The following is a 70222-nucleotide window of genomic DNA, read 5'->3' as shown; positions in this document are numbered from 1 at the left end:
GTTAGAGAATCCCCCAAATTCTCCGCCTGCCCTAACTCACTGAAACTGAGAGGTGAGGTAGGACCTCCGTGACTCATGAGCACTTAACCCAGGGAGGAGATCTGGGAGCAGCATATTTCCTGTTTCCAGTGTCCCTGTTGAGCCAGTTATGGACGCATTTGCATTTTGGTTGGGAAATTATTGGACAGGCCAATTTTAGGCAGCTCCACTTCCCCCTGGGTGGGGCGTCCAGCCCTATAAAGAGGTCCTCTGCTGCACGACTGCCATCCGCCTGGGACTCAAGTCCTGATCTACTTTGGAGAACCTACCTGGTAAGTCTGATTTCTTGAGTTCATCTGTTGTTTGGTGCTCTCAAATGTTGAAGTTAGTCTGGAGACAGCAAGTTTGGTGGCTCCAAAGGCATGGCCGTGGGTTTGATGCTACTTAGGTGATAGAAACTTAGACTTGGGGCACAATGGTATCCTGTTTTCACTTGTCTTCTGGTAGATAGTTTGATGTCCTGTATGGAAAAGAAATTAACAGGGAAGGTATGATATAAAGAAGAGGGAAGACCAAAGTATTTTTCTCTCTTCTCTATCTTTTTGGTGTCCCTTTCCTTCTGCTGAGATTTCGAAGGCTTGTGTCTCAGAAGGTGTAAGGCCCTTGCCTTCTTCCTGACGGCCGTTTGCTCGGTACCTAAGTCAGCCTATTGGGCCCTCAGGGGAGATCACGATGATAGCAATTGCCAGTAAGCTTGCCCAGGATTTCAGAACTTGTGACGACCTTTCTTGAAGATGTTATTTTCATACAAATAACGTGACTTGGTTCTTTCAAGCAGAGATATTTTCTGGGAAAATATCATATGAGGAAAGACATGGTTTTCTCAGGACTGGTGAAGCAAATTGCTAAAGAGGAAGGGGGACGCTGGAAAGTGCTAAAAAGGGAGTTCAGAGATGGCAGCATGATCTTGGAGGTGGAGAGGGAGCGTCTCTTCATACTATATAATCCTTGTAGTAGAAGAGAAATCTCTCTCTATACGAGTCCCTTCTTGTGAACACTGTCTATAATTTCTTTCAGATACTGAGACTCCAGCAAGATGTCTTATCAACAGCAGCAGTGTAAGCAGCCCTGCCAGCCACCTCCTGTGTTTCCACCTAAGTGCCCAGAGCCATGCCCACCGCCAAAGTGCCCCGAGCCGTGCCCACCCCCAAAGTGCCCCGAGCCGTGCCCACCTCAGCAGTGCCAGCAGAAATGCCCTCCTGTGCAACCCCCTCCACCATGCCAGCAGAAGTGCCCACCCAAGAGCAAGTGACAGCTTCAGCATCCATCAGGATCAGGAAAAGACAAGGACAATTGGCTCACCTCGTTCCACAGCTCCTCCTTCACCTTCTCTTCAAAGCCTGCCTGGATACAGAAGGGGCTTCTCCCTCCTTCAGCCTGTAAAACGCCTGTGTGATTCCTGACAGCAAAAGGGTTCCGTCCTGAGGCTGTTACACTGCTGCTCTCCGGGAGGTAGCTGAGAAAGGGTGGTCCTCAGCTGTGCCGGCATCCCAGAGCTTCAGAAGAAAGAACAGCAGCTGTCTTCCTGGTGCCAGCTGAGGATTCTCTCGATGTCTTCTGTGTCTGTCTGTCACCTGGGCAGGGGTTTGCATCACCTGGGCAGTTGTTACTTTTCTTCCATTTCCTGAATAAAGTGCAACATTTTCTGTGACGGGATCAATATTGTCTTCCTTTGAAAATCTGCTTGTTGGCAAGATCATATCACCCTTTTGGGTTTCTTGCTATTTTTCTTTGTTCCAAAGCTCACGTCTCACAATCAGTGTTATCTGGGTTTGGGGCCATATCAAACATTATTTCTACGTCGTATCCAATCCATTTTGTTTTCCTCATTTATTGTTTGATTGATTTAGTCACAAACTGTCTAACTCCTCAAGATTTCAATCTCTCTACTACAAAGTGGGTAAAGTCCTTTTGACAATCCCAGCGTGTCTTCGGCATGAAATTGAACGGTAAATTAGTTGCCCCAACGCCAGACACATATTAGCACTCGGTAAGGCATCAGAGCATCCTTGTCTCCGTCATCATCAACAACCTCATCGTCACCCTCACCGTCACCACGACCACGTTTGCTGCAGCAGGAAAGGGGCTCAGACATAACCAGGGTAGGAAAGAAGAAGATTCTGAAACTTTATTACTCTCTCATATTCTGTTGTTCTCTTTTTTTCTGAAGTACTCTATTTTTTATGTGATGTTGCAGATGAAGAGCTTTTCGGGGAGTAGTGGAGTATTCTTCATAAAATCATAGGCGTTCTGAAACCATGGGGAGCACAGAAGGAAGACAAGTAATACGGGTCTTTACAAGGGAAAGTGCTGCCTCCTCTCCATGTGAACCACCTGCTCTTCTCACTCCCACCACCCGCCAAATTTCAGGGTCCCGTCTTGTATGTTCACCTCTGTAATTCCTTACCTCAAGGTTCTGACCCCATGTTTGAAGAATATTGGGGTGTACATCTTTGTATAGATTGCGAAGCTACTGTTGATATGTAGCTTGTTTTCTAAGTGCTGAGCCTACCAGTCAGCTAAGCTGTGGAGACAGGGATACGTTCTTTATATGTATCCTTTCTGTCTTCCTGAGTTTCCACACACAGAAGAGTTACTTGAGATCACACACACACACACACACACTCCCTGATAAATGTAGCATTATTCAAAAAGCGACAAAGTCTTCCTCTCAAATCCTAGTATCTTTAGTCATTTTAAAATTAAGCGGATCTTCCTCTGTCGAAATTCTCCAATCAAATCATATATCCGGCAAGGTGTTAATTTCTAAAAATATAAAGAACTCATACGACTCAACAACGAAAAAGTGAACAACCGTATCGACAAATGGACAGAGGATCTGAACAGACATTTCCCCAAAGAATATATACAGATGCCCAACAGGCACATGAAAACATGTTCAACATCACTAATTATTAGAGAAATGCAGATCAAAACTACACGGAGATCTTACCTCTCACTTGTCAGAACGGCTATAATTGACAAGACAAGAAATAAGAAGTGTTGGAGAGGATGTGGAGAAGAGGGTACCCTTATACACTGCTGGTTGTCTTTTCATTTTCTTGATGATTTCCTTTGGTGTGGATAACATTTTTAGTTTCACCTAGTCTCACCTGTTTATTTTTACCTTCGTGGGTTGTACTTTTAGTGTCATGTCTATAAAATCATTGCCAAGACTGATGTCAAGAAGCTTTTCTCAAATTTTCCTCTAGGTGTTTTATGATTTTAGGTCTTACATTGAAATCTTTAATCCATTTTGAGTTAATTGTCGTGAGTGGCGCAAGATAGGGATTCAGTTGTATTCTTTGGCATGTGGCTGTCCAGTTTTCTCAACACCATTTATTGAAGAGATGATCCTTTCCCCGTTCTATGTTCTTGGCATCCTTGTCAAGGATTAGTTGACTGTATATGCTTGGTTTATGTCTGCCCTCCCCGTGTGTTCCAGTGGTCTATGTGTCTGTTTTGATGCCAGTACCATAGATTTTTGTTACTATAGCTTTCTAATATAGTTTGAAATCAGGATGTGTGATACCTCCAGCTTTGTTCTCCTCCCTCAAGATTGCTTTGGCTATTTGAGATCTTTTGTGGTTCCAAACAAATTTTGGGGTTCTGTTTTCTATTTCTGTGGACAAAGCCAGTGGAATTTATCGGAATTGCATTGAATCATTCAATCACTTTGGGTAGTATGAACATTTTAACAATATTAATTCTTCCAATCTTTGAACACTGGATATCTTTCCATTTATTTGTGTCTTCCTCAGATTCCTTCCTCCTGTCTAATCGTGTTCAGTGTCCAGGTCGTTCACGTCCGTAGTTAAGTTTATCCGTAGGTAGTGGTTTGTTTTCCATGCTATTGTAAATGGCATTGTTCTTTAGTTCCCTTTTTGAAAGTTTGTTTTAAGTGTACAGAAACACCACTGGCGTTTGTATATTGAATTGGTAAGTTTTCTAATTTGTTCATTAGTTCTAAGAGGTTCTCGGTGGAGTCTACAGGGTTTTATAGAAGATTTACCTAAGATGTATAAAGGATTATGTCATCTGCAGTCAGAGGCCATTTTCCTTCTTCCTTTCCAATTTGGCGAACTTGGATTTCTTTTTCTTGCCTAATCGTTGTGTCTAGATCTTTCAGTACGATATTGAAGAGTAGGGAGAGTGGAAAACCCTGACTTGTTCCTGATCTTAGAGGAAAAGCTTTCAGATTTCAGGATTAAGCATGATGTTTTCCGTGGGCTTGTCATATACGGCCTTTTTTATGCTATGGTACATTCCTTCTCTACGGAATTCGTGGAGAGTTCTTGTCAGGAAAGGATGTTGCATTTTGTCAAACGCTTTTTCTGCATCCATTGAGATGATCGTATGATTTTTATTCTTCATTCTGGTAAAGTGAAGTGTCACAGTTGTTGATTTGTGCTTGACGAACCATCCTGGCATCCCAGGAATCAATCCGGCGTGAGCATGCTGTGTGATCCCTTTTTCGTGACGTTGAATTCTGTTTGCTAGTATTGAGGAAGGATAAGGGAGAGTGAGCTTTACACGCAGAAATAAAAGCAGAAGGTAGAAATTTAAGGGGTCTTGCAGTTACCATTTCTCTAAGAATATCAGGAATATCTCACAATAAATAATTCCTGGCTCTTTATGTCTATTTCTTCCTTATTGTGTTGTAGAATTTTGATTTGCAGGGGCTATTTTGTTCAATGGCATATAACACATAGTGGTAAAATGTGAGATAAAACTTTGTGTTATGAGTTGGGGAAAATTTTCTTCTTTCCTATAGTTTTTCTCATAGTAATGAATCACGGAAAACTCTTAGCAATTTATGGACTGGAGATATTGAATTGAACATGGGCCTATCTGACTCGTAATGTGCATAAAGCGAAGCTCTTTAGATATGTAGACAGATGATACACAGATAGATAGATAGATAGCTAGCTAGCTAGCTAGCTAGACAGATGATAGATAGACAGACAGACAGACACGTGGTGTTTGTCTTTGTTTGTGTATCCTGTCTTCTATGTCTCAGGCCTCGGATGTTGAATCTTGATGAATGTTGGTCGATAGATGCCGTTGTTCATGTTGTGGCAGCTGTTCATGTAGCTGATCTTGAGGAACTCTGAGTGTTCAAGTTGACGTCTGACACCTACAAAGTGACTTCTGCCTTACATGTTTGGGGCACTAGAGCTGCCATGACTTTGCTTCCTAGACTTTCATGATTAGCACCTTTTATGACAAGGATGTCCTCAGCGGCAGAGTTTCAAGATGCAACCGAGACTGGATTACCTGAAACTGCAATCCCATCTGAGCAGCTAATTCTCAAACTTTGGATGACAGAAACCAGACAGTTCTCTCAGAATATGTGCTTAGATGGGAGCGAGGCTGTGGAGAGTAGTGAGTGACCTGCTGAGGAAAGTCCCTTCTCTATCCCCCCTGAAATAGTCCACGTGAGCCGTTTAGTGATGACACTGTTTGTAGACACCCGGCCTAAAGGTGCTGAATGGATGGCTCTGGCCCTGCAACGTCACGGCTGAAGGGCAATCTTGATCAAAAGCTCTTCCTCACGGGCGGGAACAATCACGGTTCTCGGGACCTAACCTGTGTACCTGAGGGGATGTGATGCTGGGTTGATTGAGGGAACCTTTACTCTTCCGGAGCATAGCTGGTGACTGCTTCAGGGGTGTTGAGTGTCTCTTCTTCCTCTTCCTCCTCATTCTCTTCTGCTTTGTCTTTTTCCAATTATAAAACCACATTCTTCAAAAGCTTCCTGATGACCTGGCCAAGGCAATGAGGCTCGAGTAACATCACTTTTAATGTCCACTACTCAGCATTTAGTCAGCACCGCTGACTGCAGGATGAGTTAACAAAGATATGAAAGGACTAATCACTAAATGCATGGATCTCATCTCCTGAGTGACTGATATGTACCAAATGGGACAGAGAAGAGAGACTTTGAAGCACCCCGAGTGTCCCTCAACTGATGAGTGGAGAAAGGAGATGGGGCAATATATATGTATACACTGGAATACTACTCAGCCCTAAAAACAGACGTAATCATCCCACCTGCTACAACATAGATGGACATCAGGTGGTCTGCTGTTAAGGGAAATAAACCAGACATTGAAAGACAAACACTGCATGATTTCACTCATATGTGGAAGATATACAAACACGTGGATGAAGAGAACAGATTAGTGGTTCCCTGAGGGGAAGAGGGTTGGATGTTGGGTGAAAGGGATAAAGGGGCACATTTGTACGGTGATGGAAAAAAACGAGACCATTGGTGGTGAGCACGATGTAGTCTATAGAGAAATTGATACATAATAATGTACTCCTGACATTTCGGAATGTTATATACCGTTACGACCTCAATAAAATAAACGAAAAATATAAAAGAGGAATACATTGGGGAGCGAGAGGATAATGTGGCAAGTTGAGGGGCCTGGGGACCTTCAGAAAAAGACAGAGAATGAACACACAGATGCAGTTTAAAAATTAGTGTCTTTTAAAGACCTGAAGCGTGTTTGGAAAGAGAGCGGGAGAAAGCAAACATATAAGATCAGCCTAAGTTCATATTTTCCCCTAGATTTCAGATTTTAACGCTCTGATCCTCCGAATTACAATATGTGCTGCTGTGGTCCTAGTGAACTCCATGTTCCAGATTGGTACAGATTTATAAAGGCCACCAGAAGCAGCTTTATGTCCTCCAAGTGAAGGACCAAAGCGCTGAAAATGGGACCCTGGAGGTCAACGTTACTGAATGTTTCCAAGAATTATTATGGGAAGGCTATTGAGATGATCTGCAGCCTTATCTCAGCCCATTTTAGAAGAAGAAGGAGACTAGATTTGCAAGCCACAGAACCAGGGAAATGCGTTATAAGAAGGACTTGGGTTAAAGAGAAAGGTGTGACCAGATAGCCAGGCTCTGTTCAAGCCAGCGGGTACAGCAAAATGGCAGCCAGCTAAAGTGGAACAGGGCTGGCGGTTGATGATTCAGGGAAGGTGAAGGTTAGGAAAGGGTCATCTTCCCTAATCAAGAGAGAGACCCTTTGACCACCAGTTAGAGAATCCCCCAAATTCTCCGCCTGCCCTAACTCACTGAAACTGAGAGGTGAGGTAGGACCTCCGTGACTCATGAGCACTTAACCCAGGGAGGAGATCTGGGAGCAGCATATTTCCTGTTTCCAGTGTCCCTGTTGAGCCAGTTATGGACGCATTTGCATTTTGGTTGGGAAATTATTGGACAGGCCAATTTTAGGCAGCTCCACTTCCCCCTGGGTGGGGCGTCCAGCCCTATAAAGAGGTCCTCTGCTGCACGACTGCCATCCGCCTGGGACTCAAGTCCTGATCTACTTTGGAGAACCTACCTGGTAAGTCTGATTTCTTGAGTTCATCTGTTGTTTGGTGCTCTCAAATGTTGAAGTTAGTCTGGAGACAGCAAGTTTGGTGGCTCCAAAGGCATGGCCGTGGGTTTGATGCTACTTAGGTGATAGAAACTTAGACTTGGGGCACAATGGTATCCTGTTTTCACTTGTCTTTTGGTAGATAGTTTGATGTCCTGTATGGAAAAGAAATTAACAGGGAAGGTATGATATAAAGAAGAGGGAAGACCAAAGTATTTTTCTCTCTTCTCTATCTTTTTGGTGTCCCTTTCCTTCTGCTGAGATTTCGAAGGCTTGTGTCTCAGAAGGTGTAAGGCCCTTGCCTTCTTCCTGACGGCCGTTTGCTCGGTACCTAAGTCAGCCTATTGGGCCCTCAGGGGAGATCACGATGATAGCAATTGCCAGTAAGCTTGCCCAGGATTTCAGAACTTGTGACGACCTTTCTTGAAGATGTTATTTTCATACAAATAACGTGACTTGGTTCTTTCAAGCAGAGATATTTTCTGGGAAAATATCATATGAGGAAAGACATGGTTTTCTCAGGACTGGTGAAGCAAATTGCTAAAGAGGAAGGGGGACGCTGGAAAGTGCTAAAAAGGGAGTTCAGAGATGGCAGCATGATCTTGGAGGTGGAGAGGGAGCGTCTCTTCATACTAAATAATCCTTGTAGTAGAAGAGAAATCTCTCTCTATACGAGTCCCTTCTTGTGAACACTGTCTATAATTTCTTTCAGATACTGAGACTCCAGCAAGATGTCTTATCAACAGCAGCAGTGTAAGCAGCCCTGCCAGCCACCTCCTGTGTTTCCACCTAAGTGCCCAGAGCCATGCCCACCGCCAAAGTGCCCCGAGCCGTGCCCACCCCCAAAGTGCCCCGAGCCGTGCCCACCTCAGCAGTGCCAGCAGAAATGCCCTCCTGTGCAACCCCCTCCACCATGCCAGCAGAAGTGCCCACCCAAGAGCAAGTGACAGCTTCAGCATCCATCAGGATCAGGAAAAGACAAGGACAATTGGCTCACCTCGTTCCACAGCTCCTCCTTCACCTTCTCTTCAAAGCCTGCCTGGATACAGAAGGGGCTTCTCCCTCCTTCAGCCTGTAAAACGCCTGTGTGATTCCTGACAGCAAAAGGGTTCCGTCCTGAGGCTGTTACACTGCTGCTCTCCGGGAGGTAGCTGAGAAAGGGTGGTCCTCAGCTGTGCCGGCATCCCAGAGCTTCAGAAGAAAGAACAGCAGCTGTCTTCCTGGTGCCAGCTGAGGATTCTCTCGATGTCTTCTGTGTCTGTCTGTCACCTGGGCAGGGGTTTGCATCACCTGGGCAGTTGTTACTTTTCTTCCATTTCCTGAATAAAGTGCAACATTTTCTGTGACGGGATCAATATTGTCTTCCTTTGAAAATCTGCTTGTTGGCAAGATCATATCACCCTTTTGGGTTTCTTGCTATTTTTCTTTGTTCCAAAGCTCACGTCTCACAATCAGTGTTATCTGGGTTTGGGGCCATATCAAACATTATTTCTACGTCGTATCCAATCCATTTTGTTTTCCTCATTTATTGTTTGATTGATTTAGTCACAAACTGTCTAACTCCTCAAGATTTCAATCTCTCTACTACAAAGTGGGTAAAGTCCTTTTGACAATCCCAGCGTGTCTTCGGCATGAAATTGAACGGTAAATTAGTTGCCCCAACGCCAGACACATATTAGCACTCGGTAAGGCATCAGAGCATCCTTGTCTCCGTCATCATCAACAACCTCATCGTCACCCTCACCGTCACCACGACCACGTTTGCTGCAGCAGGAAAGGGGCTCAGACATAACCAGGGTAGGAAAGAAGAAGATTCTGAAACTTTATTACTCTCTCATATTCTGTTGTTCTCTTTTTTTCTGAAGTACTCTATTTTTTATGTGATGTTGCAGATGAAGAGCTTTTCGGGGAGTAGTGGAGTATTCTTCATAAAATCATAGGCGTTCTGAAACCATGGGGAGCACAGAAGGAAGACAAGTAATACGGGTCTTTACAAGGGAAAGTGCTGCCTCCTCTCCATGTGAACCACCTGCTCTTCTCACTCCCACCACCCGCCAAATTTCAGGGTCCCGTCTTGTATGTTCACCTCTGTAATTCCTTACCTCAAGGTTCTGACCCCATGTTTGAAGAATATTGGGGTGTACATCTTTGTATAGATTGCGAAGCTACTGTTGATATGTAGCTTGTTTTCTAAGTGCTGAGCCTACCAGTCAGCTAAGCTGTGGAGACAGGGATACGTTCTTTATATGTATCCTTTCTGTCTTCCTGAGTTTCCACACACAGAAGAGTTACTTGAGATCACACACACACACACACACACACTCCCTGATAAATGTAGCATTATTCAAAAAGCGACAAAGTCTTCCTCTCAAATCCTAGTATCTTTAGTCATTTTAAAATTAAGCGGATCTTCCTCTGTCGAAATTCTCCAATCAAATCATATATCCGGCAAGGTGTTAATTTCTAAAAATATAAAGAACTCATACGACTCAACAACGAAAAAGTGAACAACCGTATCGACAAATGGACAGAGGATCTGAACAGACATTTCCCCAAAGAATATATACAGATGCCCAACAGGCACATGAAAACATGTTCAACATCACTAATTATTAGAGAAATGCAGATCAAAACTACACGGAGATCTTACCTCTCACTTGTCAGAACGGCTATAATTGACAAGACAAGAAATAAGAAGTGTTGGAGAGGATGTGGAGAAGAGGGTACCCTTATACACTGCTGGTTGTCTTTTCATTTTCTTGATGATTTCCTTTGGTGTGGATAACATTTTTAGTTTCACCTAGTCTCACCTGTTTATTTTTACCTTCGTGGGTTGTACTTTTAGTGTCATGTCTATAAAATCATTGCCAAGACTGATGTCAAGAAGCTTTTCTCAAATTTTCCTCTAGGTGTTTTATGATTTTAGGTCTTACATTGAAATCTTTAATCCATTTTGAGTTAATTGTCGTGAGTGGCGCAAGATAGGGATTCAGTTGTATTCTTTGGCATGTGGCTGTCCAGTTTTCTCAACACCATTTATTGAAGAGATGATCCTTTCCCCGTTCTATGTTCTTGGCATCCTTGTCAAGGATTAGTTGACTGTATATGCTTGGTTTATGTCTGCCCTCCCCGTGTGTTCCAGTGGTCTATGTGTCTGTTTTGATGCCAGTACCATAGATTTTTGTTACTATAGCTTTCTAATATAGTTTGAAATCAGGATGTGTGATACCTCCAGCTTTGTTCTCCTCCCTCAAGATTGCTTTGGCTATTTGAGATCTTTTGTGGTTCCAAACAAATTTTGGGGTTCTGTTTTCTATTTCTGTGGACAAAGCCAGTGGAATTTATCGGAATTGTATTGAATCATTCAATCACTTTGGGTAGTATGAACATTTTAACAATATTAATTCTTCCAATCTTTGAACACTGGATATCTTTCCATTTATTTGTGTCTTCCTCAGATTCCTTCCTCCTGTCTAATCGTGTTCAGTGTCCAGGTCGTTCACGTCCGTTGTTAAGTTTATCCGTAGGTAGTGGTTTGTTTTCCATGCTATTGTAAATGGCATTGTTCTTTAGTTCCCTTTTTGAAAGTTTGTTTTAAGTGTACAGAAACACCACTGGCGTTTGTATATTGAATTGGTAAGTTTTCTAATTTGTTCATTAGTTCTAAGAGGTTCTCGGTGGAGTCTACAGGGTTTTATAGAAGATTTACCTAAGATGTATAAAGGATTATGTCATCTGCAGTCAGAGGCCATTTTCCTTCTTCCTTTCCAATTTGGCGAACTTGGATTTCTTTTTCTTGCCTAATCGTTGTGTCTAGATCTTTCAGTACGATATTGAAGAGTAGGGAGAGTGGAAAACCCTGACTTGTTCCTGATCTTAGAGGAAAAGCTTTCAGATTTCAGGATTAAGCATGATGTTTTCCGTGGGCTTGTCATATACGGCCTTTTTTATGCTATGGTACATTCCTTCTCTACGGAATTCGTGGAGAGTTCTTGTCAGGAAAGGATGTTGCATTTTGTCAAACGCTTTTTCTGCATCCATTGAGATGATCGTATGATTTTTATTCTTCATTCTGGTAAAGTGAAGTGTCACAGTTGTTGATTTGTGCTTGACGAACCATCCTGGCATCCCAGGAATCAATCCGGCGTGAGCATGCTGTGTGATCCCTTTTTCGTGACGTTGAATTCTGTTTGCTAGTATTGAGGAAGGATAAGGGAGAGTGAGCTTTACACGCAGAAATAAAAGCAGAAGGTAGAAATTTAAGGGGGCTTGCAGTTACCATTTCTCTAAGAATATCAGGAATATCTCACAATAAATAATTCCTGGCTCTTTATGTCTATTTCTTCCTTATTGTGTTGTAGAATTTTGATTTGCAGGGGCTATTTTGTTCAATGGCATATAACACATAGTGGTAAAATGTGAGATAAAACTTTGTGTTATGAGTTGGGGAAAATTTTCTTCTTTCCTATAGTTTTTCTCATAGTAATGAATCACGGAAAACTCTTAGCAATTTATGGACTGGAGATATTGAATTGAACATGGGCCTATCTGACTCGTAATGTGCATAAAGCGAAGCTCTTTAGATATGTAGACAGATGATACACAGATAGATAGATAGATAGCTAGCTAGCTAGCTAGCTAGACAGATGATAGATAGACAGACAGACAGACACGTGGTGTTTGTCTTTGTTTGTGTATCCTGTCTTCTATGTCTCAGGCCTCGGATGTTGAATCTTGATGAATGTTGGTCGATAGATGCCGTTGTTCATGTTGTGGCAGCTGTTCATGTAGCTGATCTTGAGGAACTCTGAGTGTTCAAGTTGACGTCTGACACCTACAAAGTGACTTCTGCCTTACATGTTTGGGGCACTAGAGCTGCCATGACTTTGCTTCCTAGACTTTCATGATTAGCACCTTTTATGACAAGGATGTCCTCAGCGGCAGAGTTTCAAGATGCAACCGAGACTGGATTACCTGAAACTGCAATCCCATCTGAGCAGCTAATTCTCAAACTTTGGATGACAGAAACCAGACAGTTCTCTCAGAATATGTGCTTAGATGGGAGCGAGGCTGTGGAGAGTAGTGAGTGACCTGCTGAGGAAAGTCCCTTCTCTATCCCCCCTGAAATAGTCCACGTGAGCCGTTTAGTGATGACACTGTTTGTAGACACCCGGCCTAAAGGTGCTGAATGGATGGCTCTGGCCCTGCAACGTCACGGCTGAAGGGCAATCTTGATCAAAAGCTCTTCCTCACGGGCGGGAACAATCACGGTTCTCGGGACCTAACCTGTGTACCTGAGGGGATGTGATGCTGGGTTGATTGAGGGAACCTTTACTCTTCCGGAGCATAGCTGGTGACTGCTTCAGGGGTGTTGAGTGTCTCTTCTTCCTCTTCCTCCTCATTCTCTTCTGCTTTGTCTTTTTCCAATTATAAAACCACATTCTTCAAAAGCTTCCTGATGACATGGCCAAGGCAATGAGGCTCGAGTAACATCACTTTTAATGTCCACTACTCAGCATTTAGTCAGCACCGCTGACTGCAGGATGAGTTAACAAAGATATGAAAGGACTAATCACTAAATGCATGGATCTCATCTCCTGAGTGACTGATATGTACCAAATGGGACAGAGAAGAGAGACTTTGAAGCACCCCGAGTGTCCCTCAACTGATGAGTGGAGAAAGGAGATGGGGCAATATATATGTATACACTGGAATACTACTCAGCCCTAAAAACAGACGTAATCATCCCACCTGCTACAACATAGATGGACATCAGGTGGTCTGCTGTTAAGGGAAATAAACCAGACATTGAAAGACAAACACTGCATGATTTCACTCATATGTGGAAGATATACAAACACGTGGATGAAGAGAACAGATTAGTGGTTCCCTGAGGGGAAGAGGGTTGGATGTTGGGTGAAAGGGATAAAGGGGCACATTTGTACGGTGATGGAAAAAAACGAGACCATTGGTGGTGAGCACGATGTAGTCTATAGAGAAATTGATACATAATAATGTACTCCTGACATTTCGGAATGTTATATACCGTTACGACCTCAATAAAATAAACGAAAAATATAAAAGAGGAATACATTGGGGAGCGAGAGGATAATGTGGCAAGTTGAGGGGCCTGGGGACCTTCAGAAAAAGACAGAGAATGAACACACAGATGCAGTTTAAAAATTAGTGTCTTTTAAAGACCTGAAGCGTGTTTGGAAAGAGAGCGGGAGAAAGCAAACATATAAGATCAGCCTAAGTTCATATTTTCCCCTAGATTTCAGATTTTAACGCTCTGATCCTCCGAATTACAATATGTGCTGCTGTGGTCCTAGTGAACTCCATGTTCCAGATTGGTACAGATTTATAAAGGCCACCAGAAGCAGCTTTATGTCCTCCAAGTGAAGGACCAAAGCGCTGAAAATGGGACCCTGGAGGTCAACGTTACTGAATGTTTCCAAGAATTATTATGGGAAGGCTATTGAGATGATCTGCAGCCTTATCTCAGCCCATTTTAGAAGAAGAAGGAGACTAGATTTGCAAGCCACAGAACCAGGGAAATGCGTTATAAGAAGGACTTGGGTTAAAGAGAAAGGTGTGACCAGATAGCCAGGCTCTGTTCAAGCCAGCGGGTACAGCAAAATGGCAGCCAGCTAAAGTGGAACAGGGCTGGCGGTTGATGATTCAGGGAAGGTGAAGGTTAGGAAAGGGTCATCTTCCCTAATCAAGAGAGAGACCCTTTGACCACCAGTTAGAGAATCCCCCAAATTCTCCGCCTGCCCTAACTCACTGAAACTGAGAGGTGAGGTAGGACCTCCGTGACTCATGAGCACTTAACCCAGGGAGGAGATCTGGGAGCAGCATATTTCCTGTTTCCAGTGTCCCTGTTGAGCCAGTTATGGACGCATTTGCATTTTGGTTGGGAAATTATTGGACAGGCCAATTTTAGGCAGCTCCACTTCCCCCTGGGTGGGGCGTCCAGCCCTATAAAGAGGTCCTCTGCTGCACGACTGCCATCCGCCTGGGACTCAAGTCCTGATCTACTTTGGAGAAGCTACCTGGTAAGTCTGATTTCTTGAGTTCATCTGTTGTTTGGTGCTCTCAAATGTTGAAGTTAGTCTGGAGACAGCAAGTTTGGTGGCTCCAAAGGCATGGCCGTGGGTTTGATGCTACTTAGGTGATAGAAACTTAGACTTGGGGCACAATGGTATCCTGTTTTCACTTGTCTTTTGGTAGATAGTTTGATGTCCTGTATGGAAAATAAATTAACAGGGAAGGTATGATATAAAGAAGAGGGAAGACCAAAGTATTTTTCTCTCTTCTCTATCTTTTTGGTGTCCCTTTCCTTCTGCTGAGATTTCGAAGGCTTGTGTCTCAGAAGGTGTAAGGCCCTTGCCTTCTTCCTGACGGCCGTTTGCTCGGTACCTAAGTCAGCCTATTGGGCCCTCAGGGGAGATCACGATGATAGCAATTGCCAGTAAGCTTGCCCAGGATTTCAGAACTTGTGACGACCTTTCTTGAAGATGTTATTTTCATACAAATAACGTGACTTGGTTCTTTCAAGCAGAGATATTTTCTGGGAAAATATCATATGAGGAAAGACATGGTTTTCTCAGGACTGGTGAAGCAAATTGCTAAAGAGGAAGGGGGACGCTGGAAAGTGCTAAAAAGGGAGTTCAGAGATGGCAGCATGATCTTGGAGGTGGAGAGGGAGCGTCTCTTCATACTAAATAATCCTTGTAGTAGAAGAGAAATCTCTCTCTATACGAGTCCCTTCTTGTGAACACTGTCTATAATTTCTTTCAGATACTGAGACTCCAGCAAGATGTCTTATCAACAGCAGCAGTGTAAGCAGCCCTGCCAGCCACCTCCTGTGTTTCCACCTAAGTGCCCAGAGCCATGCCCACCGCCAAAGTGCCCCGAGCCGTGCCCACCCCCAAAGTGCCCCGAGCCGTGCCCACCTCAGCAGTGCCAGCAGAAATGCCCTCCTGTGCAACCCCCTCCACCATGCCAGCAGAAGTGCCCACCCAAGAGCAAGTGACAGCTTCAGCATCCATCAGGATCAGGAAAAGACAAGGACAATTGGCTCACCTCGTTCCACAGCTCCTCCTTCACCTTCTCTTCAAAGCCTGCCTGGATACAGAAGGGGCTTCTCCCTCCTTCAGCCTGTAAAACGCCTGTGTGATTCCTGACAGCAAAAGGGTTCCGTCCTGGGGCTGTTACACTGCTGCTCTCCGGGAGGTAGCTGAGAAAGGGTGGTCCTCAGCTGTGCCGGCATCCCAGAGCTTCAGAAGAAAGAACAGCAGCTGTCTTCCTGGTGCCAGCTGAGGATTCTCTCGATGTCTTCTGTGTCTGTCTGTCACCTGGGCAGGGGTTTGCATCACCTGGGCAGTTGTTACTTTTCTTCCATTTCCTGAATAAAGTGCAACATTTTCTGTGACGGGATCAATATTGTCTTCCTTTGAAAATCTGCTTGTTGGCAAGATCATATCACCCTTTTGGGTTTCTTGCTATTTTTCTTTGTTCCAAAGCTCACGTCTCACAATCAGTGTTATCTGGGTTTGGGGCCATATCAAACATTATTTCTACGTCGTATCCAATCCATTTTGTTTTCCTCATTTATTGTTTGATTGATTTAGTCACAAACTGTCTAACTCCTCAAGATTTCAATCTCTCTACTACAAAGTGGGTAAAGTCCTTTTGACAATCCCAGCGTGTCTTCGGCATGAAATTGAACGGTAAATTAGTTGCCCCAACGCCAGACACATATTAGCACTCGGTAAGGCATCAGAGCATCCTTGTCTCCGTCATCATCAACAACCTCATCGTCACCCTCACCGTCACCACGACCACGTTTGCTGCAGCAGGAAAGGGGCTCAGACATAACCAGGGTAGGAAAGAAGAAGATTCTGAAACTTTATTACTCTCTCATATTCTGTTGTTCTCTTTTTTTCTGAAGTACTCTATTTTTTATGTGATGTTGCAGATGAAGAGCTTTTCGGGGAGTAGTGGAGTATTCTTCATAAAATCATAGGCGTTCTGAAACCATGGGGAGCACAGAAGGAAGACAAGTAATACGGGTCTTTACAAGGGAAAGTGCTGCCTCCTCTCCATGTGAACCACCTGCTCTTCTCACTCCCACCACCCGCCAAATTTCAGGGTCCCGTCTTGTATGTTCACCTCTGTAATTCCTTACCTCAAGGTTCTGACCCCATGTTTGAAGAATATTGGGGTGTACATCTTTGTATAGATTGCGAAGCTACTGTTGATATGTAGCTTGTTTTCTAAGTGCTGAGCCTACCAGTCAGCTAAGCTGTGGAGACAGGGATACGTTCTTTATATGTATCCTTTCTGTCTTCCTGAGTTTCCACACACAGAAGAGTTACTTGAGATCACACACACACACACACACACTCCCTGATAAATGTAGCATTATTCAAAAAGCGACAAAGTCTTCCTCTCAAATCCTAGTATCTTTAGTCATTTTAAAATTAAGCGGATCTTCCTCTGTCGAAATTCTCCAATCAAATCATATATCCGGCAAGGTGTTAATTTCTAAAAATATAAAGAACTCATACGACTCAACAACGAAAAAGTGAACAACCGTATCGACAAATGGACAGAGGATCTGAACAGACATTTCCCCAAAGAATATATACAGATGCCCAACAGGCACATGAAAACATGTTCAACATCACTAATTATTAGAGAAATGCAGATCAAAACTACACGGAGATCTTACCTCTCACTTGTCAGAACGGCTATAATTGACAAGACAAGAAATAAGAAGTGTTGGAGAGGATGTGGAGAAGAGGGTACCCTTATACACTGCTGGTTGTCTTTTCATTTTCTTGATGATTTCCTTTGGTGTGGATAACATTTTTAGTTTCACCTAGTCTCACCTGTTTATTTTTACCTTCGTGGGTTGTACTTTTAGTGTCATGTCTATAAAATCATTGCCAAGACTGATGTCAAGAAGCTTTTCTCAAATTTTCCTCTAGGTGTTTTATGATTTTAGGTCTTACATTGAAATCTTTAATCCATTTTGAGTTAATTGTCGTGAGTGGCGCAAGATAGGGATTCAGTTGTATTCTTTGGCATGTGGCTGTCCAGTTTTCTCAACACCATTTATTGAAGAGATGATCCTTTCCCCGTTCTATGTTCTTGGCATCCTTGTCAAGGATTAGTTGACTGTATATGCTTGGTTTATGTCTGCCCTCCCCGTGTGTTCCAGTGGTCTATGTGTCTGTTTTGATGCCAGTACCATAGATTTTTGTTACTATAGCTTTCTAATATAGTTTGAAATCAGGATGTGTGATACCTCCAGCTTTGTTCTCCTCCCTCAAGATTGCTTTGGCTATTTGAGATCTTTTGTGGTTCCAAACAAATTTTGGGGTTCTGTTTTCTATTTCTGTGGACAAAGCCAGTGGAATTTATCGGAATTGTATTGAATCATTCAATCACTTTGGGTAGTATGAACATTTTAACAATATTAATTCTTCCAATCTTTGAACACTGGATATCTTTCCATTTATTTGTGTCTTCCTCAGATTCCTTCCTCCTGTCTAATCGTGTTCAGTGTCCAGGTCGTTCACGTCCGTTGTTAAGTTTATCCGTAGGTAGTGGCTTGTTTTCCATGCTATTGTAAATGGCATTGTTCTTTAGTTCCCTTTTTGAAAGTTTGTTTTAAGTGTACAGAAACACCACTGGCGTTTGTATATTGAATTGGTAAGTTTTCTAATTTGTTCATTAGTTCTAAGAGGTTCTCGGTGGAGTCTACAGGGTTTTATAGAAGATTTACCTAAGATGTATAAAGGATTATGTCATCTGCAGTCAGAGGCCATTTTCCTTCTTCCTTTCCAATTTGGCGAACTTGGATTTCTTTTTCTTGCCTAATCGTTGTGTCTAGATCTTTCAGTACGATATTGAAGAGTAGGGAGAGTGGAAAACCCTGACTTGTTCCTGATCTTAGAGGAAAAGCTTTCAGATTTCAGGATTAAGCATGATGTTTTCCGTGGGCTTGTCATATACGGCCTTTTTTATGCTATGGTACATTCCTTCTCTACGGAATTCGTGGAGAGTTCTTGTCAGGAAAGGATGTTGCATTTTGTCAAACGCTTTTTCTGCATCCATTGAGATGATCGTATGATTTTTATTCTTCATTCTGGTAAAGTGAAGTGTCACAGTTGTTGATTTGTGCTTGACGAACCATCCTGGCATCCCAGGAATCAATCCGGCGTGAGCATGCTGTGTGATCCCTTTTTCGTGACGTTGAATTCTGTTTGCTAGTATTGAGGAAGGATAAGGGAGAGTGAGCTTTACACGCAGAAATAAAAGCAGAAGGTAGAAATTTAAGGGGTCTTGCAGTTACCATTTCTCTAAGAATATCAGGAATATCTCACAATAAATAATTCCTGGCTCTTTATGTCTATTTCTTCCTTATTGTGTTGTAGAATTTTGATTTGCAGGGGCTATTTTGTTCAATGGCATATAACACATAGTGGTAAAATGTGAGATAAAACTTTGTGTTATGAGTTGGGGAAAATTTTCTTCTTTCCTATAGTTTTTCTCATAGTAATGAATCACGGAAAACTCTTAGCAATTTATGGACTGGAGATATTGAATTGAACATGGGCCTATCTGACTCGTAATGTGCATAAAGCGAAGCTCTTTAGATATGTAGACAGATGATACACAGATAGATAGATAGATAGCTAGCTAGCTAGCTAGCTAGACAGATGATAGATAGACAGACAGACAGACACGTGGTGTTTGTCTTTGTTTGTGTATCCTGTCTTCTATGTCTCAGGCCTCGGATGTTGAATCTTGATGAATGTTGGTCGATAGATGCCGTTGTTCATGTTGTGGCAGCTGTTCATGTAGCTGATCTTGAGGAACTCTGAGTGTTCAAGTTGACGTCTGACACCTACAAAGTGACTTCTGCCTTACATGTTTGGGGCACTAGAGCTGCCATGACTTTGCTTCCTAGACTTTCATGATTAGCACCTTTTATGACAAGGATGTCCTCAGCGGCAGAGTTTCAAGATGCAACCGAGACTGGATTACCTGAAACTGCAATCCCATCTGAGCAGCTAATTCTCAAACTTTGGATGACAGAAACCAGACAGTTCTCTCAGAATATGTGCTTAGATGGGAGCGAGGCTGTGGAGAGTAGTGAGTGACCTGCTGAGGAAAGTCCCTTCTCTATCCCCCCTGAAATAGTCCACGTGAGCCGTTTAGTGATGACACTGTTTGTAGACACCCGGCCTAAAGGTGCTGAATGGATGGCTCTGGCCCTGCAACGTCACGGCTGAAGGGCAATCTTGATCAAAAGCTCTTCCTCACGGGCGGGAACAATCACGGTTCTCGGGACCTAACCTGTGTACCTGAGGGGATGTGATGCTGGGTTGATTGAGGGAACCTTTACTCTTCCGGAGCATAGCTGGTGACTGCTTCAGGGGTGTTGAGTGTCTCTTCTTCCTCTTCCTCCTCATTCTCTTCTGCTTTGTCTTTTTCCAATTATAAAACCACATTCTTCAAAAGCTTCCTGATGACCTGGCCAAGGCAATGAGGCTCGAGTAACATCACTTTTAATGTCCACTACTCAGCATTTAGTCAGCACCGCTGACTGCAGGATGAGTTAACAAAGATATGAAAGGACTAATCACTAAATGCATGGATCTCATCTCCTGAGTGACTGATATGTACCAAATGGGACAGAGAAGAGAGACTTTGAAGCACCCCGAGTGTCCCTCAACTGATGAGTGGAGAAAGGAGATGGGGCAATATATATGTATACACTGGAATACTACTCAGCCCTAAAAACAGACGTAATCATCCCACCTGCTACAACATAGATGGACATCAGGTGGTCTGCTGTTAAGGGAAATAAACCAGACATTGAAAGACAAACACTGCATGATTTCACTCATATGTGGAAGATATACAAACACGTGGATGAAGAGAACAGATTAGTGGTTCCCTGAGGGGAAGAGGGTTGGATGTTGGGTGAAAGGGATAAAGGGGCACATTTGTACGGTGATGGAAAAAAACGAGACCATTGGTGGTGAGCACGATGTAGTCTATAGAGAAATTGATACATAATAATGTACTCCTGACATTTCGGAATGTTATATACCGTTACGACCTCAATAAAATAAACGAAAAATATAAAAGAGGAATACATTGGGGAGCGAGAGGATAATGTGGCAAGTTGAGGGGCCTGGGGACCTTCAGAAAAAGACAGAGAATGAACACACAGATGCAGTTTAAAAATTAGTGTCTTTTAAAGACCTGAAGCGTGTTTGGAAAGAGAGCGGGAGAAAGCAAACATATAAGATCAGCCTAAGTTCATATTTTCCCCTAGATTTCAGATTTTAACGCTCTGATCCTCCGAATTACAATATGTGCTGCTGTGGTCCTAGTGAACTCCATGTTCCAGATTGGTACAGATTTATAAAGGCCACCAGAAGCAGCTTTATGTCCTCCAAGTGAAGGACCAAAGCGCTGAAAATGGGACCCTGGAGGTCAACGTTACTGAATGTTTCCAAGAATTATTATGGGAAGGCTATTGAGATGATCTGCAGCCTTATCTCAGCCCATTTTAGAAGAAGAAGGAGACTAGATTTGCAAGCCACAGAACCAGGGAAATGCGTTATAAGAAGGACTTGGGTTAAAGAGAAAGGTGTGACCAGATAGCCAGGCTCTGTTCAAGCCAGCGGGTACAGCAAAATGGCAGCCAGCTAAAGTGGAACAGGGCTGGCGGTTGATGATTCAGGGAAGGTGAAGGTTAGGAAAGGGTCATCTTCCCTAATCAAGAGAGAGACCCTTTGACCACCAGTTAGAGAATCCCCCAAATTCTCCGCCTGCCCTAACTCACTGAAACTGAGAGGTGAGGTAGGACCTCCGTGACTCATGAGCACTTAACCCAGGGAGGAGATCTGGGAGCAGCATATTTCCTGTTTCCAGTGTCCCTGTTGAGCCAGTTATGGACGCATTTGCATTTTGGTTGGGAAATTATTGGACAGGCCAATTTTAGGCAGCTCCACTTCCCCCTGGGTGGGGCGTCCAGCCCTATAAAGAGGTCCTCTGCTGCACGACTGCCATCCGCCTGGGACTCAAGTCCTGATCTACTTTGGAGAAGCTACCTGGTAAGTCTGATTTCTTGAGTTCATCTGTTGTTTGGTGCTCTCAAATGTTGAAGTTAGTCTGGAGACAGCAAGTTTGGTGGCTCCAAAGGCATGGCCGTGGGTTTGATGCTACTTAGGTGATAGAAACTTAGACTTGGGGCACAATGGTATCCTGTTTTCACTTGTCTTTTGGTAGATAGTTTGATGTCCTGTATGGAAAAGAAATTAACAGGGAAGGTATGATATAAAGAAGAGGGAAGACCAAAGTATTTTTCTCTCTTCTCTATCTTTTTGGTGTCCCTTTCCTTCTGCTGAGATTTCGAAGGCTTGTGTCTCAGAAGGTGTAAGGCCCTTGCCTTCTTCCTGACGGCCGTTTGCTCGGTACCTAAGTCAGCCTATTGGGCCCTCAGGGGAGATCACGATGATAGCAATTGCCAGTAAGCTTGCCCAGGATTTCAGAACTTGTGACGACCTTTCTTGAAGATGTTATTTTCATACAAATAACGTGACTTGGTTCTTTCAAGCAGAGATATTTTCTGGGAAAATATCATATGAGGAAAGACATGGTTTTCTCAGGACTGGTGAAGCAAATTGCTAAAGAGGAAGGGGGACGCTGGAAAGTGCTAAAAAGGGAGTTCAGAGATGGCAGCATGATCTTGGAGGTGGAGAGGGAGCGTCTCTTCATACTAAATAATCCTTGTAGTAGAAGAGAAATCTCTCTCTATACGAGTCCCTTCTTGTGAACACTGTCTATAATTTCTTTCAGATACTGAGACTCCAGCAAGATGTCTTATCAACAGCAGCAGTGTAAGCAGCCCTGCCAGCCACCTCCTGTGTTTCCACCTAAGTGCCCAGAGCCATGCCCACCGCCAAAGTGCCCCGAGCCGTGCCCACCCCCAAAGTGCCCCGAGCCGTGCCCACCTCAGCAGTGCCAGCAGAAATGCCCTCCTGTGCAACCCCCTCCACCATGCCAGCAGAAGTGCCCACCCAAGAGCAAGTGACAGCTTCAGCATCCATCAGGATCAGGAAAAGACAAGGACAATTGGCTCACCTCGTTCCACAGCTCCTCCTTCACCTTCTCTTCAAAGCCTGCCTGGATACAGAAGGGGCTTCTCCCTCCTTCAGCCTGTAAAACGCCTGTGTGATTCCTGACAGCAAAAGGGTTCCGTCCTGGGGCTGTTACACTGCTGCTCTCCGGGAGGTAGCTGAGAAAGGGTGGTCCTCAGCTGTGCCGGCATCCCAGAGCTTCAGAAGAAAGAACAGCAGCTGTCTTCCTGGTGCCAGCTGAGGATTCTCTCGATGTCTTCTGTGTCTGTCTGTCACCTGGGCAGGGGTTTGCATCACCTGGGCAGTTGTTACTTTTCTTCCATTTCCTGAATAAAGTGCAACATTTTCTGTGACGGGATCAATATTGTCTTCCTTTGAAAATCTGCTTGTTGGCAAGATCATATCACCCTTTTGGGTTTCTTGCTATTTTTCTTTGTTCCAAAGCTCACGTCTCACAATCAGTGTTATCTGGGTTTGGGGCCATATCAAACATTATTTCTACGTCGTATCCAATCCATTTTGTTTTCCTCATTTATTGTTTGATTGATTTAGTCACAAACTGTCTAACTCCTCAAGATTTCAATCTCTCTACTACAAAGTGGGTAAAGTCCTTTTGACAATCCCAGCGTGTCTTCGGCATGAAATTGAACGGTAAATTAGTTGCCCCAACGCCAGACACATATTAGCACTCGGTAAGGCATCAGAGCATCCTTGTCTCCGTCATCATCAACAACCTCATCGTCACCCTCACCGTCACCACGACCACGTTTGCTGCAGCAGGAAAGGGGCTCAGACATAACCAGGGTAGGAAAGAAGAAGATTCTGAAACTTTATTACTCTCTCATATTCTGTTGTTCTCTTTTTTTCTGAAGTACTCTATTTTTTATGTGATGTTGCAGATGAAGAGCTTTTCGGGGAGTAGTGGAGTATTCTTCATAAAATCATAGGCGTTCTGAAACCATGGGGAGCACAGAAGGAAGACAAGTAATACGGGTCTTTACAAGGGAAAGTGCTGCCTCCTCTCCATGTGAACCACCTGCTCTTCTCACTCCCACCACCCGCCAAATTTCAGGGTCCCGTCTTGTATGTTCACCTCTGTAATTCCTTACCTCAAGGTTCTGACCCCATGTTTGAAGAATATTGGGGTGTACATCTTTGTATAGATTGCGAAGCTACTGTTGATATGTAGCTTGTTTTCTAAGTGCTGAGCCTACCAGTCAGCTAAGCTGTGGAGACAGGGATACGTTCTTTATATGTATCCTTTCTGTCTTCCTGAGTTTCCACACACAGAAGAGTTACTTGAGATCACACACACACACACACACACTCCCTGATAAATGTAGCATTATTCAAAAAGCGACAAAGTCTTCCTCTCAAATCCTAGTATCTTTAGTCATTTTAAAATTAAGCGGATCTTCCTCTGTCGAAATTCTCCAATCAAATCATATATCCGGCAAGGTGTTAATTTCTAAAAATATAAAGAACTCATACGACTCAACAACGAAAAAGTGAACAACCGTATCGACAAATGGACAGAGGATCTGAACAGACATTTCCCCAAAGAATATATACAGATGCCCAACAGGCACATGAAAACATGTTCAACATCACTAATTATTAGAGAAATGCAGATCAAAACTACACGGAGATCTTACCTCTCACTTGTCAGAACGGCTATAATTGACAAGACAAGAAATAAGAAGTGTTGGAGAGGATGTGGAGAAGAGGGTACCCTTATACACTGCTGGTTGTCTTTTCATTTTCTTGATGATTTCCTTTGGTGTGGATAACATTTTTAGTTTCACCTAGTCTCACCTGTTTATTTTTACCTTCGTGGGTTGTACTTTTAGTGTCATGTCTATAAAATCATTGCCAACACTGATGTCAAGAAGCTTTTCTCAAATTTTCCTCTAGGTGTTTTATGATTTTAGGTCTTACATTGAAATCTTTAATCCATTTTGAGTTAATTGTCGTGAGTGGCGCAAGATAGGGATTCAGTTGTATTCTTTGGCATGTGGCTGTCCAGTTTTCTCAACACCATTTATTGAAGAGATGATCCTTTCCCCGTTCTATGTTCTTGGCATCCTTGTCAAGGATTAGTTGACTGTATATGCTTGGTTTATGTCTGCCCTCCCCGTGTGTTCCAGTGGTCTATGTGTCTGTTTTGATGCCAGTACCATAGATTTTTGTTACTATAGCTTTCTAATATAGTTTGAAATCAGGATGTGTGATACCTCCAGCTTTGTTCTCCTCCCTCAAGATTGCTTTGGCTATTTGAGATCTTTTGTGGTTCCAAACAAATTTTGGGGTTCTGTTTTCTATTTCTGTGGACAAAGCCAGTGGAATTTATCGGAATTGTATTGAATCATTCAATCACTTTGGGTAGTATGAACATTTTAACAATATTAATTCTTCCAATCTTTGAACACTGGATATCTTTCCATTTATTTGTGTCTTCCTCAGATTCCTTCCTCCTGTCTAATCGTGTTCAGTGTCCAGGTCGTTCACGTCCGTTGTTAAGTTTATCCGTAGGTAGTGGCTTGTTTTCCATGCTATTGTAAATGGCATTGTTCTTTAGTTCCCTTTTTGAAAGTTTGTTTTAAGTGTACAGAAACACCACTGGCGTTTGTATATTGAATTGGTAAGTTTTCTAATTTGTTCATTAGTTCTAAGAGGTTCTCGGTGGAGTCTACAGGGTTTTATAGAAGATTTACCTAAGATGTATAAAGGATTATGTCATCTGCAGTCAGAGGCCATTTTCCTTCTTCCTTTCCAATTTGGCGAACTTGGATTTCTTTTTCTTGCCTAATCGTTGTGTCTAGATCTTTCAGTACGATATTGAAGAGTAGGGAGAGTGGAAAACCCTGACTTGTTCCTGATCTTAGAGGAAAAGCTTTCAGATTTCAGGATTAAGCATGATGTTTTCCGTGGGCTTGTCATATACGGCCTTTTTTATGCTATGGTACATTCCTTCTCTACGGAATTCGTGGAGAGTTCTTGTCAGGAAAGGATGTTGCATTTTGTCAAACGCTTTTTCTGCATCCATTGAGATGATCGTATGATTTTTATTCTTCATTCTGGTAAAGTGAAGTGTCACAGTTGTTGATTTGTGCTTGACGAACCATCCTGGCATCCCAGGAATCAATCCGGCGTGAGCATGCTGTGTGATCCCTTTTTCGTGACGTTGAATTCTGTTTGCTAGTATTGAGGAAGGATAAGGGAGAGTGAGCTTTACACGCAGAAATAAAAGCAGAAGGTAGAAATTTAAGGGGTCTTGCAGTTACCATTTCTCTAAGAATATCAGGAATATCTCACAATAAATAATTCCTGGCTCTTTATGTCTATTTCTTCCTTATTGTGTTGTAGGATTTTGATTTGCAGGGGCTATTTTGTTCAATGGCATATAACACATAGTGGTAAAATGTGAGATAAAACTTTGTGTTATGAGTTGGGGAAAATTTTCTTCTTTCCTATAGTTTTTCTCATAGTAATGAATCACGGAAAACTCTTAGCAATTTATGGACTGGAGATATTGAATTGAACATGGGCCTATCTGACTCGTAATGTGCATAAAGCGAAGCTCTTTAGATATGTAGACAGATGATACACAGATAGATAGATAGATAGCTAGCTAGCTAGCTAGCTAGCTAGACAGATGATAGATAGACAGACAGACAGACACGTGGTGTTTGTCTTTGTTTGTGTATCCTGTCTTCTATGTCTCAGGCCTCGGATGTTGAATCTTGATGAATGTTGGTCGATAGATGCCGTTGTTCATGTTGTGGCAGCTGTTCATGTAGCTGATCTTGAGGAACTCTGAGTGTTCAAGTTGACGTCTGACACCTACAAAGTGACTTCTGCCTTACATGTTTGGGGCACTAGAGCTGCCATGACTTTGCTTCCTAGACTTTCATGATTAGCACCTTTTATGACAAGGATGTCCTCAGCGGCAGAGTTTCAAGATGCAACCGAGACTGGATTACCTGAAACTGCAATCCCATCTGAGCAGCTAATTCTCAAACTTTGGATGACAGAAACCAGACAGTTCTCTCAGAATATGTGCTTAGATGGGAGCGAGGCTGTGGAGAGTAGTGAGTGACCTGCTGAGGAAAGTCCCTTCTCTATCCCCCCTGAAATAGTCCACGTGAGCCGTTTAGTGATGACACTGTTTGTAGACACCCGGCCTAAAGGTGCTGAATGGATGGCTCTGGCCCTGCAACGTCACGGCTGAAGGGCAATCTTGATCAAAAGCTCTTCCTCACGGGCGGGAACAATCACGGTTCTCGGGACCTAACCTGTGTACCTGAGGGGATGTGATGCTGGGTTGATTGAGGGAACCTTTACTCTTCCGGAGCATAGCTGGTGACTGCTTCAGGGGTGTTGAGTGTCTCTTCTTCCTCTTCCTCCTCATTCTCTTCTGCTTTGTCTTTTTCCAATTATAAAACCACATTCTTCAAAAGCTTCCTGATGACATGGCCAAGGCAATGAGGCTCGAGTAACATCACTTTTAATGTCCACTACTCAGCATTTAGTCAGCACCGCTGACTGCAGGATGAGTTAACAAAGATATGAAAGGACTAATCACTAAATGCATGGATCTCATCTCCTGAGTGACTGATATGTACCAAATGGGACAGAGAAGAGAGACTTTGAAGCACCCCGAGTGTCCCTCAACTGATGAGTGGAGAAAGGAGATGGGGCAATATATATGTATACACTGGAATACTACTCAGCCCTAAAAACAGACGTAATCATCCCACCTGCTACAACATAGATGGACATCAGGTGGTCTGCTGTTAAGGGAAATAAACCAGACATTGAAAGACAAACACTGCATGATTTCACTCATATGTGGAAGATATACAAACACGTGGATGAAGAGAACAGATTAGTGGTTCCCTGAGGGGAAGAGGGTTGGATGTTGGGTGAAAGGGATAAAGGGGCACATTTGTACGGTGATGGAAAAAAACGAGACCATTGGTGGTGAGCACGATGTAGTCTATAGAGAAATTGATACATAATAATGTACTCCTGACATTTCGGAATGTTATATACCGTTACGACCTCAATAAAATAAACGAAAAATATAAAAGAGGAATACATTGGGGAGCGAGAGGATAATGTGGCAAGTTGAGGGGCCTGGGGACCTTCAGAAAAAGACAGAGAATGAACACACAGATGCAGTTTAAAAATTAGTGTCTTTTAAAGACCTGAAGCGTGTTTGGAAAGAGAGCGGGAGAAAGCAAACATATAAGATCAGCCTAAGTTCATATTTTCCCCTAGATTTCAGATTTTAACGCTCTGATCCTCCGAATTACAATATGTGCTGCTGTGGTCCTAGTGAACTCCATGTTCCAGATTGGTACAGATTTATAAAGGCCACCAGAAGCAGCTTTATGTCCTCCAAGTGAAGGACCAAAGCGCTGAAAATGGGACCCTGGAGGTCAACGTTACTGAATGTTTCCAAGAATTATTATGGGAAGGCTATTGAGATGATCTGCAGCCTTATCTCAGCCCATTTTAGAAGAAGAAGGAGACTAGATTTGCAAGCCACAGAACCAGGGAAATGCGTTATAAGAAGGACTTGGGTTAAAGAGAAAGGTGTGACCAGATAGCCAGGCTCTGTTCAAGCCAGCGGGTACAGCAAAATGGCAGCCAGCTAAAGTGGAACAGGGCTGGCGGTTGATGATTCAGGGAAGGTGAAGGTTAGGAAAGGGTCATCTTCCCTAATCAAGAGAGAGACCCTTTGACCACCAGTTAGAGAATCCCCCAAATTCTCCGCCTGCCCTAACTCACTGAAACTGAGAGGTGAGGTAGGACCTCCGTGACTCATGAGCACTTAACCCAGGGAGGAGATCTGGGAGCAGCATATTTCCTGTTTCCAGTGTCCCTGTTGAGCCAGTTATGGACGCATTTGCATTTTGGTTGGGAAATTATTGGACAGGCCAATTTTAGGCAGCTCCACTTCCCCCTGGGTGGGGCGTCCAGCCCTATAAAGAGGTCCTCTGCTGCACGACTGCCATCCGCCTGGGACTCAAGTCCTGATCTACTTTGGAGAAGCTACCTGGTAAGTCTGATTTCTTGAGTTCATCTGTTGTTTGGTGCTCTCAAATGTTGAAGTTAGTCTGGAGACAGCAAGTTTGGTGGCTCCAAAGGCATGGCCGTGGGTTTGATGCTACTTAGGTGATAGAAACTTAGACTTGGGGCACAATGGTATCCTGTTTTCACTTGTCTTTTGGTAGATAGTTTGATGTCCTGTATGGAAAAGAAATTAACAGGGAAGGTATGATATAAAGAAGAGGGAAGACCAAAGTATTTTTCTCTCTTCTCTATCTTTTTGGTGTCCCTTTCCTTCTGCTGAGATTTCGAAGGCTTGTGTCTCAGAAGGTGTAAGGCCCTTGCCTTCTTCCTGACGGCCGTTTGCTCGGTACCTAAGTCAGCCTATTGGGCCCTCAGGGGAGATCACGATGATAGCAATTGCCAGTAAGCTTGCCCAGGATTTCAGAACTTGTGACGACCTTTCTTGAAGATGTTATTTTCATACAAATAACGTGACTTGGTTCTTTCAAGCAGAGATATTTTCTGGGAAAATATCATATGAGGAAAGACATGGTTTTCTCAGGACTGGTGAAGCAAATTGCTAAAGAGGAAGGGGGACGCTGGAAAGTGCTAAAAAGGGAGTTCAGAGATGGCAGCATGATCTTGGAGGTGGAGAGGGAGCGTCTCTTCATACTAAATAATCCTTGTAGTAGAAGAGAAATCTCTCTCTATACGAGTCCCTTCTTGTGAACACTGTCTATAATTTCTTTCAGATACTGAGACTCCAGCAAGATGTCTTATCAACAGCAGCAGTGTAAGCAGCCCTGCCAGCCACCTCCTGTGTTTCCACCTAAGTGCCCAGAGCCATGCCCACCGCCAAAGTGCCCCGAGCCGTGCCCACCCCCAAAGTGCCCCGAGCCGTGCCCACCTCAGCAGTGCCAGCAGAAATGCCCTCCTGTGCAACCCCCTCCACCATGCCAGCAGAAGTGCCCACCCAAGAGCAAGTGACAGCTTCAGCATCCATCAGGATCAGGAAAAGACAAGGACAATTGGCTCACCTCGTTCCACAGCTCCTCCTTCACCTTCTCTTCAAAGCCTGCCTGGATACAGAAGGGGCTTCTCCCTCCTTCAGTCTGTAAAACGCCTGTGTGATTCCTGACAGCAAAAGGGTTCCGTCCTGGGGCTGTTACACTGCTGCTCTCCGGGAGGTAGCTGAGAAAGGGTGGTCCTCAGCTGTGCCGGCATCCCAGAGCTTCAGAAGAAAGAACAGCAGCTGTCTTCCTGGTGCCAGCTGAGGATTCTCTCGATGTCTTCTGTGTCTGTCTGTCACCTGGGCAGGGGTTTGCATCACCTGGGCAGTTGTTACTTTTCTTCCATTTCCTGAATAAAGTGCAACATTTTCTGTGACGGGATCAATATTGTCTTCCTTTGAAAATCTGCTTGTTGGCAAGATCATATCACCCTTTTGGGTTTCTTGCTATTTTTCTTTGTTCCAAAGCTCACGTCTCACAATCAGTGTTATCTGGGTTTGGGGCCATATCAAACATTATTTCTACGTCGTATCCAATCCATTTTGTTTTCCTCATTTATTGTTTGATTGATTTAGTCACAAACTAACTCCTCAAGATTTCAATCTCTCTACTACAAAGTGGGTAAAGTCCTTTTGACAATCCCAGCGTGTCTTCGGCATGAAATTGAACGGTAAATTAGTTGCCCCAACGCCAGACACATATTAGCACTCGGTAAGGCATCAGAGCATCCTTGTCTCCGTCATCATCAACAACCTCATCGTCACCCTCACCGTCACCACGACCACGTTTGCTGCAGCAGGAAAGGGGCTCAGACATAACCAGGGTAGGAAAGAAGAAGATTCTGAAACTTTATTACTCTCTCATATTCTGTTGTTCTCTTTTTTTCTGAAGTACTCTATTTTTTATGTGATGTTGCAGATGAAGAGCTTTTCGGGGAGTAGTGGAGTATTCTTCATAAAATCATAGGCGTTCTGAAACCATGGGGAGCACAGAAGGAAGACAAGTAATACGGGTCTTTACAAGGGAAAGTGCTGCCTCCTCTCCATGTGAACCACCTGCTCTTCTCACTCCCACCACCCGCCAAATTTCAGGGTCCCGTCTTGTATGTTCACCTCTGTAATTCCTTACCTCAAGGTTCTGACCCCATGTTTGAAGAATATTGGGGTGTACATCTTTGTATAGATTGCGAAGCTACTGTTGATATGTAGCTTGTTTTCTAAGTGCTGAGCCTACCAGTCAGCTAAGCTGTGGAGACAGGGATACGTTCTTTATATGTATCCTTTCTGTCTTCCTGAGTTTCCACACACAGAAGAGTTACTTGAGATCACACACACACACACACACACTCCCTGATAAATGTAGCATTATTCAAAAAGCGACAAAGTCTTCCTCTCAAATCCTAGTATCTTTAGTCATTTTAAAATTAAGCGGATCTTCCTCTGTCGAAATTCTCCAATCAAATCATATATCCGGCAAGGTGTTAATTTCTAAAAATATAAAGAACTCATACGACTCAACAACGAAAAAGTGAACAACCGTATCGACAAATGGACAGAGGATCTGAACAGACATTTCCCCAAAGAATATATACAGATGCCCAACAGGCACATGAAAACATGTTCAACATCACTAATTATTAGAGAAATGCAGATCAAAACTACACGGAGATCTTACCTCTCACTTGTCAGAACGGCTATAATTGACAAGACAAGAAATAAGAAGTGTTGGAGAGGATGTGGAGAAGAGGGTACCCTTATACACTGCTGGTTGTCTTTTCATTTTCTTGATGATTTCCTTTGGTGTGGATAACATTTTTAGTTTCACCTAGTCTCACCTGTTTATTTTTACCTTCGTGGGTTGTACTTTTAGTGTCATGTCTATAAAATCATTGCCAAGACTGATGTCAAGAAGCTTTTCTCAAATTTTCCTCTAGGTGTTTTATGATTTTAGGTCTTACATTGAAATCTTTAATCCATTTTGAGTTAATTGTCGTGAGTGGCGCAAGATAGGGATTCAGTTGTATTCTTTGGCATGTGGCTGTCCAGTTTTCTCAACACCATTTATTGAAGAGATGATCCTTTCCCCGTTCTATGTTCTTGGCATCCTTGTCAAGGATTAGTTGACTGTATATGCTTGGTTTATGTCTGCCCTCCCCGTGTGTTCCAGTGGTCTATGTGTCTGTTTTGATGCCAGTACCATAGATTTTTGTTACTATAGCTTTCTAATATAGTTTGAAATCAGGATGTGTGATACCTCCAGCTTTGTTCTCCTCCCTCAAGATTGCTTTGGCTATTTGAGATCTTTTGTGGTTCCAAACAAATTTTGGGGTTCTGTTTTCTATTTCTGTGGACAAAGCCAGTGGAATTTATCGGAATTGTATTGAATCATTCAATCACTTTGGGTAGTATGAACATTTTAACAATATTAATTCTTCCAATCTTTGAACACTGGATATCTTTCCATTTATTTGTGTCTTCCTCAGATTCCTTCCTCCTGTCTAATCGTGTTCAGTGTCCAGGTCGTTCACGTCCGTTGTTAAGTTTATCCGTAGGTAGTGGTTTGTTTTCCATGCTATTGTAAATGGCATTGTTCTTTAGTTCCCTTTTTGAAAGTTTGTTTTAAGTGTACAGAAACACCACTGGCGTTTGTATATTGAATTGGTAAGTTTTCTAATTTGTTCATTAGTTCTAAGAGGTTCTCGGTGGAGTCTACAGGGTTTTATAGAAGATTTACCTAAGATGTATAAAGGATTATGTCATCTGCAGTCAGAGGCCATTTTCCTTCTTCCTTTCCAATTTGGCGAACTTGGATTTCTTTTTCTTGCCTAATCGTTGTGTCTAGATCTTTCAGTACGATATTGAAGAGTAGGGAGAGTGGAAAACCCTGACTTGTTCCTGATCTTAGAGGAAAAGCTTTCAGATTTCAGGATTAAGCATGATGTTTTCCGTGGGCTTGTCATATACGGCCTTTTTTATGCTATGGTACATTCCTTCTCTACGGAATTCGTGGAGAGTTCTTGTCAGGAAAGGATGTTGCATTTTGTCAAACGCTTTTTCTGCATCCATTGAGATGATCGTATGATTTTTATTCTTCATTCTGGTAAAGTGAAGTGTCACAGTTGTTGATTTGTGCTTGACGAACCATCCTGGCATCCCAGGAATCAATCCGGCGTGAGCATGCTGTGTGATCCCTTTTTCGTGACGTTGAATTCTGTTTGCTAGTATTGAGGAAGGATAAGGGAGAGTGAGCTTTACACGCAGAAATAAAAGCAGAAGGTAGAAATTTAAGGGGTCTTGCAGTTACCATTTCTCTAAGAATATCAGGAATATCTCACAATAAATAATTCCTGGCTCTTTATGTCTATTTCTTCCTTATTGTGTTGTAGGATTTTGATTTGCAGGGGCTATTTTGTTCAATGGCATATAACACATAGTGGTAAAATGTGAGATAAAACTTTGTGTTATGAGTTGGGGAAAATTTTCTTCTTTCCTATAGTTTTTCTCATAGTAATGAATCACGGAAAACTCTTAGCAATTTATGGACTGGAGATATTGAATTGAACATGGGCCTATCTGACTCGTAATGTGCATAAAGCGAAGCTCTTTAGATATGTAGACAGATGATACACAGATAGATAGATAGATAGCTAGCTAGCTAGCTAGCTAGACAGATGATAGATAGACAGACAGACAGACACGTGGTGTTTGTCTTTGTTTGTGTATCCTGTCTTCTATGTCTCAGGCCTCGGATGTTGAATCTTGATGAATGTTGGTCGATAGATGCCGTTGTTCATGTTGTGGCAGCTGTTCATGTAGCTGATCTTGAGGAACTCTGAGTGTTCAAGTTGACGTCTGACACCTACAAAGTGACTTCTGCCTTACATGTTTGGGGCACTAGAGCTGCCATGACTTTGCTTCCTAGACTTTCATGATTAGCACCTTTTATGACAAGGATGTCCTCAGCGGCAGAGTTTCAAGATGCAACCGAGACTGGATTACCTGAAACTGCAATCCCATCTGAGCAGCTAATTCTCAAACTTTGGATGACAGAAACCAGACAGTTCTCTCAGAATATGTGCTTAGATGGGAGCGAGGCTGTGGAGAGTAGTGAGTGACCTGCTGAGGAAAGTCCCTTCTCTATCCCCCCTGAAATAGTCCACGTGAGCCGTTTAGTGATGACACTGTTTGTAGACACCCGGCCTAAAGGTGCTGAATGGATGGCTCTGGCCCTGCAACGTCACGGCTGAAGGGCAATCTTGATCAAAAGCTCTTCCTCACGGGCGGGAACAATCACGGTTCTCGGGACCTAACCTGTGTACCTGAGGGGATGTGATGCTGGGTTGATTGAGGGAACCTTTACTCTTCCGGAGCATAGCTGGTGACTGCTTCAGGGGTGTTGAGTGTCTCTTCTTCCTCTTCCTCCTCATTCTCTTCTGCTTTGTCTTTTTCCAATTATAAAACCACATTCTTCAAAAGCTTCCTGATGACATGGCCAAGGCAATGAGGCTCGAGTAACATCACTTTTAATGTCCACTACTCAGCATTTAGTCAGCACCGCTGACTGCAGGATGAGTTAACAAAGATATGAAAGGACTAATCACTAAATGCATGGATCTCATCTCCTGAGTGACTGATATGTACCAAATGGGACAGAGAAGAGAGACTTTGAAGCACCCCGAGTGTCCCTCAACTGATGAGTGGAGAAAGGAGATGGGGCAATATATATGTATACACTGGAATACTACTCAGCCCTAAAAACAGACGTAATCATCCCACCTGCTACAACATAGATGGACATCAGGTGGTCTGCTGTTAAGGGAAATAAACCAGACATTGAAAGACAAACACTGCATGATTTCACTCATATGTGGAAGATATACAAACACGTGGATGAAGAGAACAGATTAGTGGTTCCCTGAGGGGAAGAGGGTTGGATGTTGGGTGAAAGGGATAAAGGGGCACATTTGTACGGTGATGGAAAAAAAACGAGACCATTGGTGGTGAGCACGATGTAGTCTATAGAGAAATTGATACATAATAATGTACTCCTGACATTTCGGAATGTTATATACCGTTACGACCTCAATAAAATAAACGAAAAATATAAAAGAGGAATACATTGGGGAGCGAGAGGATAATGTGGCAAGTTGAGGGGCCTGGGGACCTTCAGAAAAAGACAGAGAATGAACACACAGATGCAGTTTAAAAATTAGTGTCTTTTAAAGACCTGAAGCGTGTTTGGAAAGAGAGCGGGAGAAAGCAAACATATAAGATCAGCCTAAGTTCATATTTTCCCCTAGATTTCAGATTTTAACGCTCTGATCCTCCGAATTACAATATGTGCTGCTGTGGTCCTAGTGAACTCCATGTTCCAGATTGGTACAGATTTATAAAGGCCACCAGAAGCAGCTTTATGTCCTCCAAGTGAAGGACCAAAGCGCTGAAAATGGGACCCTGGAGGTCAACGTTACTGAATGTTTCCAAGAATTATTATGGGAAGGCTATTGAGATGATCTGCAGCCTTATCTCAGCCCATTTTAGAAGAAGAAGGAGACTAGATTTGCAAGCCACAGAACCAGGGAAATGCGTTATAAGAAGGACTTGGGTTAAAGAGAAAGGTGTGACCAGATAGCCAGGCTCTGTTCAAGCCAGCGGGTACAGCAAAATGGCAGCCAGCTAAAGTGGAACAGGGCTGGCGGTTGATGATTCAGGGAAGGTGAAGGTTAGGAAAGGGTCATCTTCCCTAATCAAGAGAGAGACCCTTTGACCACCAGTTAGAGAATCCCCCAAATTCTCCGCCTGCCCTAACTCACTGAAACTGAGAGGTGAGGTAGGACCTCCGTGACTCATGAGCACTTAACCCAGGGAGGAGATCTGGGAGCAGCATATTTCCTGTTTCCAGTGTCCCTGTTGAGCCAGTTATGGACGCATTTGCATTTTGGTTGGGAAATTATTGGACAGGCCAATTTTAGGCAGCTCCACTTCCCCCTGGGTGGGGCGTCCAGCCCTATAAAGAGGTCCTCTGCTGCACGACTGCCATCCGCCTGGGACTCAAGTCCTGATCTACTTTGGAGAAGCTACCTGGTAAGTCTGATTTCTTGAGTTCATCTGTTGTTTGGTGCTCTCAAATGTTGAAGTTAGTCTGGAGACAGCAAGTTTGGTGGCTCCAAAGGCATGGCCGTGGGTTTGATGCTACTTAGGTGATAGAAACTTAGACTTGGGGCACAATGGTATCCTGTTTTCACTTGTCTTTTGGTAGATAGTTTGATGTCCTGTATGGAAAAGAAATTAACAGGGAAGGTATGATATAAAGAAGAGGGAAGACCAAAGTATTTTTCTCTCTTCTCTATCTTTTTGGTGTCCCTTTCCTTCTGCTGAGATTTCGAAGGCTTGTGTCTCAGAAGGTGTAAGGCCCTTGCCTTCTTCCTGACGGCCGTTTGCTCGGTACCTAAGTCAGCCTATTGGGCCCTCAGGGGAGATCACGATGATAGCAATTGCCAGTAAGCTTGCCCAGGATTTCAGAACTTGTGACGACCTTTCTTGAAGATGTTATTTTCATACAAATAACGTGACTTGGTTCTTTCAAGCAGAGATATTTTCTGGGAAAATATCATATGAGGAAAGACATGGTTTTCTCAGGACTGGTGAAGCAAATTGCTAAAGAGGAAGGGGGACGCTGGAAAGTGCTAAAAAGGGAGTTCAGAGATGGCAGCATGATCTTGGAGGTGGAGAGGGAGCGTCTCTTCATACTATATAATCCTTGTAGTAGAAGAGAAATCTCTCTCTATACGAGTCCCTTCTTGTGAACACTGTCTATAATTTCTTTCAGATACTGAGACTCCAGCAAGATGTCTTATCAACAGCAGCAGTGTAAGCAGCCCTGCCAGCCACCTCCTGTGTTTCCACCTAAGTGCCCAGAGCCATGCCCACCGCCAAAGTGCCCCGAGCCGTGCCCACCCCCAAAGTGCCCCGAGCCGTGCCCACCTCAGCAGTGCCAGCAGAAATGCCCTCCTGTGCAACCCCCTCCACCACGCCAGCAGAAGTGCCCACCCAAGAGCAAGTGACAGCTTCAGCATCCATCAGGATCAGGAAAAGACAAGGACAATTGGCTCACCTCGTTCCACAGCTCCTCCTTCACCTTCTCTTCAAAGCCTGCCTGGATACAGAAGGGGCTTCTCCCTCCTTCAGCCTGTAAAACGCCTGTGTGATTCCTGACAGCAAAAGGGTTCCGTCCTGAGGCTGTTACACTGCTGCTCTCCGGGAGGTAGCTGAGAAAGGGTGGTCCTCAGCTGTGCCGGCATCCCAGAGCTTCAGAAGAAAGAACAGCAGCTGTCTTCCTGGTGCCAGCTGAGGATTCTCTCGATGTCTTCTGTGTCTGTCTGTCACCTGGGCAGGGGTTTGCATCACCTGGGCAGTTGTTACTTTTCTTCCATTTCCTGAATAAAGTGCAACATTTTCTGTGACGGGATCAATATTGTCTTCCTTTGAAAATCTGCTTGTTGGCAAGATCATATCACCCTTTTGGGTTTCTTGCTATTTTTCTTTGTTCCAAAGCTCACGTCTCACAATCAGTGTTATCTGGGTTTGGGGCCATATCAAACATTATTTCTACGTCGTATCCAATCCATTTTGTTTTCCTCATTTATTGTTTGATTGATTTAGTCACAAACTGTCTAACTCCTCAAGATTTCAATCTCTCTACTACAAAGTGGGTAAAGTCCTTTTGACAATCCCAGCGTGTCTTCGGCATGAAATTGAACGGTAAATTAGTTGCCCCAACGCCAGACACATATTAGCACTCGGTAAGGCATCAGAGCATCCTTGTCTCCGTCATCATCAACAACCTCATCGTCACCCTCACCGTCACCACGACCACGTTTGCTGCAGCAGGAAAGGGGCTCAGACATAACCAGGGTAGGAAAGAAGAAGATTCTGAAACTTTATTACTCTCTCATATTCTGTTGTTCTCTTTTTTTCTGAAGTACTCTATTTTTTATGTGATGTTGCAGATGAAGAGCTTTTCGGGGAGTAGTGGAGTATTCTTCATAAAATCATAGGCGTTCTGAAACCATGGGGAGCACAGAAGGAAGACAAGTAATACGGGTCTTTACAAGGGAAAGTGCTGCCTCCTCTCCATGTGAACCACCTGCTCTTCTCACTCCCACCACCCGCCAAATTTCAGGGTCCCGTCTTGTATGTTCACCTCTGTAATTCCTTACCTCAAGGTTCTGACCCCATGTTTGAAGAATATTGGGGTGTACATCTTTGTATAGATTGCGAAGCTACTGTTGATATGTAGCTTGTTTTCTAAGTGCTGAGCCTACCAGTCAGCTAAGCTGTGGAGACAGGGATACGTTCTTTATATGTATCCTTTCTGTCTTCCTGAGTTTCCACACACAGAAGAGTTACTTGAGATCACACACACACACACACACACTCCCTGATAAATGTAGCATTATTCAAAAAGCGACAAAGTCTTCCTCTCAAATCCTAGTATCTTTAGTCATTTTAAAATTAAGCGGATCTTCCTCTGTCGAAATTCTCCAATCAAATCATATATCCGGCAAGGTGTTAATTTCTAAAAATATAAAGAACTCATACGACTCAACAACGAAAAAGTGAACAACCGTATCGACAAATGGACAGAGGATCTGAACAGACATTTCCCCAAAGAATATATACAGATGCCCAACAGGCACATGAAAACATGTTCAACATCACTAATTATTAGAGAAATGCAGATCAAAACTACACGGAGATCTTACCTCTCACTTGTCAGAACGGCTATAATTGACAAGACAAGAAATAAGAAGTGTTGGAGAGGATGTGGAGAAGAGGGTACCCTTATACACTGCTGGTTGTCTTTTCATTTTCTTGATGATTTCCTTTGGTGTGGATAACATTTTTAGTTTCACCTAGTCTCACCTGTTTATTTTTACCTTCGTGGGTTGTACTTTTAGTGTCATGTCTATAAAATCATTGCCAAGACTGATGTCAAGAAGCTTTTCTCAAATTTTCCTCTAGGTGTTTTATGATTTTAGGTCTTACATTGAAATCTTTAATCCATTTTGAGTTAATTGTCGTGAGTGGCGCAAGATAGGGATTCAGTTGTATTCTTTGGCATGTGGCTGTCCAGTTTTCTCAACACCATTTATTGAAGAGATGATCCTTTCCCCGTTCTATGTTCTTGGCATCCTTGTCAAGGATTAGTTGACTGTATATGCTTGGTTTATGTCTGCCCTCCCCGTGTGTTCCAGTGGTCTATGTGTCTGTTTTGATGCCAGTACCATAGATTTTTGTTACTATAGCTTTCTAATATAGTTTGAAATCAGGATGTGTGATACCTCCAGCTTTGTTCTCCTCCCTCAAGATTGCTTTGGCTATTTGAGATCTTTTGTGGTTCCAAACAAATTTTGGGGTTCTGTTTTCTATTTCTGTGGACAAAGCCAGTGGAATTTATCGGAATTGTATTGAATCATTCAATCACTTTGGGTAGTATGAACATTTTAACAATATTAATTCTTCCAATCTTTGAACACTGGATATCTTTCCATTTATTTGTGTCTTCCTCAGATTCCTTCCTCCTGTCTAATCGTGTTCAGTGTCCAGGTCGTTCACGTCCGTTGTTAAGTTTATCCGTAGGTAGTGGTTTGTTTTCCATGCTATTGTAAATGGCATTGTTCTTTAGTTCCCTTTTTGAAAGTTTGTTTTAAGTGTACAGAAACACCACTGGCGTTTGTATATTGAATTGGTAAGTTTTCTAATTTGTTCATTAGTTCTAAGAGGTTCTCGGTGGAGTCTACAGGGTTTTATAGAAGATTTACCTAAGATGTATAAAGGATTATGTCATCTGCAGTCAGAGGCCATTTTCCTTCTTCCTTTCCAATTTGGCGAACTTGGATTTCTTTTTCTTGCCTAATCGTTGTGTCTAGATCTTTCAGTACGATATTGAAGAGTAGGGAGAGTGGAAAACCCTGACTTGTTCCTGATCTTAGAGGAAAAGCTTTCAGATTTCAGGATTAAGCATGATGTTTTCCGTGGGCTTGTCATATACGGCCTTTTTTATGCTATGGTACATTCCTTCTCTACGGAATTCGTGGAGAGTTCTTGTCAGGAAAGGATGTTGCATTTTGTCAAACGCTTTTTCTGCATCCATTGAGATGATCGTATGATTTTTATTCTTCATTCTGGTAAAGTGAAGTGTCACAGTTGTTGATTTGTGCTTGACGAACCATCCTGGCATCCCAGGAATCAATCCGGCGTGAGCATGCTGTGTGATCCCTTTTTCGTGACGTTGAATTCTGTTTGCTAGTATTGAGGAAGGATAAGGGAGAGTGAGCTTTACACGCAGAAATAAAAGCAGAAGGTAGAAATTTAAGGGGTCTTGCAGTTACCATTTCTCTAAGAATATCAGGAATATCTCACAATAAATAATTCCTGGCTCTTTATGTCTATTTCTTCCTTATTGTGTTGTAGGATTTTGATTTGCAGGGGCTATTTTGTTCAATGGCATATAACACATAGTGGTAAAATGTGAGATAAAACTTTGTGTTATGAGTTGGGGAAAATTTTCTTCTTTCCTATAGTTTTTCTCATAGTAATGAATCACGGAAAACTCTTAGCAATTTATGGACTGGAGATATTGAATTGAACATGGGCCTATCTGACTCGTAATGTGCATAAAGCGAAGCTCTTTAGATATGTAGACAGATGATACACAGATAGATAGATAGATAGCTAGCTAGCTAGCTAGCTAGACAGATGATAGATAGACAGACAGACAGACACGTGGTGTTTGTCTTTGTTTGTGTATCCTGTCTTCTATGTCTCAGGCCTCGGATGTTGAATCTTGATGAATGTTGGTCGATAGATGCCGTTGTTCATGTTGTGGCAGCTGTTCATGTAGCTGATCTTGAGGAACTCTGAGTGTTCAAGTTGACGTCTGACACCTACAAAGTGACTTCTGCCTTACATGTTTGGGGCACTAGAGCTGCCATGACTTTGCTTCCTAGACTTTCATGATTAGCACCTTTTATGACAAGGATGTCCTCAGCGGCAGAGTTTCAAGATGCAACCGAGACTGGATTACCTGAAACTGCAATCCCATCTGAGCAGCTAATTCTCAAACTTTGGATGACAGAAACCAGACAGTTCTCTCAGAATATGTGCTTAGATGGGAGCGAGGCTGTGGAGAGTAGTGAGTGACCTGCTGAGGAAAGTCCCTTCTCTATCCCCCCTGAAATAGTCCACGTGAGCCGTTTAGTGATGACACTGTTTGTAGACACCCGGCCTAAAGGTGCTGAATGGATGGCTCTGGCCCTGCAACGTCACGGCTGAAGGGCAATCTTGATCAAAAGCTCTTCCTCACGGGCGGGAACAATCACGGTTCTCGGGACCTAACCTGTGTACCTGAGGGGATGTGATGCTGGGTTGATTGAGGGAACCTTTACTCTTCCGGAGCATAGCTGGTGACTGCTTCAGGGGTGTTGAGTGTCTCTTCTTCCTCTTCCTCCTCATTCTCTTCTGCTTTGTCTTTTTCCAATTATAAAACCACATTCTTCAAAAGCTTCCTGATGACCTGGCCAAGGCAATGAGGCTCGAGTAACATCACTTTTAATGTCCACTACTCAGCATTTAGTCAGCACCGCTGACTGCAGGATGAGTTAACAAAGATATGAAAGGACTAATCACTAAATGCATGGATCTCATCTCCTGAGTGACTGATATGTACCAAATGGGACAGAGAAGAGAGACTTTGAAGCACCCCGAGTGTCCCTCAACTGATGAGTGGAGAAAGGAGATGGGGCAATATATATGTATACACTGGAATACTACTCAGCCCTAAAAACAGACGTAATCATCCCACCTGCTACAACATAGATGGACATCAGGTGGTCTGCTGTTAAGGGAAATAAACCAGACATTGAAAGACAAACACTGCATGATTTCACTCATATGTGGAAGATATACAAACACGTGGATGAAGAGAACAGATTAGTGGTTCCCTGAGGGGAAGAGGGTTGGATGTTGGGTGAAAGGGATAAAGGGGCACATTTGTACGGTGATGGAAAAAAACGAGACCATTGGTGGTGAGCACGATGTAGTCTATAGAGAAATTGATACATAATAATGTACTCCTGACATTTCGGAATGTTATATACCGTTACGACCTCAATAAAATAAACGAAAAATATAAAAGAGGAATACATTGGGGAGCGAGAGGATAATGTGGCAAGTTGAGGGGCCTGGGGACCTTCAGAAAAAGACAGAGAATGAACACACAGATGCAGTTTAAAAATTAGTGTCTTTTAAAGACCTGAAGCGTGTTTGGAAAGAGAGCGGGAGAAAGCAAACATATAAGATCAGCCTAAGTTCATATTTTCCCCTAGATTTCAGATTTTAACGCTCTGATCCTCCGAATTACAATATGTGCTGCTGTGGTCCTAGTGAACTCCATGTTCCAGATTGGTACAGATTTATAAAGGCCACCAGAAGCAGCTTTATGTCCTCCAAGTGAAGGACCAAAGCGCTGAAAATGGGACCCTGGAGGTCAACGTTACTGAATGTTTCCAAGAATTATTATGGGAAGGCTATTGAGATGATCTGCAGCCTTATCTCAGCCCATTTTAGAAGAAGAAGGAGACTAGATTTGCAAGCCACAGAACCAGGGAAATGCGTTATAAGAAGGACTTGGGTTAAAGAGAAAGGTGTGACCAGATAGCCAGGCTCTGTTCAAGCCAGCGGGTACAGCAAAATGGCAGCCAGCTAAAGTGGAACAGGGCTGGCGGTTGATGATTCAGGGAAGGTGAAGGTTAGGAAAGGGTCATCTTCCCTAATCAAGAGAGAGACCCTTTGACCACCAGTTAGAGAATCCCCCAAATTCTCCGCCTGCCCTAACTCACTGAAACTGAGAGGTGAGGTAGGACCTCCGTGACTCATGAGCACTTAACCCAGGGAGGAGATCTGGGAGCAGCATATTTCCTGTTTCCAGTGTCCCTGTTGAGCCAGTTATGGACGCATTTGCATTTTGGTTGGGAAATTATTGGACAGGCCAATTTTAGGCAGCTCCACTTCCCCCTGGGTGGGGCGTCCAGCCCTATAAAGAGGTCCTCTGCTGCACGACTGCCATCCGCCTGGGACTCAAGTCCTGATCTACTTTGGAGAAGCTACCTGGTAAGTCTGATTTCTTGAGTTCATCTGTTGTTTGGTGCTCTCAAATGTTGAAGTTAGTCTGGAGACAGCAAGTTTGGTGGCTCCAAAGGCATGGCCGTGGGTTTGATGCTACTTAGGTGATAGAAACTTAGACTTGGGGCACAATGGTATCCTGTTTTCACTTGTCTTTTGGTAGATAGTTTGATGTCCTGTATGGAAAAGAAATTAACAGGGAAGGTATGATATAAAGAAGAGGGAAGACCAAAGTATTTTTCTCTCTTCTCTATCTTTTTGGTGTCCCTTTCCTTCTGCTGAGATTTCGAAGGCTTGTGTCTCAGAAGGTGTAAGGCCCTTGCCTTCTTCCTGACGGCCGTTTGCTCGGTACCTAAGTCAGCCTATTGGGCCCTCAGGGGAGATCACGATGATAGCAATTGCCAGTAAGCTTGCCCAGGATTTCAGAACTTGTGACGACCTTTCTTGAAGATGTTATTTTCATACAAATAACGTGACTTGGTTCTTTCAAGCAGAGATATTTTCTGGGAAAATATCATATGAGGAAAGACATGGTTTTCTCAGGACTGGTGAAGCAAATTGCTAAAGAGGAAGGGGGACGCTGGAAAGTGCTAAAAAGGGAGTTCAGAGATGGCAGCATGATCTTGGAGGTGGAGAGGGAGCGTCTCTTCATACTATATAATCCTTGTAGTAGAAGAGAAATCTCTCTCTATACGAGTCCCTTCTTGTGAACACTGTCTATAATTTCTTTCAGATACTGAGACTCCAGCAAGATGTCTTATCAACAGCAGCAGTGTAAGCAGCCCTGCCAGCCACCTCCTGTGTTTCCACCTAAGTGCCCAGAGCCATGCCCACCGCCAAAGTGCCCCGAGCCGTGCCCACCCCCAAAGTGCCCCGAGCCGTGCCCACCTCAGCAGTGCCAGCAGAAATGCCCTCCTGTGCAACCCCCTCCACCACGCCAGCAGAAGTGCCCACCCAAGAGCAAGTGACAGCTTCAGCATCCATCAGGATCAGGAAAAGACAAGGACAATTGGCTCACCTCGTTCCACAGCTCCTCCTTCACCTTCTCTTCAAAGCCTGCCTGGATACAGAAGGGGCTTCTCCCTCCTTCAGCCTGTAAAACGCCTGTGTGATTCCTGACAGCAAAAGGGTTCCGTCCTGAGGCTGTTACACTGCTGCTCTCCGGGAGGTAGCTGAGAAAGGGTGGTCCTCAGCTGTGCCGGCATCCCAGAGCTTCAGAAGAAAGAACAGCAGCTGTCTTCCTGGTGCCAGCTGAGGATTCTCTCGATGTCTTCTGTGTCTGTCTGTCACCTGGGCAGGGGTTTGCATCACCTGGGCAGTTGTTACTTTTCTTCCATTTCCTGAATAAAGTGCAACATTTTCTGTGACGGGATCAATATTGTCTTCCTTTGAAAATCTGCTTGTTGGCAAGATCATATCACCCTTTTGGGTTTCTTGCTATTTTTCTTTGTTCCAAAGCTCACGTCTCACAATCAGTGTTATCTGGGTTTGGGGCCATATCAAACATTATTTCTACGTCGTATCCAATCCATTTTGTTTTCCTCATTTATTGTTTGATTGATTTAGTCACAAACTGTCTAACTCCTCAAGATTTCAATCTCTCTACTACAAAGTGGGTAAAGTCCTTTTGACAATCCCAGCGTGTCTTCGGCATGAAATTGAACGGTAAATTAGTTGCCCCAACGCCAGACACATATTAGCACTCGGTAAGGCATCAGAGCATCCTTGTCTCCGTCATCATCAACAACCTCATCGTCACCCTCACCGTCACCACGACCACGTTTGCTGCAGCAGGAAAGGGGCTCAGACATAACCAGGGTAGGAAAGAAGAAGATTCTGAAACTTTATTACTCTCTCATATTCTGTTGTTCTCTTTTTTTCTGAAGTACTCTATTTTTTATGTGATGTTGCAGATGAAGAGCTTTTCGGGGAGTAGTGGAGTATTCTTCATAAAATCATAGGCGTTCTGAAACCATGGGGAGCACAGAAGGAAGACAAGTAATACGGGTCTTTACAAGGGAAAGTGCTGCCTCCTCTCCATGTGAACCACCTGCTCTTCTCACTCCCACCACCCGCCAAATTTCAGGGTCCCGTCTTGTATGTTCACCTCTGTAATTCCTTACCTCAAGGTTCTGACCCCATGTTTGAAGAATATTGGGGTGTACATCTTTGTATAGATTGCGAAGCTACTGTTGATATGTAGCTTGTTTTCTAAGTGCTGAGCCTACCAGTCAGCTAAGCTGTGGAGACAGGGATACGTTCTTTATATGTATCCTTTCTGTCTTCCTGAGTTTCCACACACAGAAGAGTTACTTGAGATCACACACACACACACACACACTCCCTGATAAATGTAGCATTATTCAAAAAGCGACAAAGTCTTCCTCTCAAATCCTAGTATCTTTAGTCATTTTAAAATTAAGCGGATCTTCCTCTGTCGAAATTCTCCAATCAAATCATATATCCGGCAAGGTGTTAATTTCTAAAAATATAAAGAACTCATACGACTCAACAACGAAAAAGTGAACAACCGTATCGACAAATGGACAGAGGATCTGAACAGACATTTCCCCAAAGAATATATACAGATGCCCAACAGGCACATGAAAACATGTTCAACATCACTAATTATTAGAGAAATGCAGATCAAAACTACACGGAGATCTTACCTCTCACTTGTCAGAACGGCTATAATTGACAAGACAAGAAATAAGAAGTGTTGGAGAGGATGTGGAGAAGAGGGTACCCTTATACACTGCTGGTTGTCTTTTCATTTTCTTGATGATTTCCTTTGGTGTGGATAACATTTTTAGTTTCACCTAGTCTCACCTGTTTATTTTTACCTTCGTGGGTTGTACTTTTAGTGTCATGTCTATAAAATCATTGCCAAGACTGATGTCAAGAAGCTTTTCTCAAATTTTCCTCTAGGTGTTTTATGATTTTAGGTCTTACATTGAAATCTTTAATCCATTTTGAGTTAATTGTCGTGAGTGGCGCAAGATAGGGATTCAGTTGTATTCTTTGGCATGTGGCTGTCCAGTTTTCTCAACACCATTTATTGAAGAGATGATCCTTTCCCCGTTCTATGTTCTTGGCATCCTTGTCAAGGATTAGTTGACTGTATATGCTTGGTTTATGTCTGCCCTCCCCGTGTGTTCCAGTGGTCTATGTGTCTGTTTTGATGCCAGTACCATAGATTTTTGTTACTATAGCTTTCTAATATAGTTTGAAATCAGGATGTGTGATACCTCCAGCTTTGTTCTCCTCCCTCAAGATTGCTTTGGCTATTTGAGATCTTTTGTGGTTCCAAACAAATTTTGGGGTTCTGTTTTCTATTTCTGTGGACAAAGCCAGTGGAATTTATCGGAATTGTATTGAATCATTCAATCACTTTGGGTAGTATGAACATTTTAACAATATTAATTCTTCCAATCTTTGAACACTGGATATCTTTCCATTTATTTGTGTCTTCCTCAGATTCCTTCCTCCTGTCTAATCGTGTTCAGTGTCCAGGTCGTTCACGTCCGTTGTTAAGTTTATCCGTAGGTAGTGGTTTGTTTTCCATGCTATTGTAAATGGCATTGTTCTTTAGTTCCCTTTTTGAAAGTTTGTTTTAAGTGTACAGAAACACCACTGGCGTTTGTATATTGAATTGGTAAGTTTTCTAATTTGTTCATTAGTTCTAAGAGGTTCTCGGTGGAGTCTACAGGGTTTTATAGAAGATTTACCTAAGATGTATAAAGGATTATGTCATCTGCAGTCAGAGGCCATTTTCCTTCTTCCTTTCCAATTTGGCGAACTTGGATTTCTTTTTCTTGCCTAATCGTTGTGTCTAGATCTTTCAGTACGATATTGAAGAGTAGGGAGAGTGGAAAACCCTGACTTGTTCCTGATCTTAGAGGAAAAGCTTTCAGATTTCAGGATTAAGCATGATGTTTTCCGTGGGCTTGTCATATACGGCCTTTTTTATGCTATGGTACATTCCTTCTCTACGGAATTCGTGGAGAGTTCTTGTCAGGAAAGGATGTTGCATTTTGTCAAACGCTTTTTCTGCATCCATTGAGATGATCGTATGATTTTTATTCTTCATTCTGGTAAAGTGAAGTGTCACAGTTGTTGATTTGTGCTTGACGAACCATCCTGGCATCCCAGGAATCAATCCGGCGTGAGCATGCTGTGTGATCCCTTTTTCGTGACGTTGAATTCTGTTTGCTAGTATTGAGGAAGGATAAGGGAGAGTGAGCTTTACACGCAGAAATAAAAGCAGAAGGTAGAAATTTAAGGGGTCTTGCAGTTACCATTTCTCTAAGAATATCAGGAATATCTCACAATAAATAATTCCTGGCTCTTTATGTCTATTTCTTCCTTATTGTGTTGTAGAATTTTGATTTGCAGGGGCTATTTTGTTCAATGGCATATAACACATAGTGGTAAAATGTGAGATAAAACTTTGTGTTATGAGTTGGGGAAAATTTTCTTCTTTCCTATAGTTTTTCTCATAGTAATGAATCACGGAAAACTCTTAGCAATTTATGGACTGGAGATATTGAATTGAACATGGGCCTATCTGACTCGTAATGTGCATAAAGCGAAGCTCTTTAGATATGTAGACAGATGATACACAGATAGATAGATAGATAGATAGCTAGCTAGCTAGCTAGACAGATGATAGATAGACAGACAGACAGACACGTGGTGTTTGTCTTTGTTTGTGTATCCTGTCTTCTATGTCTCAGGCCTCGGATGTTGAATCTTGATGAATGTTGGTCGATAGATGCCGTTGTTCATGTTGTGGCAGCTGTTCATGTAGCTGATCTTGAGGAACTCTGAGTGTTCAAGTTGACGTCTGACACCTACAAAGTGACTTCTGCCTTACATGTTTGGGGCACTAGAGCTGCCATGACTTTGCTTCCTAGACTTTCATGATTAGCACCTTTTATGACAAGGATGTCCTCAGCGGCAGAGTTTCAAGATGCAACCGAGACTGGATTACCTGAAACTGCAATCCCATCTGAGCAGCTAATTCTCAAACTTTGGATGACAGAAACCAGACAGTTCTCTCAGAATATGTGCTTAGATGGGAGCGAGGCTGTGGAGAGTAGTGAGTGACCTGCTGAGGAAAGTCCCTTCTCTATCCCCCCTGAAATAGTCCACGTGAGCCGTTTAGTGATGACACTGTTTGTAGACACCCGGCCTAAAGGTGCTGAATGGATGGCTCTGGCCCTGCAACGTCACGGCTGAAGGGCAATCTTGATCAAAAGCTCTTCCTCACGGGCGGGAACAATCACGGTTCTCGGGACCTAACCTGTGTACCTGAGGGGATGTGATGCTGGGTTGATTGAGGGAACCTTTACTCTTCCGGAGCATAGCTGGTGACTGCTTCAGGGGTGTTGAGTGTCTCTTCTTCCTCTTCCTCCTCATTCTCTTCTGCTTTGTCTTTTTCCAATTATAAAACCACATTCTTCAAAAGCTTCCTGATGACATGGCCAAGGCAATGAGGCTCGAGTAACATCACTTTTAATGTCCACTACTCAGCATTTAGTCAGCACCGCTGACTGCAGGATGAGTTAACAAAGATATGAAAGGACTAATCACTAAATGCATGGATCTCATCTCCTGAGTGACTGATATGTACCAAATGGGACAGAGAAGAGAGACTTTGAAGCACCCCGAGTGTCCCTCAACTGATGAGTGGAGAAAGGAGATGGGGCAATATATATGTATACACTGGAATACTACTCAGCCCTAAAAACAGACGTAATCATCCCACCTGCTACAACATAGATGGACATCAGGTGGTCTGCTGTTAAGGGAAATAAACCAGACATTGAAAGACAAACACTGCATGATTTCACTCATATGTGGAAGATATACAAACACGTGGATGAAGAGAACAGATTAGTGGTTCCCTGAGGGGAAGAGGGTTGGATGTTGGGTGAAAGGGATAAAGGGGCACATTTGTACGGTGATGGAAAAAAACGAGACCATTGGTGGTGAGCACGATGTAGTCTATAGAGAAATTGATACATAATAATGTACTCCTGACATTTCGGAATGTTATATACCGTTACGACCTCAATAAAATAAACGAAAAATATAAAAGAGGAATACATTGGGGAGCGAGAGGATAATGTGGCAAGTTGAGGGGCCTGGGGACCTTCAGAAAAAGACAGAGAATGAACACACAGATGCAGTTTAAAAATTAGTGTCTTTTAAAGACCTGAAGCGTGTTTGGAAAGAGAGCGGGAGAAAGCAAACATATAAGATCAGCCTAAGTTCATATTTTCCCCTAGATTTCAGATTTTAACGCTCTGATCCTCCGAATTACAATATGTGCTGCTGTGGTCCTAGTGAACTCCATGTTCCAGATTGGTACAGATTTATAAAGGCCACCAGAAGCAGCTTTATGTCCTCCAAGTGAAGGACCAAAGCGCTGAAAATGGGACCCTGGAGGTCAACGTTACTGAATGTTTCCAAGAATTATTATGGGAAGGCTATTGAGATGATCTGCAGCCTTATCTCAGCCCATTTTAGAAGAAGAAGGAGACTAGATTTGCAAGCCACAGAACCAGGGAAATGCGTTATAAGAAGGACTTGGGTTAAAGAGAAAGGTGTGACCAGATAGCCAGGCTCTGTTCAAGCCAGCGGGTACAGCAAAATGGCAGCCAGCTAAAGTGGAACAGGGCTGGCGGTTGATGATTCAGGGAAGGTGAAGGTTAGGAAAGGGTCATCTTCCCTAATCAAGAGAGAGACCCTTTGACCACCAGTTAGAGAATCCCCCAAATTCTCCGCCTGCCCTAACTCACTGAAACTGAGAGGTGAGGTAGGACCTCCGTGACTCATGAGCACTTAACCCAGGGAGGAGATCTGGGAGCAGCATATTTCCTGTTTCCAGTGTCCCTGTTGAGCCAGTTATGGACGCATTTGCATTTTGGTTGGGAAATTATTGGACAGGCCAATTTTAGGCAGCTCCACTTCCCCCTGGGTGGGGCGTCCAGCCCTATAAAGAGGTCCTCTGCTGCACGACTGCCATCCGCCTGGGACTCAAGTCCTGATCTACTTTGGAGAACCTACCTGGTAAGTCTGATTTCTTGAGTTCATCTGTTGTTTGGTGCTCTCAAATGTTGAAGTTAGTCTGGAGACAGCAAGTTTGGTGGCTCCAAAGGCATGGCCGTGGGTTTGATGCTACTTAGGTGATAGAAACTTAGACTTGGGGCACAATGGTATCCTGTTTTCACTTGTCTTCTGGTAGATAGTTTGATGTCCTGTATGGAAAAGAAATTAACAGGGAAGGTATGATATAAAGAAGAGGGAAGACCAAAGTATTTTTCTCTCTTCTCTATCTTTTTGGTGTCCCTTTCCTTCTGCTGAGATTTCGAAGGCTTGTGTCTCAGAAGGTGTAAGGCCCTTGCCTTCTTCCTGACGGCCGTTTGCTCGGTACCTAAGTCAGCCTATTGGGCCCTCAGGGGAGATCACGATGATAGCAATTGCCAGTAAGCTTGCCCAGGATTTCAGAACTTGTGACGACCTTTCTTGAAGATGTTATTTTCATACAAATAACGTGACTTGGTTCTTTCAAGCAGAGATATTTTCTGGGAAAATATCATATGAGGAAAGACATGGTTTTCTCAGGACTGGTGAAGCAAATTGCTAAAGAGGAAGGGGGACGCTGGAAAGTGCTAAAAAGGGAGTTCAGAGATGGCAGCATGATCTTGGAGGTGGAGAGGGAGCGTCTCTTCATACTATATAATCCTTGTAGTAGAAGAGAAATCTCTCTCTATACGAGTCCCTTCTTGTGAACACTGTCTATAATTTCTTTCAGATACTGAGACTCCAGCAAGATGTCTTATCAACAGCAGCAGTGTAAGCAGCCCTGCCAGCCACCTCCTGTGTTTCCACCTAAGTGCCCAGAGCCATGCCCACCGCCAAAGTGCCCCGAGCCGTGCCCACCCCCAAAGTGCCCCGAGCCGTGCCCACCTCAGCAGTGCCAGCAGAAATGCCCTCCTGTGCAACCCCCTCCACCATGCCAGCAGAAGTGCCCACCCAAGAGCAAGTGACAGCTTCAGCATCCATCAGGATCAGGAAAAGACAAGGACAATTGGCTCACCTCGTTCCACAGCTCCTCCTTCACCTTCTCTTCAAAGCCTGCCTGGATACAGAAGGGGCTTCTCCCTCCTTCAGCCTGTAAAACGCCTGTGTGATTCCTGACAGCAAAAGGGTTCCGTCCTGAGGCTGTTACACTGCTGCTCTCCGGGAGGTAGCTGAGAAAGGGTGGTCCTCAGCTGTGCCGGCATCCCAGAGCTTCAGAAGAAAGAACAGCAGCTGTCTTCCTGGTGCCAGCTGAGGATTCTCTCGATGTCTTCTGTGTCTGTCTGTCACCTGGGCAGGGGTTTGCATCACCTGGGCAGTTGTTACTTTTCTTCCATTTCCTGAATAAAGTGCAACATTTTCTGTGACGGGATCAATATTGTCTTCCTTTGAAAATCTGCTTGTTGGCAAGATCATATCACCCTTTTGGGTTTCTTGCTATTTTTCTTTGTTCCAAAGCTCACGTCTCACAATCAGTGTTATCTGGGTTTGGGGCCATATCAAACATTATTTCTACGTCGTATCCAATCCATTTTGTTTTCCTCATTTATTGTTTGATTGATTTAGTCACAAACTGTCTAACTCCTCAAGATTTCAATCTCTCTACTACAAAGTGGGTAAAGTCCTTTTGACAATCCCAGCGTGTCTTCGGCATGAAATTGAACGGTAAATTAGTTGCCCCAACGCCAGACACATATTAGCACTCGGTAAGGCATCAGAGCATCCTTGTCTCCGTCATCATCAACAACCTCATCGTCACCCTCACCGTCACCACGACCACGTTTGCTGCAGCAGGAAAGGGGCTCAGACATAACCAGGGTAGGAAAGAAGAAGATTCTGAAACTTTATTACTCTCTCATATTCTGTTGTTCTCTTTTTTTCTGAAGTACTCTATTTTTTATGTGATGTTGCAGATGAAGAGCTTTTCGGGGAGTAGTGGAGTATTCTTCATAAAATCATAGGCGTTCTGAAACCATGGGGAGCACAGAAGGAAGACAAGTAATACGGGTCTTTACAAGGGAAAGTGCTGCCTCCTCTCCATGTGAACCACCTGCTCTTCTCACTCCCACCACCTGCCAAATTTCAGGGTCCCGTCTTGTATGTTCACCTCTGTAATTCCTTACCTCAAGGTTCTGACCCCATGTTTGAAGAATATTGGGGTGTACATCTTTGTATAGATTGCGAAGCTACTGTTGATATGTAGCTTGTTTTCTAAGTGCTGAGCCTACCAGTCAGCTAAGCTGTGGAGACAGGGATACGTTCTTTATATGTATCCTTTCTGTCTTCCTGAGTTTCCACACACAGAAGAGTTACTTGAGATCACACACACACACACACACACTCCCTGATAAATGTAGCATTATTCAAAAAGCGACAAAGTCTTCCTCTCAAATCCTAGTATCTTTAGTCATTTTAAAATTAAGCGGATCTTCCTCTGTCGAAATTCTCCAATCAAATCATATATCCGGCAAGGTGTTAATTTCTAAAAATATAAAGAACTCATACGACTCAACAACGAAAAAGTGAACAACCGTATCGACAAATGGACAGAGGATCTGAACAGACATTTCCCCAAAGAATATATACAGATGCCCAACAGGCACATGAAAACATGTTCAACATCACTAATTATTAGAGAAATGCAGATCAAAACTACACGGAGATCTTACCTCTCACTTGTCAGAACGGCTATAATTGACAAGACAAGAAATAAGAAGTGTTGGAGAGGATGTGGAGAAGAGGGTACCCTTATACACTGCTGGTTGTCTTTTCATTTTCTTGATGATTTCCTTTGGTGTGGATAACATTTTTAGTTTCACCTAGTCTCACCTGTTTATTTTTACCTTCGTGGGTTGTACTTTTAGTGTCATGTCTATAAAATCATTGCCAAGACTGATGTCAAGAAGCTTTTCTCAAATTTTCCTCTAGGTGTTTTATGATTTTAGGTCTTACATTGAAATCTTTAATCCATTTTGAGTTAATTGTCGTGAGTGGCGCAAGATAGGGATTCAGTTGTATTCTTTGGCATGTGGCTGTCCAGTTTTCTCAACACCATTTATTGAAGAGATGATCCTTTCCCCGTTCTATGTTCTTGGCATCCTTGTCAAGGATTAGTTGACTGTATATGCTTGGTTTATGTCTGCCCTCCCCGTGTGTTCCAGTGGTCTATGTGTCTGTTTTGATGCCAGTACCATAGATTTTTGTTACTATAGCTTTCTAATATAGTTTGAAATCAGGATGTGTGATACCTCCAGCTTTGTTCTCCTCCCTCAAGATTGCTTTGGCTATTTGAGATCTTTTGTGGTTCCAAACAAATTTTGGGGTTCTGTTTTCTATTTCTGTGGACAAAGCCAGTGGAATTTATCGGAATTGTATTGAATCATTCAATCACTTTGGGTAGTATGAACATTTTAACAATATTAATTCTTCCAATCTTTGAACACTGGATATCTTTCCATTTATTTGTGTCTTCCTCAGATTCCTTCCTCCTGTCTAATCGTGTTCAGTGTCCAGGTCGTTCACGTCCGTTGTTAAGTTTATCCGTAGGTAGTGGTTTGTTTTCCATGCTATTGTAAATGGCATTGTTCTTTAGTTCCCTTTTTGAAAGTTTGTTTTAAGTGTACAGAAACACCACTGGCGTTTGTATATTGAATTGGTAAGTTTTCTAATTTGTTCATTAGTTCTAAGAGGTTCTCGGTGGAGTCTACAGGGTTTTATAGAAGATTTACCTAAGATGTATAAAGGATTATGTCATCTGCAGTCAGAGGCCATTTTCCTTCTTCCTTTCCAATTTGGCGAACTTGGATTTCTTTTTCTTGCCTAATCGTTGTGTCTAGATCTTTCAGTACGATATTGAAGAGTAGGGAGAGTGGAAAACCCTGACTTGTTCCTGATCTTAGAGGAAAAGCTTTCAGATTTCAGGATTAAGCATGATGTTTTCCGTGGGCTTGTCATATACGGCCTTTTTTATGCTATGGTACATTCCTTCTCTACGGAATTCGTGGAGAGTTCTTGTCAGGAAAGGATGTTGCATTTTGTCAAACGCTTTTTCTGCATCCATTGAGATGATCGTATGATTTTTATTCTTCATTCTGGTAAAGTGAAGTGTCACAGTTGTTGATTTGTGCTTGACGAACCATCCTGGCATCCCAGGAATCAATCCGGCGTGAGCATGCTGTGTGATCCCTTTTTCGTGACGTTGAATTCTGTTTGCTAGTATTGAGGAAGGATAAGGGAGAGTGAGCTTTACACGCAGAAATAAAAGCAGAAGGTAGAAATTTAAGGGGTCTTGCAGTTACCATTTCTCTAAGAATATCAGGAATATCTCACAATAAATAATTCCTGGCTCTTTATGTCTATTTCTTCCTTATTGTGTTGTAGAATTTTGATTTGCAGGGGCTATTTTGTTCAATGGCATATAACACATAGTGGTAAAATGTGAGATAAAACTTTGTGTTATGAGTTGGGGAAAATTTTCTTCTTTCCTATAGTTTTTCTCATAGTAATGAATCACGGAAAACTCTTAGCAATTTATGGACTGGAGATATTGAATTGAACATGGGCCTATCTGACTCGTAATGTGCATAAAGCGAAGTTCTTTAGATATGTAGACAGATGATACACAGATAGATAGATAGATAGCTAGCTAGCTAGCTAGCTAGACAGATGATAGATAGACAGACAGACAGACACGTGGTGTTTGTCTTTGTTTGTGTATCCTGTCTTCTATGTCTCAGGCCTCAGATGTTGAATCTTGATGAATGTTGGTCGATAGATGCCGTTGTTCATGTTGTGGCAGCTGTTCATGTAGCTGATCTTGAGGAACTCTGAGTGTTCAAGTTGACGTCTGACACCTACAAAGTGACTTCTGCCTTACATGTTTGGGGCACTAGAGCTGCCATGACTTTGCTTCCTAGACTTTCATGATTAGCACCTTTTATGACAAGGATGTCCTCAGCGGCAGAGTTTCAAGATGCAACCGAGACTGGATTACCTGAAACTGCAATCCCATCTGAGCAGCTAATTCTCAAACTTTGGATGACAGAAACCAGACAGTTCTCTCAGAATATGTGCTTAGATGGGAGCGAGGCTGTGGAGAGTAGTGAGTGACCTGCTGAGGAAAGTCCCTTCTCTATCCCCCCTGAAATAGTCCACGTGAGCCGTTTAGTGATGACACTGTTTGTAGACACCCGGCCTAAAGGTGCTGAATGGATGGCTCTGGCCCTGCAACGTCACGGCTGAAGGGCAATCTTGATCAAAAGCTCTTCCTCACGGGCGGGAACAATCACGGTTCTCGGGACCTAACCTGTGTACCTGAGGGGATGTGATGCTGGGTTGATTGAGGGAACCTTTACTCTTCCGGAGCATAGCTGGTGACTGCTTCAGGGGTGTTGAGTGTCTCTTCTTCCTCTTCCTCCTCATTCTCTTCTGCTTTGTCTTTTTCCAATTATAAAACCACATTCTTCAAAAGCTTCCTGATGACATGGCCAAGGCAATGAGGCTCGAGTAACATCACTTTTAATGTCCACTACTCAGCATTTAGTCAGCACCGCTGACTGCAGGATGAGTTAACAAAGATATGAAAGGACTAATCACTAAATGCATGGATCTCATCTCCTGAGTGACTGATATGTACCAAATGGGACAGAGAAGAGAGACTTTGAAGCACCCCGAGTGTCCCTCAACTGATGAGTGGAGAAAGGAGATGGGGCAATATATATGTATACACTGGAATACTACTCAGCCCTAAAAACAGACGTAATCATCCCACCTGCTACAACATAGATGGACATCAGGTGGTCTGCTGTTAAGGGAAATAAACCAGACATTGAAAGACAAACACTGCATGATTTCACTCATATGTGGAAGATATACAAACACGTGGATGAAGAGAACAGATTAGTGGTTCCCTGAGGGGAAGAGGGTTGGATGTTGGGTGAAAGGGATAAAGGGGCACATTTGTACGGTGATGGAAAAAAACGAGACCATTGGTGGTGAGCACGATGTAGTCTATAGAGAAATTGATACATAATAATGTACTCCTGACATTTCGGAATGTTATATACCGTTACGACCTCAATAAAATAAACGAAAAATATAAAAGAGGAATACATTGGGGAGCGAGAGGATAATGTGGCAAGTTGAGGGGCCTGGGGACCTTCAGAAAAAGACAGAGAATGAACACACAGATGCAGTTTAAAAATTAGTGTCTTTTAAAGACCTGAAGCGTGTTTGGAAAGAGAGCGGGAGAAAGCAAACATATAAGATCAGCCTAAGTTCATATTTTCCCCTAGATTTCAGATTTTAACGCTCTGATCCTCCGAATTACAATATGTGCTGCTGTGGTCCTAGTGAACTCCATGTTCCAGATTGGTACAGATTTATAAAGGCCACCAGAAGCAGCTTTATGTCCTCCAAGTGAAGGACCAAAGCGCTGAAAATGGGACCCTGGAGGTCAACGTTACTGAATGTTTCCAAGAATTATTATGGGAAGGCTATTGAGATGATCTGCAGCCTTATCTCAGCCCATTTTAGAAGAAGAAGGAGACTAGATTTGCAAGCCACAGAACCAGGGAAATGCGTTATAAGAAGGACTTGGGTTAAAGAGAAAGGTGTGACCAGATAGCCAGGCTCTGTTCAAGCCAGCGGGTACAGCAAAATGGCAGCCAGCTAAAGTGGAACAGGGCTGGCGGTTGATGATTCAGGGAAGGTGAAGGTTAGGAAAGGGTCATCTTCCCTAATCAAGAGAGAGACCCTTTGACCACCAGTTAGAGAATCCCCCAAATTCTCCGCCTGCCCTAACTCACTGAAACTGAGAGGTGAGGTAGGACCTCCGTGACTCATGAGCACTTAACCCAGGGAGGAGATCTGGGAGCAGCATATTTCCTGTTTCCAGTGTCCCTGTTGAGCCAGTTATGGACGCATTTGCATTTTGGTTGGGAAATTATTGGACAGGCCAATTTTAGGCAGCTCCACTTCCCCCTGGGTGGGGCGTCCAGCCCTATAAAGAGGTCCTCTGCTGCACGACTGCCATCCGCCTGGGACTCAAGTCCTGATCTACTTTGGAGAACCTACCTGGTAAGTCTGATTTCTTGAGTTCATCTGTTGTTTGGTGCTCTCAAATGTTGAAGTTAGTCTGGAGACAGCAAGTTTGGTGGCTCCAAAGGCATGGCCGTGGGTTTGATGCTACTTAGGTGATAGAAACTTAGACTTGGGGCACAATGGTATCCTGTTTTCACTTGTCTTCTGGTAGATAGTTTGATGTCCTGTATGGAAAAGAAATTAACAGGGAAGGTATGATATAAAGAAGAGGGAAGACCAAAGTATTTTTCTCTCTTCTCTATCTTTTTGGTGTCCCTTTCCTTCTGCTGAGATTTCGAAGGCTTGTGTCTCAGAAGGTGTAAGGCCCTTGCCTTCTTCCTGACGGCCGTTTGCTCGGTACCTAAGTCAGCCTATTGGGCCCTCAGGGGAGATCACGATGATAGCAATTGCCAGTAAGCTTGCCCAGGATTTCAGAACTTGTGACGACCTTTCTTGAAGATGTTATTTTCATACAAATAACGTGACTTGGTTCTTTCAAGCAGAGATATTTTCTGGGAAAATATCATATGAGGAAAGACATGGTTTTCTCAGGACTGGTGAAGCAAATTGCTAAAGAGGAAGGGGGACGCTGGAAAGTGCTAAAAAGGGAGTTCAGAGATGGCAGCATGATCTTGGAGGTGGAGAGGGAGCGTCTCTTCATACTATATAATCCTTGTAGTAGAAGAGAAATCTCTCTCTATACGAGTCCCTTCTTGTGAACACTGTCTATAATTTCTTTCAGATACTGAGACTCCAGCAAGATGTCTTATCAACAGCAGCAGTGTAAGCAGCCCTGCCAGCCACCTCCTGTGTTTCCACCTAAGTGCCCAGAGCCATGCCCACCGCCAAAGTGCCCCGAGCCGTGCCCACCCCCAAAGTGCCCCGAGCCGTGCCCACCTCAGCAGTGCCAGCAGAAATGCCCTCCTGTGCAACCCCCTCCACCATGCCAGCAGAAGTGCCCACCCAAGAGCAAGTGACAGCTTCAGCATCCATCAGGATCAGGAAAAGACAAGGACAATTGGCTCACCTCGTTCCACAGCTCCTCCTTCACCTTCTCTTCAAAGCCTGCCTGGATACAGAAGGGGCTTCTCCCTCCTTCAGCCTGTAAAACGCCTGTGTGATTCCTGACAGCAAAAGGGTTCCGTCCTGAGGCTGTTACACTGCTGCTCTCCGGGAGGTAGCTGAGAAAGGGTGGTCCTCAGCTGTGCCGGCATCCCAGAGCTTCAGAAGAAAGAACAGCAGCTGTCTTCCTGGTGCCAGCTGAGGATTCTCTCGATGTCTTCTGTGTCTGTCTGTCACCTGGGCAGGGGTTTGCATCACCTGGGCAGTTGTTACTTTTCTTCCATTTCCTGAATAAAGTGCAACATTTTCTGTGACGGGATCAATATTGTCTTCCTTTGAAAATCTGCTTGTTGGCAAGATCATATCACCCTTTTGGGTTTCTTGCTATTTTTCTTTGTTCCAAAGCTCACGTCTCACAATCAGTGTTATCTGGGTTTGGGGCCATATCAAACATTATTTCTACGTCGTATCCAATCCATTTTGTTTTCCTCATTTATTGTTTGATTGATTTAGTCACAAACTGTCTAACTCCTCAAGATTTCAATCTCTCTACTACAAAGTGGGTAAAGTCCTTTTGACAATCCCAGCGTGTCTTCGGCATGAAATTGAACGGTAAATTAGTTGCCCCAACGCCAGACACATATTAGCACTCGGTAAGGCATCAGAGCATCCTTGTCTCCGTCATCATCAACAACCTCATCGTCACCCTCACCGTCACCACGACCACGTTTGCTGCAGCAGGAAAGGGGCTCAGACATAACCAGGGTAGGAAAGAAGAAGATTCTGAAACTTTATTACTCTCTCATATTCTGTTGTTCTCTTTTTTTCTGAAGTACTCTATTTTTTATGTGATGTTGCAGATGAAGAGCTTTTCGGGGAGTAGTGGAGTATTCTTCATAAAATCATAGGCGTTCTGAAACCATGGGGAGCACAGAAGGAAGACAAGTAATACGGGTCTTTACAAGGGAAAGTGCTGCCTCCTCTCCATGTGAACCACCTGCTCTTCTCACTCCCACCACCCGCCAAATTTCAGGGTCCCGTCTTGTATGTTCACCTCTGTAATTCCTTACCTCAAGGTTCTGACCCCATGTTTGAAGAATATTGGGGTGTACATCTTTGTATAGATTGCGAAGCTACTGTTGATATGTAGCTTGTTTTCTAAGTGCTGAGCCTACCAGTCAGCTAAGCTGTGGAGACAGGGATACGTTCTTTATATGTATCCTTTCTGTCTTCCTGAGTTTCCACACACAGAAGAGTTACTTGAGATCACACACACACACACACACACTCCCTGATAAATGTAGCATTATTCAAAAAGCGACAAAGTCTTCCTCTCAAATCCTAGTATCTTTAGTCATTTTAAAATTAAGCGGATCTTCCTCTGTCGAAATTCTCCAATCAAATCATATATCCGGCAAGGTGTTAATTTCTAAAAATATAAAGAACTCATACGACTCAACAACGAAAAAGTGAACAACCGTATCGACAAATGGACAGAGGATCTGAACAGACATTTCCCCAAAGAATATATACAGATGCCCAACAGGCACATGAAAACATGTTCAACATCACTAATTATTAGAGAAATGCAGATCAAAACTACACGGAGATCTTACCTCTCACTTGTCAGAACGGCTATAATTGACAAGACAAGAAATAAGAAGTGTTGGAGAGGATGTGGAGAAGAGGGTACCCTTATACACTGCTGGTTGTCTTTTCATTTTCTTGATGATTTCCTTTGGTGTGGATAACATTTTTAGTTTCACCTAGTCTCACCTGTTTATTTTTACCTTCGTGGGTTGTACTTTTAGTGTCATGTCTATAAAATCATTGCCAAGACTGATGTCAAGAAGCTTTTCTCAAATTTTCCTCTAGGTGTTTTATGATTTTAGGTCTTACATTGAAATCTTTAATCCATTTTGAGTTAATTGTCGTGAGTGGCGCAAGATAGGGATTCAGTTGTATTCTTTGGCATGTGGCTGTCCAGTTTTCTCAACACCATTTATTGAAGAGATGATCCTTTCCCCGTTCTATGTTCTTGGCATCCTTGTCAAGGATTAGTTGACTGTATATGCTTGGTTTATGTCTGCCCTCCCCGTGTGTTCCAGTGGTCTATGTGTCTGTTTTGATGCCAGTACCATAGATTTTTGTTACTATAGCTTTCTAATATAGTTTGAAATCAGGATGTGTGATACCTCCAGCTTTGTTCTCCTCCCTCAAGATTGCTTTGGCTATTTGAGATCTTTTGTGGTTCCAAACAAATTTTGGGGTTCTGTTTTCTATTTCTGTGGACAAAGCCAGTGGAATTTATCGGAATTGTATTGAATCATTCAATCACTTTGGGTAGTATGAACATTTTAACAATATTAATTCTTCCAATCTTTGAACACTGGATATCTTTCCATTTATTTGTGTCTTCCTCAGATTCCTTCCTCCTGTCTAATCGTGTTCAGTGTCCAGGTCGTTCACGTCCGTTGTTAAGTTTATCCGTAGGTAGTGGTTTGTTTTCCATGCTATTGTAAATGGCATTGTTCTTTAGTTCCCTTTTTGAAAGTTTGTTTTAAGTGTACAGAAACACCACTGGCGTTTGTATATTGAATTGGTAAGTTTTCTAATTTGTTCATTAGTTCTAAGAGGTTCTCGGTGGAGTCTACAGGGTTTTATAGAAGATTTACCTAAGATGTATAAAGGATTATGTCATCTGCAGTCAGAGGCCATTTTCCTTCTTCCTTTCCAATTTGGCGAACTTGGATTTCTTTTTCTTGCCTAATCGTTGTGTCTAGATCTTTCAGTACGATATTGAAGAGTAGGGAGAGTGGAAAACCCTGACTTGTTCCTGATCTTAGAGGAAAAGCTTTCAGATTTCAGGATTAAGCATGATGTTTTCCGTGGGCTTGTCATATACGGCCTTTTTTATGCTATGGTACATTCCTTCTCTACGGAATTCGTGGAGAGTTCTTGTCAGGAAAGGATGTTGCATTTTGTCAAACGCTTTTTCTGCATCCATTGAGATGATCGTATGATTTTTATTCTTCATTCTGGTAAAGTGAAGTGTCACAGTTGTTGATTTGTGCTTGACGAACCATCCTGGCATCCCAGGAATCAATCCGGCGTGAGCATGCTGTGTGATCCCTTTTTCGTGACGTTGAATTCTGTTTGCTAGTATTGAGGAAGGATAAGGGAGAGTGAGCTTTACACGCAGAAATAAAAGCAGAAGGTAGAAATTTAAGGGGTCTTGCAGTTACCATTTCTCTAAGAATATCAGGAATATCTCACAATAAATAATTCCTGGCTCTTTATGTCTATTTCTTCCTTATTGTGTTGTAGAATTTTGATTTGCAGGGGCTATTTTGTTCAATGGCATATAACACATAGTGGTAAAATGTGAGATAAAACTTTGTGTTATGAGTTGGGGAAAATTTTCTTCTTTCCTATAGTTTTTCTCATAGTAATGAATCACGGAAAACTCTTAGCAATTTATGGACTGGAGATATTGAATTGAACATGGGCCTATCTGACTCGTAATGTGCATAAAGCGAAGCTCTTTAGATATGTAGACAGATGATACACAGATAGATAGATAGATAGCTAGCTAGCTAGCTAGCTAGACAGATGATAGATAGACAGACAGACAGACACGTGGTGTTTGTCTTTGTTTGTGTATCCTGTCTTCTATGTCTCAGGCCTCAGATGTTGAATCTTGATGAATGTTGGTCGATAGATGCCGTTGTTCATGTTGTGGCAGCTGTTCATGTAGCTGATCTTGAGGAACTCTGAGTGTTCAAGTTGACGTCTGACACCTACAAAGTGACTTCTGCCTTACATGTTTGGGGCACTAGAGCTGCCATGACTTTGCTTCCTAGACTTTCATGATTAGCACCTTTTATGACAAGGATGTCCTCAGCGGCAGAGTTTCAAGATGCAACCGAGACTGGATTACCTGAAACTGCAATCCCATCTGAGCAGCTAATTCTCAAACTTTGGATGACAGAAACCAGACAGTTCTCTCAGAATATGTGCTTAGATGGGAGCGAGGCTGTGGAGAGTAGTGAGTGACCTGCTGAGGAAAGTCCCTTCTCTATCCCCCCTGAAATAGTCCACGTGAGCCGTTTAGTGATGACACTGTTTGTAGACACCCGGCCTAAAGGTGCTGAATGGATGGCTCTGGCCCTGCAACGTCACGGCTGAAGGGCAATCTTGATCAAAAGCTCTTCCTCACGGGCGGGAACAATCACGGTTCTCGGGACCTAACCTGTGTACCTGAGGGGATGTGATGCTGGGTTGATTGAGGGAACCTTTACTCTTCCGGAGCATAGCTGGTGACTGCTTCAGGGGTGTTGAGTGTCTCTTCTTCCTCTTCCTCCTCATTCTCTTCTGCTTTGTCTTTTTCCAATTATAAAACCACATTCTTCAAAAGCTTCCTGATGACATGGCCAAGGCAATGAGGCTCGAGTAACATCACTTTTAATGTCCACTACTCAGCATTTAGTCAGCACCGCTGACTGCAGGATGAGTTAACAAAGATATGAAAGGACTAATCACTAAATGCATGGATCTCATCTCCTGAGTGACTGATATGTACCAAATGGGACAGAGAAGAGAGACTTTGAAGCACCCCGAGTGTCCCTCAACTGATGAGTGGAGAAAGGAGATGGGGCAATATATATGTATACACTGGAATACTACTCAGCCCTAAAAACAGACGTAATCATCCCACCTGCTACAACATAGATGGACATCAGGTGGTCTGCTGTTAAGGGAAATAAACCAGACAGAGAAAGACAAACACTGCATGATTTCACTCATATGTGGAAGATATACAAACACGTGGATGAAGAGAACAGATTAGTGGTTCCCTGAGGGGAAGAGGGTTGGATGTTGGGTGAAAGGGATAAAGGGGCACATTTGTACGGTGATGGAAAAAAACGAGACCATTGGTGGTGAGCACGATGTAGTCTATAGAGAAATTGATACATAATAATGTACTCCTGACATTTCGGAATGTTATATACCGTTACGACCTCAATAAAATAAACGAAAAATATAAAAGAGGAATACATTGGGGAGCGAGAGGATAATGTGGCAAGACGAGGGGCCTGGGGACCTTCAGAAAAAGACAGAGAATGAACACACAGATGCAGTTTAAAAATTAGTGTCTTTTAAAGACCTGAAGCGTGTTTGGAAAGAGAGCGGGAGAAAGCAAACATATAAGATCAGCCTAAGTTCATATTTTCCCCTAGATTTCAGATTTTAACGCTCTGATCCTCCGAATTACAATATGTGCTGCTGTGGTCCTAGTGAACTCCATGTTCCAGATTGGTACAGATTTATAAAGGCCACCAGAAGCAGCTTTATGTCCTCCAAGTGAAGGACCAAAGCGCTGAAAATGGGACCCTGGAGGTCAACGTTACTGAATGTTTCCAAGAATTATTATGGGAAGGCTATTGAGATGATCTGCAGCCTTATCTCAGCCCATTTTAGAAGAAGAAGGAGACTAGATTTGCAAGCCACAGAACCAGGGAAATGCGTTATAAGAAGGACTTGGGTTAAAGAGAAAGGTGTGACCAGATAGCCAGGCTCTGTTCAAGCCAGCGGGTACAGCAAAATGGCAGCCAGCTAAAGTGGAACAGGGCTGGCGGTTGATGATTCAGGGAAGGTGAAGGTTAGGAAAGGGTCATCTTCCCTAATCAAGAGAGAGACCCTTTGACCACCAGTTAGAGAATCCCCCAAATTCTCCGCCTGCCCTAACTCACTGAAACTGAGAGGTGAGGTAGGACCTCCGTGACTCATGAGCACTTAACCCAGGGAGGAGATCTGGGAGCAGCATATTTCCTGTTTCCAGTGTCCCTGTTGAGCCAGTTATGGACGCATTTGCATTTTGGTTGGGAAATTATTGGACAGGCCAATTTTAGGCAGCTCCACTTCCCCCTGGGTGGGGCGTCCAGCCCTATAAAGAGGTCCTCTGCTGCACGACTGCCATCCGCCTGGGACTCAAGTCCTGATCTACTTTGGAGAACCTACCTGGTAAGTCTGATTTCTTGAGTTCATCTGTTTTTTGGTGCTCTCAAATGTTGAAGTTAGTCTGGAGACAGCAAGTTTGGTGGCTCCAAAGGCATGGCCGTGGGTTTGATGCTACTTAGGTGATAGAAACTTAGACTTGGGGCACAATGGTATCCTGTTTTCACTTGTCTTCTGGTAGATAGTTTGATGTCCTGTATGGAAAAGAAATTAACAGGGAAGGTATGATATAAAGAAGAGGGAAGACCAAAGTATTTTTCTCTCTTCTCTATCTTTTTGGTGTCCCTTTCCCTCTGCTGAGATTTCGAAGGCTTGTGTCTCAGAAGGTGTAAGGCCCTTGCCTTCTTCCTGACGGCCGTTTGCTCGGTACCTAAGTCAGCCTATTGGGCCCTCAGGGGAGATCACGATGATAGCAATTGCCAGTAAGCTTGCCCAGGATTTCAGAACTTGTGACGACCTTTCTTGAAGATGTTATTTTCATACAAATAACGTGACTTGGTTCTTTCAAGCAGAGATATTTTCTGGGAAAATATCATATGAGGAAAGACATGGTTTTCTCAGGACTGGTGAAGCAAATTGCTAAAGAGGAAGGGGGACGCTGGAAAGTGCTAAAAAGGGAGTTCAGAGATGGCAGCATGATCTTGGAGGTGGAGAGGGAGCGTCTCTTCATACTATATAATCCTTGTAGTAGAAGAGAAATCTCTCTCTATACGAGTCCCTTCTTGTGAACACTGTCTATAATTTCTTTCAGATACTGAGACTCCAGCAAGATGTCTTATCAACAGCAGCAGTGTAAGCAGCCCTGCCAGCCACCTCCTGTGTTTCCACCTAAGTGCCCAGAGCCATGCCCACCGCCAAAGTGCCCCGAGCCGTGCCCACCCCCAAAGTGCCCCGAGCCGTGCCCACCTCAGCAGTGCCAGCAGAAATGCCCTCCTGTGCAACCCCCTCCACCATGCCAGCAGAAGTGCCCACCCAAGAGCAAGTGACAGCTTCAGCATCCATCAGGATCAGGAAAAGACAAGGACAATTGGCTCACCTCGTTCCACAGCTCCTCCTTCACCTTCTCTTCAAAGCCTGCCTGGATACAGAAGGGGCTTCTCCCTCCTTCAGCCTGTAAAACGCCTGTGTGATTCCTGACAGCAAAAGGGTTCCGTCCTGAGGCTGTTACACTGCTGCTCTCCGGGAGGTAGCTGAGAAAGGGTGGTCCTCAGCTGTGCCGGCATCCCAGAGCTTCAGAAGAAAGAACAGCAGCTGTCTTCCTGGTGCCAGCTGAGGATTCTCTCGATGTCTTCTGTGTCTGTCTGTCACCTGGGCAGGGGTTTGCATCACCTGGGCAGTTGTTACTTTTCTTCCATTTCCTGAATAAAGTGCAACATTTTCTGTGACGGGATCAATATTGTCTTCCTTTGAAAATCTGCTTGTTGGCAAGATCATATCACCCTTTTGGGTTTCTTGCTATTTTTCTTTGTTCCAAAGCTCACGTCTCACAATCAGTGTTATCTGGGTTTGGGGCCATATCAAACATTATTTCTACATCGTATCCAATCCATTTTGTTTTCCTCATTTATTGTTTGATTGATTTAGTCACAAACTGTCTAACTCCTCAAGATTTCAATCTCTCTACTACAAAGTGGGTAAAGTCCTTTTGACAATCCCAGCGTGTCTTCGGCATGAAATTGAACGGTAAATTAGTTGCCCCAATGCCAGACACATATTAGCACTCGGTAAGGCATCAGAGCATCCTTGTCTCCGTCATCATCAACAACCTCATCGTCACCCTCACCGTCACCACGACCACGTTTGCTGCAGCAGGAAAGGGGCTCAGACATAACCAGGGTAGGAAAGAAGAAGATTCTGAAACTTTATTACTCTCTCATATTCTGTTGTTCTCTTTTTTTCTGAAGTACTCTATTTTTTATGTGATGTTGCAGATGAAGAGCTTTTCGGGGAGTAGTGGAGTATTCTTCATAAAATCATAGGCGTTCTGAAACCATGGGGAGCACAGAAGGAAGACAAGTAATACGGGTCTTTACAAGGGAAAGTGCTGCCTCCTCTCCATGTGAACCACCTGCTCTTCTCACTCCCACCACCCGCCAAATTTCAGGGTCCCATCTTGTATGTTCACCTCTGTAATTCCTTACCTCAAGGTTCTGACCCCATGTTTGAAGAATATTGGGGTGTACATCTTTGTATAGATTGCGAAGCTACTGTTGATATGTAGCTTGTTTTCTAAGTGCTGAGCCTACCAGTCAGCTAAGCTGTGGAGACAGGGATACGTTCTTTATATGTATCCTTTCTGTCTTCCTGAGTTTCCACACACAGAAGAGTTACTTGAGATCACACACACACACACACACACTCCCTGATAAATGTAGCATTATTCAAAAAGCGACAAAGTCTTCCTCTCAAATCCTAGTATCTTTAGTCATTTTAAAATTAAGCGGATCTTCCTCTGTCGAAATTCTCCAATCAAATCATATATCCGGCAAGGTGTTAATTTCTAAAAATATAAAGAACTCATACGACTCAACAACGAAAAAGTGAACAACCGTATCGACAAATGGACAGAGGATCTGAACAGACATTTCCCCAAAGAATATATACAGATGCCCAACAGGCACATGAAAACATGTTCAACATCACTAATTATTAGAGAAATGCAGATCAAAACTACACGGAGATCTTACCTCTCACTTGTCAGAACGGCTATAATTGACAAGACAAGAAATAAGAAGTGTTGGAGAGGATGTGGAGAAGAGGGTACCCTTATACACTGCTGGTTGTCTTTTCATTTTCTTGATGATTTCCTTTGGTGTGGATAACATTTTTAGTTTCACCTAGTCTCACCTGTTTATTTTTACCTTCGTGGGTTGTACTTTTAGTGTCATGTCTATAAAATCATTGCCAAGACTGATGTCAAGAAGCTTTTCTCAAATTTTCCTCTAGGTGTTTTATAATTTTAGGTCTTACATTGAAATCTTTAATGCATTTTGAGTTAATTGTCGTGAGTGGCGCAAGATAGGGATTCAGTTGTATTCTTTGGCATGTGGCTGTCCAGTTTTCTCAACACCATTTATTGAAGAGATGATCCTTTCCCCGTTCTATGTTCTTGGCATCCTTGTCAAGGATTAGTTGACTGTATATGCTTGGTTTATGTCTGCCCTCCCCGTGTGTTCCAGTGGTCTATGTGTCTATTTTGATGCCAGTACCATAGATTTTTGTTACTATAGCTTTCTAATATAGTTTGAAATCAGGATGTGTGATACCTCCAGCTTTGTTCTCCTCCCTCAAGATTGCTTTGGCTATTTGAGATCTTTTGTGGTTCCAAACAAATTTTGGGGTTCTGTTTTCTATTTCTGTGGACAAAGCCAGTGGAATTTATCGGAATTGTATTGAATCATTCAATCACTTTGGGTAGTATGAACATTTTAACAATATTAATTCTTCCAATCTTTGAACACTGGATATCTTTCCATTTATTTCTGTCTTCCTCAGATTCCTTCCTCCTGTCTAATCGTGTTCAGTGTCCAGGTCGCTCACGTCCGTAGTTAAATTTATCCGTAGGTAGTGGTTTGTATTCCATGCTATTGTAAATGGCATTGTTCTTTAGTTCCCTTTTTGAAAGTTTGTTTTAAGTGTACAGAAACACCACTGGCGTTTGTATATTGAATTTGTAAGTTTTCTAATTTGTTCATTAGTTCTAAGAGGTTCTCGGTGGAGTCTACAGGGTTTTATAGAAGATTTACCTAAGATGTATAAAGGATTATGTCATCTGCAGTCAGAGGCCATTTTCCTTCTTCCTTTCCAATTTGGCGAACTTGGATTTCTTTTTCTTGCCTAATCGTTGTGTCTAGATCTTTCAGTACGATATTGAAGAGTAGGGAGAGTTGAAAACCCTGACTTGTTCCTGATCTTAGAGGAAAAGCTTTCAGATTTCAGGATTAAGCATGATGTTTTCCGTGGGCTTGTCATATACGGCCTTTTTTATGCTATGGTACATTCCTTCTCTACGGAATTCGTGGAGAGTTCTTGTCAGGAAAGGATGTTGCATTTTGTCAAACGCTTTTTCTGCATCCATTGAGATGATCGTATGATTTTTATTCTTCATTCTGGTAAAGTGAAGTGTCACAGTTGTTGATTTGTGCTTGACGAACCATCCTGGCATCCCAGGAATCAATCCAGCGTGAGCATGCTGTGTGATCCCTTTTTCGTGACGTTGAACTCTGTTTGCTAGTATTGAGGAAGGATAAGGGAGAGTGAGCTTTACACGCAGAAATAAAAGCAGAAGGTAGAAATTTAAGGGGTCTTGCAGTTACCATTTCTCTAAGAATATCAGGAATATCTCACAATAAATAATTCCTGGCTCTTTATGTCTATTTCTTCCTTATTGTGTTGTAGGATTTTGATTTGCAGGGGCTATTTTGTTCAATGGCATATAACACATAGTGGTAAAATGTGAGATAAAACTTTGTGTTATGAGTTGGGGAAAATTTTCTTCTTTCCTATAGTTTTTCTCATAGTAATGAATCACGGAAAACTCTTAGCAATTTATGGACTGGAGATATTGAATTGAACATGGGCCTATCTGACTCGTAATGTGCATAAAGCGAAGCTCTTTAGATATGTAGACAGATGATACACAGATAGATAGATAGATAGATAGATAGATAGATAGCTAGCTAGCTAGCTAGCTAGCTAGACAGATGATAGATAGACAGACAGACAGACACGTGGTGTTTGTCTTTGTTTGTGTATCCTGTCTTCTATGTCTCAGGCCTCGGATGTTGAATCTTGATGAATGTTGGTCGATAGATGCCATTGTTCATGTTGTGGCAGCTGTTCATGTAGCTGATCTTGAGGAACTCTGAGTGTTCAAGTTGACGTCTGAAACCTACAAAGTGACTTCTGCCTTACATGTTTGGGGCACTAGAGCTGCCATGACTTTGCTTCCTAGACTTTCATGATTAGCACCTTTTATGACAAGGATGTCCTCAGCGGCAGAGTTTCAAGATGCAACCGAGACTGGATTACCTGAAACTGCAATCCCATCTGAGCAGCTAATTCTCAAACTTTGGATGACAGAAACCAGACAGTTCTCTCAGAATATGTGCTTAGATGGGAGCGAGGCTGTGGAGAGTAGTGAGTGACCTGCTGAGGAAAGTCCCTTCTCTATCCCCCCTGAAATAGTCCACGTGAGCCGTTTAGTGATGACACTGTTTGTAGACACCCGGCCTAAAGGTGCTGAATGGATGGCTCTGGCCCTGCAACGTCACGGCTGAAGGGCAATCTTGATCAAAAGCTCTTCCTCACGGGCGGGAACAATCACGGTTCTCGGGACCTAACCTGTGTACCTGAGGGGATGTGATGCTGGGTTGATTGAGGGAACCTTTACTCTTCCGGAGCATAGCTGGTGACTGCTTCAGGGGTGTTGAGTGTCTCTTCTTCCTCTTCCTCCTCATTCTCTTCTGCTTTGTCTTTTTCCAATTATAAAACCACATTCTTCAAAAGCTTCCTGATGACATGGCCAAGGCAATGAGGCTCGAGTAACATCACTTTTAATGTCCACTACTCAGCATTTAGTCAGCACCGCTGACTGCAGGATGAGTTAACAAAGATATGAAAGGACTAATCACTAAATGCATGGATCTCATCTCCTGAGTGACTGATATGTACCAAATGGGACAGAGAAGAGAGACTTTGAAGCACCCCGAGTGTCCCTCAACTGATGAGTGGAGAAAGGAGATGGGGCAATATATATGTATACACTGGAATACTACTCAGCCCTAAAAACAGACGTAATCATCCCACCTGCTACAACATAGATGGACATCAGGTGGTCTGCTGTTAAGGGAAATAAACCAGACAGAGAAAGACAAACACTGCATGATTTCACTCATATGTGGAAGATATACAAACACGTGGATGAAGAGAACAGATTAGTGGTTCCCTGAGGGGAAGAGGGTTGGATGTTGGGTGAAAGGGATAAAGGGGCACATTTGTACGGTGATGGAAAAAAACGAGACCATTGGTGGTGAGCACGATGTAGTCTATAGAGAAATTGATACATAATAATGTACTCCTGACATTTCGGAATGTTATATACCGTTACGACC

At 43.2% G+C, this 70222-nt stretch overlaps 10 protein-coding genes across 10 annotated transcripts; all 10 read left to right on the top strand.

Moving 5' to 3' along the window:
• Positions 1–1075: 1075 nt before the first annotated feature.
• Positions 1076–1291, top strand: LOC131402954 (small proline-rich protein 2E). The gene has a single exon (XM_058537402.1). The coding sequence runs from the start codon at positions 1076–1078 to the stop codon at positions 1289–1291; it is 216 nt and encodes a 71-aa protein (XP_058393385.1).
• A 6873-nt stretch (positions 1292–8164) lies between these two features.
• LOC131402944 (small proline-rich protein 2E) lies at positions 8165–8380 on the top strand. Its single transcript, XM_058537394.1, has one exon. It carries the CDS (start codon positions 8165–8167, stop codon positions 8378–8380), a length of 216 nt encoding a protein of 71 aa, XP_058393377.1.
• Positions 8381–15255: 6875 nt separating this feature from the next.
• On the top strand, positions 15256–15471 carry LOC131402937 (small proline-rich protein 2E). Its single transcript, XM_058537386.1, has one exon. It carries the CDS (start codon positions 15256–15258, stop codon positions 15469–15471), a length of 216 nt encoding a protein of 71 aa, XP_058393369.1.
• A 6873-nt stretch (positions 15472–22344) lies between these two features.
• Positions 22345–22560, top strand: LOC131402922 (small proline-rich protein 2E). The gene has a single exon (XM_058537385.1). The coding sequence runs from the start codon at positions 22345–22347 to the stop codon at positions 22558–22560; it is 216 nt and encodes a 71-aa protein (XP_058393368.1).
• Positions 22561–29437: 6877 nt separating this feature from the next.
• Positions 29438–29653, top strand: LOC131402914 (small proline-rich protein 2E). Its single transcript, XM_058537383.1, has one exon. The coding sequence runs from the start codon at positions 29438–29440 to the stop codon at positions 29651–29653; it is 216 nt and encodes a 71-aa protein (XP_058393366.1).
• A 6870-nt stretch (positions 29654–36523) lies between these two features.
• Positions 36524–36739, top strand: LOC131402904 (small proline-rich protein 2E-like). Its single transcript, XM_058537380.1, has one exon. It carries the CDS (start codon positions 36524–36526, stop codon positions 36737–36739), a length of 216 nt encoding a protein of 71 aa, XP_058393363.1.
• Positions 36740–43612: 6873 nt separating this feature from the next.
• LOC131402897 (small proline-rich protein 2E-like) lies at positions 43613–43828 on the top strand. The gene has a single exon (XM_058537377.1). The coding sequence runs from the start codon at positions 43613–43615 to the stop codon at positions 43826–43828; it is 216 nt and encodes a 71-aa protein (XP_058393360.1).
• A 6873-nt stretch (positions 43829–50701) lies between these two features.
• LOC131402886 (small proline-rich protein 2E) lies at positions 50702–50917 on the top strand. Its single transcript, XM_058537372.1, has one exon. It carries the CDS (start codon positions 50702–50704, stop codon positions 50915–50917), a length of 216 nt encoding a protein of 71 aa, XP_058393355.1.
• A 6873-nt stretch (positions 50918–57790) lies between these two features.
• LOC131402879 (small proline-rich protein 2E) lies at positions 57791–58006 on the top strand. The gene has a single exon (XM_058537370.1). The coding sequence runs from the start codon at positions 57791–57793 to the stop codon at positions 58004–58006; it is 216 nt and encodes a 71-aa protein (XP_058393353.1).
• A 6873-nt stretch (positions 58007–64879) lies between these two features.
• LOC131402863 (small proline-rich protein 2E) lies at positions 64880–65095 on the top strand. Its single transcript, XM_058537369.1, has one exon. The coding sequence runs from the start codon at positions 64880–64882 to the stop codon at positions 65093–65095; it is 216 nt and encodes a 71-aa protein (XP_058393352.1).
• Positions 65096–70222: the final 5127 nt, after the last annotated feature.

The sequence above is a fragment of the Diceros bicornis genome, chromosome 4 (genome assembly GCF_020826845.1).
Source record: "Diceros bicornis minor isolate mBicDic1 chromosome 4, mDicBic1.mat.cur, whole genome shotgun sequence".
Lineage (NCBI taxonomy): Eukaryota > Metazoa > Chordata > Mammalia > Perissodactyla > Rhinocerotidae > Diceros > Diceros bicornis.
The sequence above is the reverse complement of the archived record's forward strand: the minus strand, read 5'-3'. Positions and strand labels throughout refer to the sequence as shown.

Excerpts from the sequence above, each read along its gene's own strand:
- LOC131402914 (XM_058537383.1), top strand. The coding sequence starts at position 29,438 with ATGTCTTATCAACAGCAGCAGTGTAAGCAGCCCTGCCAGCCACCTCCT.
- LOC131402937 (XM_058537386.1), top strand. The coding sequence starts at position 15,256 with ATGTCTTATCAACAGCAGCAGTGTAAGCAGCCCTGCCAGCCACCTCCT.
- LOC131402886 (XM_058537372.1), top strand. The coding sequence starts at position 50,702 with ATGTCTTATCAACAGCAGCAGTGTAAGCAGCCCTGCCAGCCACCTCCT.
- LOC131402879 (XM_058537370.1), top strand. The coding sequence starts at position 57,791 with ATGTCTTATCAACAGCAGCAGTGTAAGCAGCCCTGCCAGCCACCTCCT.
- LOC131402944 (XM_058537394.1), top strand. The coding sequence starts at position 8,165 with ATGTCTTATCAACAGCAGCAGTGTAAGCAGCCCTGCCAGCCACCTCCT.
- LOC131402897 (XM_058537377.1), top strand. The coding sequence starts at position 43,613 with ATGTCTTATCAACAGCAGCAGTGTAAGCAGCCCTGCCAGCCACCTCCT.
- LOC131402863 (XM_058537369.1), top strand. The coding sequence starts at position 64,880 with ATGTCTTATCAACAGCAGCAGTGTAAGCAGCCCTGCCAGCCACCTCCT.
- LOC131402954 (XM_058537402.1), top strand. The coding sequence starts at position 1,076 with ATGTCTTATCAACAGCAGCAGTGTAAGCAGCCCTGCCAGCCACCTCCT.
- LOC131402922 (XM_058537385.1), top strand. The coding sequence starts at position 22,345 with ATGTCTTATCAACAGCAGCAGTGTAAGCAGCCCTGCCAGCCACCTCCT.
- LOC131402904 (XM_058537380.1), top strand. The coding sequence starts at position 36,524 with ATGTCTTATCAACAGCAGCAGTGTAAGCAGCCCTGCCAGCCACCTCCT.